Below are 72089 nucleotides of genomic sequence, written 5' to 3'. Positions count from 1 at the left end.
TGTGAAGGCACTTGCAGGCCTCATTTTAAGAATTACCACTTCCTCTAGATCAGAGAGCAAACAAGATAAAAATGTATCTTAGTGACACTGCACAAATAATCCCTCTGCAGCCTCCACTTTCAGACTGGGGTTTTCAGTGGAATTTGGGGGAAGCAGAGAGCAGGAAGGGGAAAAAATAGATTTGGTCTTGATTTGAAAGCTCAACCAGGATGTACTAATCTGTTGCCACAGCATTTATTACTTAGCTGAGCATAATATTTTCTTGTTAGTCTTCAAAATATATACTCAAATAAAGATGAGGAACAAGATTCTCAGCTGGAGTAAATCAGCAGACAGTTTCCAAAGCCAAGCAAGACACGCTGATTTATATCAGCTAAGCATCTTGCTTATACTCTTCAAGCAACAGCGTAACCACATGCACTCTGAGTGCTCCATCTACCATCTGATACGGATCTGTAGTGAGATTAACTCTCACAGTCCCATCACTAGAGCATGCAATTGTGTACAAGACCATAGGCAAGTCACGGCTGTGGCATCTACAGGAGTTCCTCTTGTTCTCGCCTAGTGTAAAGTAAGCAAACATGGCTTTTGTTGCAATCAAAACCTCCCATAAAAGGGAATTTTTAAAATATTTTAAATAACTTTGGTTTTTTGTCCCATTCCACGTGGCACCTTCTTAGGTGGGTCTGTTTCGAAAATCTGGAGTGAAGTCTCGAATCCAGGCCCTGCGTCAGATGAATGAGAGCTCCCCAGAAAATGTCAACTATGAAGACCAGTCAGCATATGATGTAGCAGATATGGTAAAGCAATTTTTCCGTGACTTGCCAGAACCCCTCCTCACGAGTAAGCTGGGAGAGACTTTTCTACACATCTACCAATGTAAGTAGCATGATATTTATTACTGTATACAGCTCAAAGTTATTGTAAGTTATGGAATCATAAATTCTAAGTAATTTTGATGTGTTAACGCTGAATGGAATTCTTTCTGTTCACCTCTGAGGTGCATAAAAGAACATCTCCACCCTCAAAATACTTAGCTGAGAGATTTTTAGAACTGTCTAAAATTGGCAAAATATTGGGAGCATGCAGATCTTAAGAAGCTTTAAATGTATTCACCTTGCAGTCGGGAAGACAGCAGAAAGAAAGACTGGCCATGAACATTAAAAATGTAAAAGACTTCCCTTTGTGCCACATTTCTTTAAACTGTGAGCCCATTTTGTGTGCATTTTAAATATAAGTGAGTCTTTTGAGCACGGAGAAGCATTATGCCCGTGAGAATGCATTCCTGCGCAGTCTGGTCCTTCCTGTGACTTGATTATTTGAAAAGCTTTTATGTGAAGATCTCACAAAGAAATAAAAAAGCCACGGATTTCTTGCTTTCATTTCAGCATCAGGATATGTCTGCCTATGTGCACATCAGTGAGCTTGTTCATAAAAGAAACAGGAATTATTGGTGCTCATAAAATGACAATCATAATTGCTTCCATCGGTGAACTGACTGAGGAGAATACTGGTGTCAAAAAGGATGTGTTCTACATGTCCTTGCAAACAGATTGCTTTTAAACTATTGCTCAATGAAAATTGGAGTGTCCTATCTTGGCATGGGAGAGACTGCAAACAAACAACACAGAAATATGGCAGATCTCAATGCCATCAGTGTTATTAAGTCTGTAGCCAGAAAGAATCCCATCTCCACGTCAGGAGCCTGGCATTAGGATTCACAGCAGCCAAAAGGCTGAACAGTGAAACAGTGCTACCAGCCAACAGAAGATGCTGTAGAAGGGGGCACAGGCTGAGTCTGCACTGATCTGCAGTGAGAAATCTGAATAACTGTATACATTTGTGAGAGTAAGAATAAGGCTTGGAAAGATATTTTTGTGTTACAGAAGTATTTTGAAGGAATTCAGGAAGTCTTTATCTGTTTAGAATGAGGTGAGAACAGGAAAAGATGGGCTTTTGTTGACACCAGAAAACAATGATTGGATTAAAAACAAGTATCAGTGTTTTTTTTTCTACTTGACCAACAACAGATATGCTTTTCTGTTTTAGATGGTACTGACAGAATCCCTTTCACAGAAAGAAAAATGTTCAAAATTGCTGGGATACCAATTGGATTTCATAACGTCTGCAATTAAATAAAGTTGTAGCTGGGACGTTTTCTTCCCATTCATTCTGTTTAACAAATTATTTCTGTGAGGTTAAAAAGGATTTTTCCTCTCTTAGTTTACTGGCAGGGGATTTCTGGTTCTCTGGGAGTTACTGAACATCTTTTTCAGATATCCAGGATGTTTTTCATGTACCCAAAATGGTTTGATTTGCTATAGCACAGCAGAGTGGAGATGAAATTAGCGTCACAGTCTATGTGGCTTAGCACTGATGGAACTTTCTCCATTTCCCTAAAGCCCTTCATTGCCTAATGTTTACAAACCTCTGAGATGAGAGGCAGAGGCTCCTCTGACTTCCCAGAAAGATCTGGCCTTGGTGCTTCTTGAAAATCAGAGACATTGCACTGTGTTCAATTTATCATTCGTGTCTGAAAGCTTTTAAAATAAAGTGCTTGTGCAAGATTAACAGGCAGAGCTTAAAAGGTGGCTGTACCCTGTACAATAAATCTACTTTCGTTGTTTTTCTTCAATTGTATAGAGCATATGTAACATGGAGAGGAAGGCTCCAAATCCAAACTGAGAAAACTTTTAGAAATGAATCTGAGATGCTGTTTAAGCATATCCATTACTTCTTCTATTAAACTGTGCTACAGTTTAGAACATTTTAGTATCTTTCAGAAGCTCCCCTAGGTGCTTTGAACTGTCTTCCCAAGGGACAAAAGTAACCTGAAAAGTACCAACTGAGTGCTCCTTCCATAAACTTTAAACGAAATTCAGACTCTTTCTTGGTAAATGGCCTTCCCAGCTATTTCTTTGATCTTACAGTTAACCCCACTGAACATCACTTGCTTTGCTGCAGATGTCCCCAAGGAGCAGCGGCTGCAGGCCGTGCAGGCAGCCATCATGCTGATGTCAGATGAGAACCGAGAGGTTTTGCAGACACTGCTGTGCTTCCTGAATGACGTCACCTCTGTGGAGGAGAATCAGATGACTCCAATGAATATAGCTGTTTGTCTGGCCCCTTCGCTCTTCCATCTCAATATAGTGAAGAAAGAAAGTTCTCCAAGGTAAGTTTATTCTTAACACTATAAGTAAGCCTGTCCTTGACAAAAAAAAAGCAATACAGGATAAAATTTTCCAAGGTGTCTGCTCTCTGTGACATGCTACACAGGGCATGGCTGCAGCAAGAGGGAAAAGCAGACACTGCATAGCCAGAAGCACATGCACTGAAGGTATTTTTGCAAGCCCAGCAAGGTGTTTCTGTCCGCATAGTGTGAATATGCAAGTGCCAACCTTTCATGCAAATTTTCACTGATGTATTAGTGAGTTTTACATTAGTAATGTTGTCTTCTTTGAAGGGAAAGAGCTTGATTTTGCTCTGGGTGAAGTCAAGGATCGCTCATGTTTTGAAGGATTTGAACACATAGTCTTTCGGTCAGTGGATGTTTGCAGAATGGAATGTTTGCAGATGCAGTGCTTGTTAAAAGAACAGGCTGGACAAATGCGGGATGGCAGATCAGGAAATCTTGATCTCCTTTGTATCGCTGAGTTTATTTCAGACCATGTTAAGATGTATAATGCGGTGAGTGTAGACTAAGCAGGACATAGACCTGCTAAACGTAAATGGTCCCAACTTGATGTCCCTTCTGACATTTTTTCCTGTCTGATTTAGAATACACTGAGATTTATGGTTGTGTATATGTATAACATTTTCTGAGCAAGAACTTCAAGCAGTAGCATTGTGCCTGCTGGAAATCCTTTCCAAAACATATAATGCTTAATGCAGGACATGCATAGTCTTTTCTGCTTTATCTTTGCTGCAATAATGCTTTAGATACATTTTTCCTTTAAAGAAGGCCCAGTGGTCTGAACAGTCTTTGTGATAAACAGAAGTTTAAAGATAGACTTTTTGCTCTGGTGTTAAGAACATCCTGCCACTATGTTTGCTTTTGTATTGAAAAGATGCAGCTCTTTTTACCTGAGATGATATTGAATTCAATTACAGAGTAATACAGAAAAAATATGCAACAGGGAAGCCAGATCAGAAGGATCTCAGTGAAAACCTGGCAGCTACTCAGGGACTTGCTCACATGATAATGGAATGCAACAAACTTTTTGAGGTGAGTGAGAGACTCAAACGGCATTATTCATGGACACATAATGCAGCATCCTTTGAAGTATTTATGTTTATGCTTGCGTTCTCTATCTAGCATTAGCACAGAGATTGATGGTGCCTCACTTATTTGTAAACTTGCTCCATCTGAAATTTATCTATCTCATTTCTTTATGATTGTTCCCTTCTAGCATTTGAAGATGCTGCTATTAAAAATGCAGAGTAATTATTCTATGGCGGTTTTCAACTCAAAGATTAGTAAATCTTAGTTTAATTAAAAACAAAATATGCTGTTTTAACATTTCATTTTATTATAAAGCTTTTAGTGCATGAATTAAAACTAATCCATCTCAAAAAGAAGAGCTGATACATTTTCTTTCTTTGTGTCATGCAATAACATTAAAATCACAGGGGGAGATGTAGTCATTCCTGGAGCTGCTTTGGCTGAAGGACTAGGAGAGGTAGCAATTGTAAATCCCCTCCCTGGAAGCACAAAGCAACATTTCTGGGGACCGGCGGGTAATTCAATTGTATTGTCATAGAGTCAATCTGTCTAACATGGTTTTGCATGAGTAATGCTATTCTGACCCATTGACTGTTCCATTATATTACCTTGATTTCTCAGTAAGGCAAAAATAGCTATCTACTTTACTGACTGTAGGCTCATTGCAATTGGACACTAAGTGATCTGTCAGCCTAGAAAGCACTGCCTTAAGGAAAAGATCTCAGCAAGAGATTTTCCCTGTGTGATTTCTCCCACTTTTGTGATGCAGGTCCCACATGAGATGGTCACTCAGTCCCGAAACTCCTACATCGATGCAGAAGTGCATTCTCCCACCCTGGATGAACTTGGGAAACAAGTGGATGAGGAAGGAGGGAACTACCAGATGTACCTTGAAAATCTCATGCAGAATCTCCACAAAGAAGCAAAAGACAAATTCAAAGGATGGGTCACATGTTCCAGTATGGAGAATACAGAACTCGCCTACAAAAAGGTAATTAGGAGAGAAGTGGAAGAAAAGGTAAACAACCAAAAGTGAAATAAAGCTATGTAGCTATGGGACCCAGTGACTTGCATAACTAAATATATATCCTTCCATTTTCTGAGGCAGTGATAGTCCAGGGCTGCTGGAATTATAAAAACAGAATGGAGGCCCACACACCAGAATGCCTAATGTGGGAAGGTGGAGGGTAGGGTTGACTCTGGCATTGTAGGGAAAGTAGTTACACCAGTACAGGAGAGACCTGGACATACAGGAGAGTCTGGTGAAGGGCCAGGATGACAAAGGGACTGGAGTACCTCTGCTCCTAGGAGAGGTTGAGAGCTGGGACTGCTCAGCTTGGAGAAGAGGAGGCTCAGGGAGATCAGTATTCTTAAATCTCTGAAGGGAGTGTGCCAAGAGGCGGGAGCCAGGCTCTGCTCAGTGGTGCCCAGTGCCAGGACAAGAGGCCTTGGGCACTAGCTGGAATAGAAAATGTTCCCTCTTAACACCAGGCAGGTGGCACAGGCTGCCCAGAGGCTGTGAGATCTCCTCCTTGGAGATCTTCCAAAGTGGTCTGGACATTGCTGGTCGTGACATTTGGGCACCCTGCTTTGGGTGTCGCTGCTGGAGCAGGGATTGGACCATGTGACCTCCAGAGGTCCCTTCATGGCTCAACCATTCTGTGATACTGTGAAGGGCACTGGAAGGAGTGTGCAGTCTGGATGGTGAGGGGACAGGAGGCAGCATTTGCCTGTTAAGTGCAATTCCTTTGTTAGCACTGAGAAATCACAATTACTCTGGTTTATAGTCAGCTTCTCTTTGTGACCCTCTGGGGGAAAAAACTTCTGTGGGAAGTTTTGGAGTGGGGAGCAGGGCAAAGGTGAAAGTAGGATATGGGAGTGGGGGATGCTGGGGAATGGGACATGGATATGTCTAGTGTCAGGGGCATGGGGACTGAAGAGAGGACTAGGAGAAGTCCAAAGTGGGAGGACTGGAGAACTGAGATCTATGGGGAAGAGGAGTTAGAACAACATGAAGTAATTTAGGATGGAAAAGGTGGGAGCTGGGATTCTGGGAACACGATTCTGGGTCTGTGGGAGATGCTGTGGGTTTCTGGAGCACTGGAATTTATATGTGAGGATGCCAGCATTGGAAGGTGTAGGAAGACAAGCCTTGCAAGATCCAGTTGACTCGTTTGCTGCCTGAAATACAGCAGCCCTAAAACCACACAGAAATGCTGCATATGAAGAATGCAGGTTATTCATATTGCACATGTCCCAGCACTTTCTGCTCCCTTATTCCTTGCTATGAAGGTGTAACAGTATCCATGAGTTACAAAGACTTGGCAAGTAGCTTATGTTTTCCTTCTTTGGGAGGTGCTTTCCCAATACTCTCTTGCAGCTATTTTGAGAAAGAAACACCTGTGTATCTAACACAGAAGTGAATCAACTTACTTTCTGTTCCTTCATGTTCTGTTCTTCCGCTCGGCGAGCTGACCCTCAGTTCTGGCTACTGCATCAGGTTGCCCAGGGTGGTAGCTTTGTTTCAGAGCAGCATTTCAGTCTGGTTTCATCTGTTGTCACTTTTACACATCCACATTCTTCACTGTACATGGGTTGCTTGAGGTTAAAATAGTGTCCGTGACACCAGAAATAATCAAGCTGTCCCCCTGGTATGAGAACTGGTCCAGATATACATTGGTGTGAAAGCAGAAGTACTAAATCACTTTGGTTTTCCACCCAGGACTAGTATGCACAAGTTTTTACATGCAGAGAGCAGCAGTAGCAATAGTAGTGATGATTAGCAGGGAAATTTGCATGCTCTCAAGCTTCATTTTAAGCTCAGGCCAGATAACCATACCAAGATTTTGTCCTCAGTTATTCTCTGCTGAGTGTTTGCGTATATTTGCATGGAGTTTTATGCTCTTTGCTGCTTTCTTCCAGGTTGGGGATGGGAACCCTCTAAGGCTTTGGAAAGCCTCAGTGGAAGTTGAAGCCCCACCATCAGTTGTTCTGAACCGAGTGCTGAGAGAACGTCACCTTTGGGATGAAGACTTCTTGCAATGGAAGGTTGTTGAGAGCCTGGACAAGCAGACAGAAGTTTACCAGTATGTTCTGAACAGCATGGCTCCTCATCCTGTCCGAGACTTTGTTGTTCTAAGGTAAGCTAAAGGCAATTCTCTGATATCCTTGCTGTCCACAGTGCAGACAAGCAAAATCTGTTCTTATCTCATCTCAGCCTTAGTATCTGTAAACTGTGCTTTGAGAACTCTACTTCTGGGCAGCAGCATTTATTTCTTAAACTGAATTAAAATTACACACCTAAAGCACGCTGACCTTTTCTCTGATGTAATTTGAGCAGCACATACTCCTGAGACCATAAATATTATTTATTCCTTAGAACAGATGTCTGATAATAGCTGCTGTTCTTTTAGCTTTGTTTGTTGTCAAAACAGTGCAAACAGAACCCAATTGTTTTTTACATTGCTTTTGCTGTCCTCTAGGGAGTGTTTCATGTTTAAGAGCTAAATGTTTAGTGAAGAAGATAGCAATGCTTTTAAGCTGAGGGTCTTATATAGCCTCTATATAAGTTGTTATTTTAGATTTGAGGTTGAAGTCTGTAGACCAAGAAACGCAGAAATACTAACCCATAAAAATTATAGTGTGGGAATGAACAGAGACAGCAGATTTGTGCTCTGACTGTTTTCGGGGGATGAGATCTGTCAAAGAAACGTATAGCTGTATATCAGTATTCCAAATTCAGCCTCAGTTCTACCACTGTCTACGTGCCCATACGGAACAAACAAAAATATATTCCTCTAAAGTACATCCTGCCTTTGAAATCCTTACCCTTTTCCTGCGAGGAGCTATTGTGGAGCTGCTGACGTATTTCACTTGCAGGGTCAGTCCTGCAGTTACTTATTTCAGGATGATTTTGTGTGTTCCCATTCTCGGTCATTGCTTTCTTTGACTAAAATGATGTGCCAGACAAATACTAAGCAGTTTTGAGAATGGAAATAGTCCAGTGAGTCAGAACTGTATTAGAAGGAGCAAAGATTGACGGAAAAGGATGAGCCCAATAAAATATAATTTTAATAGTACATCTCTTTTATGAACTTCATTATTCTCTTGGAGAACTATAACAAGCAGATATTGTTGGAATGGAGGAAGAATTATTGGAACTCTTGGAGGAAGATTTTTGAAATATTTTCTGTAAGACTTCATAATGTGAAAACTAGTTCTCCCATTACTCTATTTCCTTTGACTTCCCACAGAATATTGGGCCAAATTAATTTAGTTTATAATTGATTTTCTTATATATTATCAGTTTATACAAGTGATAAATTTGACCCTCTTTTTAGCACCCAGAAGAGCTTCTGGGAGCGGCCAGGAGGTTTTGATGACCATAATTCTGTCCTCTTATTTGCCACTTAATTCACTATTAGGTTTCATGGTGTTTTATGTTCTTTAAAGACCTGCTGTGCAGTCACATCAGTTAAAGCAAAATCTTGCCATCAAATCCTCCTTCATTTCACTATCCCAGGAAGAATGACCCCTAAGGACTGAAATATATATCATAAAACTGAATCCTAGTGGGCTTTTGAGGTCTGGAAACAGCCGTCAGGCAGATCTGTCACTTTCTGTTGTTTATCTCTTTTGATTTATATCAAGTCTAGAGCAAGGTTAGCCAGAGATATCGCAGTCAATTTGATACATTATGATCGGTGGGAAGTGAACAGTGAAATTGTAATTCACCTCTGGGGACATGAACAAATATATTTTAACAGACTGCTGTTTTCCCCTTTCCAGTCAAACTGGTGGCTCTAAAAGGATAAACCTCGTTGTACTTTGCTTCTTAATTTGGCAGGGGATTAGGCTACCTTGAGGGTAAGAGCATAGGGCCAGTGTTTCATATACCTGGGATCTGAGGCAATTTTCAGCTGCCCTGAACTTACATCACTTTTTGTTCAAGATTGCTCAAGTGTTTAGCATTAGTTAAGTCTTACTGCATGTCTGTGAGCTAGATGTCATACCTATTTTTATTCTTGCAGATATTTAGAGAAGTATGGTAACCAGCCTAAGTCCGTATAACCAAGAATAGCAATTGTATGTCTTCTGCAAAGTCAGATATACATCGTTTTCTACTTCAGAAATGACACAACCAAGTGTCACACAGTTGCCAAAATGATGTGGTCACAGCTGAGCACTGTGCAGGTGGTGGCATGGCTCAGCATCTCGCAGGAGAGACCTCGTCATGTGTTGCATCTCCTAAGAATAATTCATCATTTTTAATGATGTACATACACATGAAATCAGTATTTTTCTGAATTTTCCTGAAGAGCAGCTCAATTTCATGTCAAAAATGCAGAATGTTAAAGTATCTGTTGTCCAGATTTCATCAGTCCCTGAAAACTGCTCACCTGCTCATGCATGCAGCTTCCCACGGTAGCTTAATCCCTATCTCAGACAGTCTGTGGCAAGGTGATGCACGTAATGCAATGCAGTGGAAATTTCTTATTTCCACAGCATAGGAAAATAATACAGACTATCCTGTGAGATTCCAGGCAGACAAGAAAGACGTGAGACACCAGGAAATGTAGAGAATTCCAACAGAACAAGAAAAAAATGTTAAGTATTAAAGTCTGGATCTCCTGAACCTGTGAAAAGCGTCTGCAGCCTGTCAGAGAGGCTAGAAACTTGGGAGATGGAAAAGATGAAACAAGTGATGGTGCTCAAAACAAAAATATGTCATAACAAGCCAGCCTGAAATTTGGTAATAAAGAAAATAAGAATCTGTAATTGGCTGACAAATGTGGTGATGTGTTCATGAAACTTGACAGTTATTATTTCTTTCTGAGTAAAATTTGCTCAGTAGTTTTGTAACTCTGGTGAAAGAAAATGCCCCTTTCTTCCTGTAAGGAAAGAGAACATAGAGCCTAGATCCTATTGAGAGAAGAGGTAGAAAAACACTGCTTCCAGGGACTGCAGAAGCATGTTGGTTCCTCCTGTATAGCACTGGAAAAAAAGAAATTTTTCATGGAAGTGTCTCTTTCTGGAGTGACAGAAGGACTGAAGCAAATGGACACCTTTGTGCCGGGTGATACATCCCTCTGGGATACTTAGATGTTGGTTCAGATGTTTGTTTGACAGCAAACTGAAGTCTGCCAAAGGAAAGGAAGACTCAAATTCATTATCATTCCTAAGAGAGTTAACGTAAAGTTTCAACCTTTGGCTATTGCAAGAAATTAACCATTAAAGACTGTATTTTGACATTGTCACTTGGAGTGTGCAATGGCAAATTATAATAATGCAAGTACCATCAGCCACATGAGGAGTCTTTGCCTCAGCTGCTGTGCATCAGTGGATATTAGCAGTAGAACACCCTGATAAAACATGCTGCATTTATACATAACATCTCCAAGATTGTTGTACGTTCGTATCATTGATTGAATAATTGCATAACTGAAAGGACACTGTTTTTTTTCAATCCAGATGCCCTCAAATTGTGTTCTGGGAGTTGCAGGAGCCAGCGAGAATTTCTGATGTGCTACACTGTGTTTGCTACTCTGTAATAGTCTGCATGGGTGCAATACAACATTTCAGCCTTTGCTGAATGGCTGATGCTCACTTTAAAGCCTTTCCAAAGCTTATGAAAATGAGCTGATTCCTACTTCAGTGGTGATAATGTCACTGGGAAGTGCTGTATCCCATCCGTTACTGTGCTGCACACAATCTGACTTCTCACTCCTGCAATAATTCAACTTGCTTAGAGTCAGATGTATGGGCAGAGTGATAGCCTGTCTGCCTGCAAATGGCTGTGTCATGTCTCTAATATATGATGGTTACAAAATCCCTGTGGAGGGAAGCAAACTTTTTTCTACCTCATGCCAGCAGCAGCGTCAGCTGTCCCAACTCATAGTCAGATTCCCAGCTTGTTGGGGCAGCAGAACCAGGTGGACACTGACTTTAAAGAAAACAATGCAGATAGCATTGATTGCAAGATCTGTCCCTGAGTCTTTTCAGAAGGTGAGCTTTCAGGGGGTTGATTAGCCTCATTCTATGCCAAAATATCCTAATCTCCTAGCAGTTCATAGCAAAATTATGGCAGCCACCATTAAAATTAACACATTTCTGGGAGGATCTAATGAATGAGCTTGATAAAATTTCTGTATCCTGTTTTGAGCAACAATCCCAATGGACTTGTAACATAAAACCCCTTCAGGAATTCACAGGACATAACAGGCAACAATTCCATAGACAAAGTCAGTTAATGTGTCTGTGAGAAGTGGTTGGTTTCCTACTCCCTTGGTTTCTCATGGACATCTTGTACATTGCTCTGCCAGTTGCCTGCCTCAGTCTTGTCCACTCTGTTCTTGTTCTTGTGTCAGCACTACGTTTCAGCTTAAATACGTCTCTTCTCCCACTCTTGTATTTTTCCCTGCATGTATTTATAGCCAATATTCTGTCATCAGCCTTACAAGGATGTGGCTTCCTGGCCTTACAAGGATTAGCAAGAAAACAACCAGTAACTTCTCTTCTGTGTCTCCGAAAGACAAGTTACTAAAGTGATTCAATCTTGAATATGTTGCTGCAGGACGTGGAGGACAGATCTGCCAAGGGGAACATGCATGCTGGTTGCCATCTCTGTGGAGCACGAAGAGGCTCCTCTTATGGGAGCAGTGCGAGCCATCGTGATGGACTCTCAGTATCTGATAGAGCCGTGTGGCTCAGGAAAAGCCAGGCTGACCCATATCTGCAGAATCGACCTAAAGTAAGTATCCTGTCGGCAAAGTGCAGATGTTCATTCAGTGAGGCAAAATCCTCCATCTCAGAGAGGGGAGGTGTTGGGAACAGATGGCATAGATAACATAGCTTTGCTGTTTTGTAGTCCTCTTGTGGACTTTTCTATCCACCAGGCTCATTTCTATGTTCAGCATATACCATTGTTATGATGTGATCATAGAACTAAATCTGGTTGTTTGATAACAGCAAAGAAGCACTGCTTACAGTCACAAGTACTCAGAGTCCCCAACAACACCATGGGTAGCGGAGAGTAGAGGCCATGGCAAGACCCTTCCTGTGGAGTACAGTTCTTGTGCACTTGGGCTTCTCAGTAACTACATCTTTTTTTGTTTCTGCAGAGGACATTCCCCAGAGTGGTATAACAAGGGCTTTGGACATCTGTGTGCTGCAGAAGTTGCCAGGATCAGAAACTCATTTCAGCCTCTGATTGCTGAAGGACCAGAAACAAAAATCTGAGGAAGTGTTTGTGGAAATGTGTACGTGTAAATCAGGGTGTGGCAGAGAACAGGAAGACAGAAAGCAGAGGTTTCTTTTTTAGGTTACAGAAGTCTGACCAGACCCAGGTCTGTACAAAGGTGAATTTTATAGGATAGTTCTTTTATTCTGGAGACTTTGCCTCCCACGTCCCTTCTGCATTAATTTTAATTGCTGAAGTAAAATTTTCTTCAAAGACCTTTTATCTTTATTGTTTTAAAATCATACTATTGCCATGACTTGTGTGTTACATAACTCTGGTATTTAAGGGCTTCTAAGAAGCATATTTTAATTGTAAATAAATTATGTACAGTATGTATATATTTATATTATATCTATCTATATATATGTATATGTATAAATTAATTATTTTGTATATAACTCAGTGCTTTCTAGAAGTCACTTGCATCAGTTGGACCTTAAATGAATCCGTCACTTGTTTCTTAGTGTGTCACTGCTACATAAGCTGTGTTTGCTGTTATCACAGGGCTACCAAGCATAACCCATGTGATAACAGAAACGCCTGTTCCCGGGTTTGTTTTGTGTTTGTGTGCTACGAGAAGGTACCTAGAAATAGATGTAGAAGAATTAAGAGAATTAAGGAAGAGGGAAGTGGCTGTAGGTTAAAAAATAATGAGCGGATCCATTTTGACAGATACAGTGCATGGAGTGTAACAGAGACATTTTGAAGGCCATTTATATTCAGCTACAGAAAGTTTTGACTGTCAGTACAAGGAGATGTTGGAAACTTAGCTATTGCCTTAATTAATGGCCTGTCTGTCACTAGAGAACCTCACTATGTCAGTGTTCAGTGTAACTGCTCATTCTTAGCAAGTACAAGATAACACTGTGTACTGAGGTATCTGAAATCAGACTGGTGAGTTAATAAGCTGTAAATCTTTTGTTTAGCATTTCATCTAGGCTGCGAGGAAGTATTTCTGTGTTGTTCTTTCCTTCATTCATAGAGGTAGCTCATTATTAAGAAGCTCCATAGCAGATTTTCTACATCCAATGGACACAGAGATGTACAGATGAACACCATGCCTTTTAGTACTCTTCCTATAAAAATAACTAAACTTTTTGAAGCTTTTAAACACATCTCAGAGATGTAAAAGATTAAATGCAGACTATGCTTGGGAAGACTGCTTTTATAGTAACAGCAAGCAATTTTGTATTATATTGCACTGATCTGCATGGTCCTGCCTCTGTAGGCATTGGTGGGAGCAGGATCAGCCCCTGACTATGAGGAGTAGGAGCCATGTACGCCTGTTATATCGTTTCATTTTCAGGGACCTATTATTTGCTAATGGATGAATGCTTTAAAAGTCGTAATAATTATTTGTTGATGTTACCATGAGGCAGGGTTCTCTTCTGTTTTTAACTAACCTAAGACCAAAAATGATATTACATCTATGATTCAGTCAGAATGTACAAGCCTGTTAACATTGTTCATTAATCGCATTTGTTCACCTTGTATTTATTTATTGCTGCATAAACCAGTTGAGACATTCATAGCCAGTGTTTTTACTATCCCTTGTCAGCTGCTGCTCTCTTTGTCTCACCCATGTTCTGTTGAGCTTCTTGGACCTCGGTTGCCTATGAGCTCAAATGTTGAGTTTGTTGCCAACGTTCACAGAATCGTAGGATGGTTTGGGTTGGTTTAAGATCATGTAGTTCCAACCCCCCTGCTGTATGCAGGGACACCTTTCTGTAGACCAGGTTGCCCAAAGCCCCATCCTGCCTGGCCTTGAATGCTTGCGGGGAGGGGGGCATCCACAACCTTGCTGGGCAACCTGTTCCAGTGTCTCACCACTCTCACCATAAATAATTTCTTCCTAATATCAAGTTGCAACAATTGTTGCAGCATGCAAATATTGGGAGTTTTCAAGTATTAAGAGATAAGTGAGAGCATGTGTACCCTATGTGCTCGCCATGAGGTCCTTGTTCTCCCATGCAGGCATAGAAACCACCCACTACCCACATCCAGCCTTTCCCTGCTGCCAGTGGTTGGGACTGCAATCCCAAGGAGCAGCACCTCCTCCCACCAATGCCTGTAGCCATGGCAGCAGATTTCATACCAGCTGTTTTCCAAAACAGGAGCAATTAAAGTGCTTCTGCTACATTAGTTTGCATAAATGGATACAATTGTGCTGCAGATTCTCTGACACTGGGAACGGCAATTGTCTGACACTGAATTCTGAAAGAATTGAAGGGAAAACCTGGACAGTGGTTTTATCCTGTCTGAGAACTCATCACTCTGCTGGAAGGGGCCCTGTGCCACTGCCACCATTAATAAGGTGAGTTTGTCTTCCTACCATTGCAGAAGCTGTCCTATGCTCCCAGCATCTCTAAGCCATGTATCAATGAAATACATTTTTGTTAAAAGGCACATTATGCCATCTCTACCATTCAGCTACCACAGTACTATTGTTATGTTGCCATTGAGAATACATTATGACAATTATGTTTTGAAATGTTATATTCATATCAATACCTCATATTTTTACCTCATCTGTTGGTATCAGTCATTTAGTTGTAAATAAATCATTGCAGAATTGAATAAATTTGCATACATTAAAGAATGACTTTGTTTGATGTGTTCATTTCATCAGATGGCTCAGGACAAAATATGTAGCCATTGCTTTCTTTACTACAACCTGCTGTGCACTGAGCTTTTCTGATACAGGACCTCAATAACTACTTTGAGCTCAAAATGATATTGTTGTCTACCATGTTTTTTCTGTATCATAAGCATACCAGAACTTCATGACAAAGATGAAAGATATGAGGATAAGATATGGGAAAAGCATTTTCCAAAGAAGCCAGAAAGTTGGAAGGCTGACTTGAGAAAGGTGAACTCAGGTCTCCAACATACTTACACCCCTGATTCCAATGAATCATGAATGTTTCTGCACCTACATACTTTTCAATAAGTTGTGTGATCTGTGAGAGTGTCATTGCAGATAGGATGCTGAATGTTGGGTTCACATTCTCAGATGCTGGCTGTCTCAAATCCACCGTTGCCAAAGAGAAAAATGGTGCAACAGCAGGATAGTAATTCCTGAGGTTTGTCCTACACATATCTACAGGTGGAATTTACTTCCCTCTGGATGGGCCTCTATCTCTCCAACTGTAGTTAATTATCAAAAGAGAAGGAATCTCAGCAAACTGGATGCTGAATAGGAGTCAGCTATGAGAGATCATCTAGGAGGGAATAAATCTTTATGTCCCACCATTTACAGAAAGCTAAGTATTACAATTTGTACTAAAAGAAAGCACTTTTCTCCAATTCTCTGCCATAGTAAAGGTGAGCAGCTGTGTATGTTTATTTTTTCTTGCAAAAAATTTATATGTGATGTGTTCTCAATTCCTTTCTTACCTCCACTCACCAGTAGTGATGTCAGGACATTATAACTCGTATGACACAGATTCTTCAGCTCCTGGTATGTGCAGCCTTTATGATGTTGAATTCTTGGGCAGCATCCTCCTTGTAACTTCTTGCAGAAGTCACAACCAACGTATCCTTCTGTCTAATGAACTTGCTTTGCAGAATTAGTGTCAGCCTTGGATGATCTTGGCATGCCTAAGAGATGTTGCTCTTTGGATACTTGTTAGATGAGAGCACAGGCTGGACATACCAAAATGGCTGTAGGATGAAAATGTTGAAAGACCTGCACAAAAGACTGCTGCAGCCTGCAAATCAAGTAGGAGAGGATGAAAAATGATAGTCCATAGTGACACAGCAGAGGCAGGGAGTGATCTTGCAAGCAGCACTTGTAGAGCATGGTCCATTCACTCTTTGGGGATTTAGCTTGGCCATGTTATGCTGTCCTTACGAGATGTGCAATAGCCACAGCTGTACACTGGCTTTATTGAGATGAGTGCTTGGCCAGGCTGATCATGTTGCAGCCTCACCATGGTGTGCCTGGACCAGGGCATGGGGTGTCAAATCCCATGTTCAGAACAGGCTGTGTGCTTGGACTAAAATGTGCAAATTTAAATTATAAGGCATCTAGTTCCTATGCCCTCAGCATCATGATTGCCCAAAAATGTAACGGATGCTAAAAAAATCCACACATATCATGCAACACACAGCAACTGTAGGCTGTAGATCTGAGCAATGTCTGGGTCAACAAATAAATGACAGGGAAAATGCCAGTAGGCTGACATTGTGGAAGTTCTCACACACTTCTCTGATACCCTCCCTAATCCATAAAACTACCCAGACACGAGAAATGTTACTATGCCTCTAATCTAATCATGGCCAAGCAGTCAGTGATCACAGCCCCACACCGGGGAGGGCACTGCCATCCTGCCAGGGCTTGTATCTGCAAGGGTCCATGCACCACAGCAGATGAAATGAGAAAGCTTTGAGCAAAGACTTGAGCCACGGCATGCAGTTCATTGGCACCAATTTGCAAGGAGACAGAATAGGGTCAACAACGTGACTGTACTTTACCAAAAAATGTGTTATTCTGGGGCAGTATCTTCTTCTCCAGAAGAAAACCACCCTGCTTGGAAAGAACAGCTTCATGGAACTTCACTGACATGCCAGCAAAAGGATTGCAGCTTATTTCTTAATCAAAATACTCAATTCTGCAAAAGGGCATTAGGGAAGCTCAACCTAAAACTACAGACTCTGCTCTTTCCTCCTCACCAGCTTGAAACAGCTCAGAGACAGACACGTGGCTGAAACACAGAGCCAGCACTTGCTACAGCAAAGATTTGCAACAGCTTGCAATGTATGGGCGCAATTGAGCCTCATGGTCATCTGTCCATTCCCAGACTATGCCTAAGATGTTCTGAAGGAACAACTCTTTCTCCTTGAGAGACCACCTATTGAGTTATACTATTTGTTTCTTTTTTGTTGTTGTTTAATTAAATGAATGTGGGGACTGTAGACTCCCAACCAGACAGCAGTAATTCTATCAACAGCATCTGCTGGTTGGCAGCACCCTGTATGTGGGACAGAGGTGAGCTGGGCACCTGTGGGCAGCCTGCACCCAAACACTTCAACCCTGAGCCAAGCGGCAGCCCAGGCCCAGCCAGCTCCAACACTCCTCCACACCCCACCAGCTCCAACTGGACCTAGTGTTCATAGCAGTAGAAGGTCCACAGAGCAGGAGTCCCATAGAGTAGCTGCTCTGACTTGACTTTTTTTTCCCCACACTCCTTCAGTTTTGAGATCTGCCATGAGGGAGCTGCTTTACCCACGCCCCAGCACCCCTCTGCATCCAGCAATATTGACTGTCACCAACCAACATGAATGAGAAGCCCACCACCCCTGTGAGTGCAGGTCATATTGGCTTCATGGCTGCCCCACTGTCCTACTCAGTGCTGACCTAAAGAGAAATTGACATTTTTTAGCTCTTTAGTTCTGCTTCCCCAAAGAGCCACCTCCCTGCTGAAATGACAAGACGAAATGGCTTTAAGTTGCACCAGCGGAAGTTCAGCTTGGATATTAGGAAAAACTCCTCCAAAAGAGTGGTGAGGCAGTGGATCAGGCTGCCCAGGAAGGTGGTGGAGTCATTGTCCCTGGAGGTGTTCAAGAAGTTTGTAGACTTGGCATTGAGGGACACAGTTTAGTGAGTAATATTGGTTGTAGGTGAACAATTGGACAACATAAGCTTAGAGGTCTATTCCAGCCTTGACGATTCGATGATTCTACGATTCTTTCCTCCAAGGAGATGTGTTCATTACATTCTCACAACACTGTTGGTAATGCCCATGCATAAATCACACCATCAACTCCCTCTCGGGGTGAAGGGATGGAGAAAGAGCCATTTCAGAGTCAGCATTTGGTCATCCAACGTCTCTGCTTCTCCCAGGGCTCCTGAACTAGCTCCAGGCTGGACACTGACCCTTTAGCCACCAACTCACCCCATCATGAGCAAGCCACCACATCTATGTTATTTGCAGACTCTCTCCAAACACCAGATCATACCCCATCTTCAAGTATCACCATGAGTGGGGTTTACTCCCTGGCCACACTGTGTCACTAACTTTTCATCGTGTTGAGCTGCTGGTCTCATCCTGAGGGATTGTTTCTTGCTGCATCGTTCTCTTGACATTTATGATCCAAGAATATTAGAATGGTTTGCGTTAGAAGGGACCTTTAAGATCATCTAGTTCCAACCCCCCTGCTAGAGGCAGAACACCTCCCACTAGACAAGACTACTCAAAGCCCCATCTGTCCTGGCCTTGAATGTCTCCAAGGTGGGAGCATCCAAAACCTCTCTAGGTATTTGGAGAGCTGCTGGAACACTTGGAGCAACAGCATCTTTCCTAGACTTCAGGAGTGCAGACTTCAACCTCGTCAGTGAATTGCCTGGCAGGTTGACATGGGATAAAGTCCTGGAGGGAAGAGGGATCCAAGAAAGTAGGTCAATATTCAAGGACCATCTTTTTCAAGCGAAAGTAGTGCATCCTGAGAAAGAGGAAAGCAGGCAAGAATGCCAGGAGGCCTCCATAGATCAATAAGGAGTTTCTGTACATAGTTTGATGTGAAAAGGAAGTCCATAGGGAATGAAAGCAGAAATGGTTGACCTGGAAGAACTACAAATAAGTTGTCCAAGCCAAGAATCAGGTTTGGAGGGCTATATCTAATTATATCTAGCCAGATACATAAAGGGAACAAGAAAAAATTCTATAATCTATCAGTGATAAAGGGAAGGCTAGGGAAGACGTGGGCCCTTTCCAGAAGGAAACTGAAGACCTAGTCATAAGAGATACAGAAACAGATGATGTACTCAATGAGTTCTTTGCCTCAGTCTTCATTGGCAAGGGCTCTAGCCACACCACCCAAAGTTGCAGAAAGCAAAGGTAAGAACTGGGAGATGGAATTTCTGCCTGCTGTAAGTGAAGATCAGGTTTGTGACCATCTAAAGAACCTGGAGGCAGATAAGTCCATGGAACCCAATGAGATCTATCCACAGGTTCTGCGGGAACTGGTAGATGAAGTTGCCAATCCTCTGTAAATCATATTTCAAATATTATGGTAGTCTGGTGAAGTTCCTACTGTCTGGAAAAGGGGAAACATAAGGCCCATTATCAAGAAGGGAAAGGAATAAGATCCAGGGAACCACAGGCCAGTCAGCCTCACCTCCGTGCCTGGCAAAATAGTGGAGCAGATCCTCCTGAAGATCCTACTAATGCACATGGAAAATAAAGATGAGGTGATTGGTGGTAACCAACATGGCTTCACCACGAGCAAGTCATGCCTGACAAATCTGGTGGCCTTTTATAATGGAGTTACAGCATCAGTGGATAAAGTAAGAGCAACTGATGTCATCTACCTGGACTTGTGCGAACCATTTGACGCTATCTCTCATGATGTCCTGGTTGCCAAATTGGAAAAAAACAGAATTGATGGATGGACCACATGCTGGATAAGGAATTGGCTGGATGGGCATACTCAGAGAGTGTACTCTTCATCCTGGAGAAAAGAAGGCTCTGGGGAAACCTTACAGTGGCCTTCCAGTACCTGAAGGGGGCCTACAGGAAAGCTGGGGAAGGACTTTTTAGAAGGGCTTGCAGTGCCAGGACATGGGAAAATGGCTTTAAACTGGAAGAGGGTAGTTTTAGACTAGATATTAGGAAGAAGTTCTTTACTGTTAGGATGATGAGACACTGGAACAGATTGCCTGGCGAGGCTGTGGATGACCCCTCTCTGGATGCTTTGAAGGCCAGCCTGGATAGGGCTTTGAGCAACTTGGTCTAGAGGGAGGTGTCCCTGCCTGTAGCAGGGGGGTTGGAACTAGATGATTTTAAGTCTCTTCCAGCACAAACCATTCTATGATTGATTCTATGATCTATCTCACCACTGACACCCCCAGGACAGCAATGGAACAATCTGTGGCTATTATCACTACAACTGAAAATAACTGCAACAAATAATGAAAAATTAAATGGGTGTCACGAGGCTAAGCCAAAATGTTACATTATGACTTGGCTTCACCAGGTTTCTTGCCTTGGGCAACTTTTTTCAGCAATCACTTGTATTTATCAGAGAAGATACACATTTACTGCATTTGGATTTTTTTGAATAATTGAGTAATTTAATCTTTTAAGTGCCTCTGAGATCATTTGCTGTAATTAAAGAAGAAGATGAATGACTGCAGTGTAAGAGCACTGGAAGACTTTAAATATGATTGTGCCCTCCACTGCATCTCCTGTGCATTTATATAATGATTATTCTGAATTAATACGACCACAAAGACAAAAGAATAAAACAAAAAGAGCTTTGTCATGCTATTTTTCCTTCCTGCCCAACAATAACATGTCACCAGCTAGAGCAATGTACACATGAGCACCAGGCACGTGCTGTGCAGCACCAGGCCCCACAGCCACCAGGTCTGAGGCACAAGGAGAGCCAGTATCAGCTCACACATCCTGCAGCATTGTGGCTGATAAACAAGTTACAAATGTACATAAAATCCACAGACTTCCATTAGGGGTGGACTTAGAGGTCCTTAGAGGCCCTGCGATACTCTCCAGCATGTGCTATTGCTTCTGCCAGCCTACAAAACTTTCTCACCTCATAAAACTTTACAGTGCAGGCAGTTTATAATGCTGCACCTCTTGAACTAAAAACACTTGGCCAATTCACAGGTCCCTCCAGCATGAGGGAAAAAACAGATTTCCATAGACAGGTGTGCAGCCCTGCACAAGGTTCAGTGCAGGGTCTGTTAGGCAGAAGAATCAAAGCACAGCCAGCTCTTTGCTCAGACCCTGTTAAGCTAACACCACACCACTGCGTGCTGTGGGCACTGGAGGTGCTCAGCCCGAGTTAAGTTAAGCCCTGTGGCACTCAAGGCTCCACAGACATTGTCCTCCTAGAAATCAGGGCAAGGAATTCACACATTTTCTTGTGCCTTTGGCTTTTCTGCCCTGCTTCATTAATATTTTCCCTGGCTTCTCTCTGCTCCCCTGGTCCTTTTGCCACGCCTGCCCAAACACACACAGCACCACGATGTACTAGCCAGCAAAATGTCAGCACCCACAAGCATCTTGGCTGCAGGCTCCTGGTATTGCAACTTTCTGGTTTCTTAACGAATTTGTTTTTCTTAGAACTGTTGGACAAAGTGGTGTTTTTGCTCAACTCACAATACAGAACAAAAGCCTCTGATACACCAGATTCTGCCACTCTGTCACCTTATTATTCCTTCTTTTTTCAGACTCTATAAAGAGTGGGCTGAGCCAGCCAGCACCACCCTCAGCCGTGTAGTTGTTGGCAAAGGGCGTTTCAGCAACCCGAGAGCAACGTATGAGAGAGGGGACAAACTTTCTCCTTTCCTTTCCAGAGGTGAGCCTCTGCTTTGCAGCCTTCCATAAGGAAGGGAGGAACAAGACTGATCTTTTTCAGCTACAGCACCTAGAAATGGCTATTTTACCCTTAGGAAGGGTGGAAGTTTTTTTCCTGTGAGTTTTTTCAAGAAGAATGAATTTCTAAATGACTCAGAAATAAATAGATATAACACAGTTAGAAAAGCAATGTGTTTGTTTAAACATTTTCTCACTTGCAAGGCTGTTATCCCATTCATTAGCTTTTTTTCCTTTCTGCTCCCATTGCCTTTCACTGTGACATTTGCTTTGCTAAAGCTGCCTGCTTTGTGCCGCAGCCCTGCTGACAAATTCCTTCAAGGCTCAGAGCAGGGCTGCTAAAACATAAGAGCCATAAAGTTTACAGCAGTGTTACTAGAGAATAAGCTATCACAACAAACAGCTTAGAATCATGGAATCACCAAGGTTGGAAAAGACCTCCAAGATCATCCAGTCCAACCGTCCACCTACCACCAATATTTCCCCACAAAACCATGTCTCTAAATACAACCTGTAAATGGTTCTTGAACACCTCCAGGGTTTTGGTGGTGTTCCACCACCTCCCTGGGCAGCCCATTCCAGCACCCGAGTACTCCTTTGGAGAAGAAATTTTTCCTAACATCTAACCTCAAAACTTCCCATAGGATTATAGAATCATAGAATATCCTAAGTTATAAGGGACCCACAAGGGTCATTGAGTCTAACTTCTACTAGCAAGGTTACTTCCACAGCTTTTTCACTAGTTAAAGTCACTATAAAAATAAATAAAGAACCCAAACCCTTCTGATGCCTCAGTCAGAGCTCTGCTGGAAAAGCCTCTGCTTAGGTGCAGGCCCCAGCATTCTCCCTCAAAAGTCAGGTCTATTCATGCAGCACTGGAAAAACAAACAGCAGCACAAACGGCTTGTGGAGTTACCACTAGAGCTCCTTGAAAGGAGCTCTGCACCTCAGACTGCAGACTGGAAAAATGGACAGATTAAAAATTAAGAGCAGATTGCCATTTGTTATCTACAGTATCTTTATTTCATTTCTAAGATTGTTATAAAAACAATATAAAATTCATTCTTGCAATTAGTGAAGAACCCTCTGGCGCTCACACTGCACAGTTTTGAGAAAGAAAACAGAAGCGTTGCACTCAAGTCACAAAAAAATATTTTGAATAAAAGTGTATATATATTATTTTATAACATGTTTAATTTGGAGCATTGAGCAACAACATTTCAGTCCAGAAAATCCCATGGCTGCAGCTGGATCACAGGAGGTGCTGGCTGGAGCTATCTGCATGAGCACACCGCTGCTCTCCTTCCTTGGCCAGGGGCTGATCTTTGCCTCCAGGGCTTTTGTGCAGTGAGTGTTTTTAAGATTGACAAGAAGCATGCACTGGCCCCTGATAACCAAAAGTCATAACATCATAGAATCATTTGAGTTGGAAGGGATTCTTTAAGGTCACCTGGTCCAACTCCCCTGCAATGAACAGGGACACCTACAGCTCCACCAGGGCGCTCAGAGCCACGTGCCATGCCGCAGGCAGGCTGCCAAGGTCAGAGCTTCAGCAGTCACCAGGGCCCACTTAGCAGTGACATCTAAACCCTCTCCTGAAGGGCAAAGCACCAAAGACTGTGTTATTTCTATGTGCCATGGCACCATTACAGGATGTGATCACATGGCTTTGCAGTAGCAAAAGCCACTTTATCTACAAATTAACTATCCAGCTGGTGCCATCTGCCTGTCGGTGGTTACATATCAGCCAGTCTGCAGTGTCTCCTTGCTAGGACTGCTGGCTTCACCCCTCACACTGTGACCAGCCTGTCCATTAGCACACCAACATGACGTGCAGGATGGAAAGCTGCCAGTTTAGTGCCAGCACAGTCCAGGCACTCAGTGCCCACCAGCTCCACACTGCCCTGGGTTTGCCTTTCCAGGTCTGCTGAACCTCTGGAGCGTAGGGAGGACATGGAAGCTCAGCTGACCAAAAAGATCAGGCCTGGTTTCGTTTTATTTTACCAACAACGAAATCATTAAAACATACACAAATACAGTGTCACATGTGACCTGGCTACATTTTAAATAAAAGTCACTTTTTAGCATGGATTGAGACAGTATCTGACACACTGGAGTAAATGCATTTGCTGTGATTCATTGCCATGACATGGAGAAAGCCATTTTGCATTTCATACATTTAGGCTAAGGCATTTCTTTGTAATTTCCTCACTGCACCAGGCAGCAACACATAAATACAGCAGCTTAAAATTTGCTCTTCTTCAGCAAGTGCTATCATGCTATAAATAATTTTTATGTACATTTTTAATAGTTCTTGACTTACTTGGAATTTTTCACCTTAATATCAAATATATTTTCACCTTGATATCAAAATCTAGATTAGTGTAAAGAGAGACCATTTTAATACTGGAAGATATATTAATAATTGTGATAAAATACTCTTTTCTATTTCTGCAGATTACTTAAGAAAAACAAATACTTTTCAGTCACAAATGAAAATAGTATTTCATACATAAGTTTTAATTTACAGCACAGAATCACAGATTCATAAAATATTTGGATTGTAAGGAACCAAAGGAGGTCATTTAGTCATCTGTTAGCTGTCGAGGAGATAAACATCACCTTTAATACAGCGTAATCAGCTTAGTAGATAAATAATTCTTAATTAACACAGAGCACATTTCCTTTAAAATATTCTTTCCAGTGACTGACATTATTCACATAGCAATAAAAACACAATTACAGCTGAAGGCTGTGCTGGCCCAGAGTTAGAAGTGGAGAAAAATGGCCATACTGCTTTCTACCACAAACATTCCTAATGCAGTAATTCACAAAGCAGGCAAAATAAGACCGAGTTTTCCTCCATCTCTATTTCTACTAATAAATGATGCCGCTAATATTTTGCTAATTTCAGCCCAGTCATAATTTGGGAAGGAAATGCTATCAGGGCCAGATCCCATTGCTCAAAAGAAAGCGTCCCACAGAACCAGAAGAGCCTCATGGAAAATGGATGACTCATTTCAGCAGCAGCGTCTCCAAGATCTCAGACCGTGGCAAAAGCGGCAATAAAGTGCTGGATTATTACAGCAAAAGGTTGGGATCTAAATTCTCCATGCTTAACACAACTTATGTGCAGAGAAAGGTCCTTTCACTCTTCTCAACTCTTCCCGTCAGATTGCACAATGCCTGCCACCCCAGGATAAATCCCTGCTGCCTCTCCCTCTGAGAAAGACACAGGTCCTTGAGAGAAGATTCCTGAACAGATCCTCAAATCCTGTGCAGTCGTCAGTGTTGATTTGTGCTCAGAAGCACAGCAGCAGTGAGTTTGTGTGAACCACGAATCCCAGCAACCAGAGTTGCTGTTTGTGCAGTTCTCAGTCTCCGCTCACCCACGTGCCCTGCTCCAGGGAGGTGTTTGCTTTGATCACCTAACATCAGCATTAGAGCCTACTTTGGAAGTATAAATCATCTTGTTTCTCCATCTTTTCTTGGATAATTTTGGCATTCAGGCTCTTCCACCACTCAGTGGTGGTGCTCAAAACACACCTATCAAACTCAGTAAGGGAAAAATCACAGAGGGCAAAGCATCTGCTCAGCCAAAGGTCCCAAGGAAGGTTGTGGGATAGCTCCTACCACAGGAATTAAAGACTGGTCCCAAACCATATGTATTAAACCACAGAGAGTGGCTTCTGGAAGCCATATGCTAGCAATATTTGCTCGCTGTCAGTGTCCTGCAGCAGTAAGCAGTGTGCATGCCTTCCTAGTGCTGAAGTGACCACCCCACTGTGAACTCATTTCAGATCTCCCAAGGGGATGTGAGAAAAAGGGCCTTGGGTGATGGATGCAGGGGCAGCTCTATTTATACCGCCTTTCTGCTCTTCTGGAGTAGTACATAATGCAGAATACAGTAACAATAAAAGCAACAAATATGAAAGAGACGAAGGCAAATAATGATTTTCTGGTTCGGAAAAAGTGGCATTCAGGACACACAGCAGTCTCCTCCGGGCACAGCACCTCAGCAGTGTCGGGACCAGGAAAACCATTATTGTCAATTATTTCTCTGTAGTGCTTCATAGAAGGCTTTGCTTCATATTGATTTGCAACATAACTGTACAGACCATATTTAGGAGCAGTCTTGTCATTAAAAGAATAGATGAAATATCCTTGGAGATTAACATTATCCAGTGCGTAAGCTGCAAAATAAACAAATAAATGTCACCTTGGCATTCAAGTGCAATATCATATACCAGTACATAGTGCAGGAACAGCAGGCTGTGAAACCCAGATCTGTCCCCTCTCTTCTTACAAATAAGGTAAGGCACACGTATATCCATGCAGTATTTGTCATAAAAAATGTTTCTCAGTCATTGCCAGACAATGTGATCTGACTATCCTGTAAATTATTTCCTTACACTTGGTAAACACAGCTGTGAGCACAGGACTCTGTTTAATGATCAGCCTGAAGCCTACTGTGAAAAGATGGGTCTTGTTTTCAGCGGAAAAGAAAGCAAGAAAGCAGGTTTTGGTGTCCCTGCACTGGGGCTTCTGCAGCCTGTTCCCCTGGTTCCCAAGAGGAAGGCCAAAGAAGGAGGATACCAGGCTGCCTTTCTCACTGCCAGCGGGATGGTGCCATCAGGGAAAGGTACACTGATGCTGTCCAGACCCCCATTCAGCCTGACCTCAAACACTTCCACAGATGGGGCATCCACAGCTTCTCCAAAAGTAGTTTTCTCTGCAGCCACATGCAAGACACCAAGCACTTCTACTCCAATTCTCACATGCAAAATGAGATATTTACCTACCCTTTAAGAGAGCTGTTATGCAGGATAATTAGTTTGTGTTTGTAAAACTGCATGTGGATTTAGTGCTGTCACATAAATGGTTATTGCTGTTCTTTATTTTCACTTGGCAAAGATGAACATAAACACTCCACAAAAAAAAAAAAAAAAAAAAAAAAAGCAGTCTCAGCTCAAATGGTTCTGTACTGTACCCTGGAAGTGTTAATCTGCAGAAACTTATTGGCTCCTTTGGAATGGTGCAGGAGAGCAATGTGCCAGCGCTGCCACATAATCACAGAATCACAGAATCACAAGGTTGGAAACGACCTGCAAGATCATCCAGTCCAACCACCCTCCCATTCCTATCAGTGCCACAAGCTACTAAACCATCTCTCGTAGCTCCATGCCAGCCCCAGAGACCAGTTGGAAGAAGGCAGAAAAGAAAACTCAGGGTGAGACCACACATGTACTTAGTGCAGTGTGACCCCGAGGTAAAGACAAAAGATTTTTTGTTCCAGTCAGAGCAGAACATCCTGCAGAAGAAAAACGTAAGTCCTGGAGAAACCTGAGTGAGTCAGGGGGGCAAAGTTAAAAGTTGGTTAGGTGAGTAAGGAGAAGATGGACAAAAGCACAGTAACAGTGTGGCGGAAGAACAGAGAGTGAAAAAGCTCTTTGGAAGACAGAGCTCTGGGTAATTGTGACTGGTTAGCAGGGATATGTTTGCCCATGACAAAGAAGGCATAAAGCCTGGAAAATATGTCTTACACATAAGTATTATGCTATTAGTGGGAAAATATATGGCTATTTCCAGGCTGTTTAGAAGAGGTGGGGAGTAGTTGAGTGATGCTGTATGAATGACAAAGTTCTGTGAACAATGGGAGTATGTGCAGACTAATGGGAACTGAGAGAAAAGCCTATATTCACATACTTAGAGACATCCCAAAAGCTGGTATAGCCTGAAGTGTTAGGAAGGAGACAAAGCAAACAAACCTAACAGATTGAAACCATGAGTCCAAATACATCTAAGACATGTTTTTAACTACAGATGCAGAAAACATGCATCCAGTACTTCAAAATGTTGCCAAAGGAACTCTTGGGCACTTAGTATGGATGTTGACTAATTCCTAAAGGAAGTGGAAAAAAACACTTAATTCAGTGGACAGGATGATGGAACTGCCAGCCATCCTTGAATGCCTACTAAAATAATGGGATAGATTATGTAAGGCTTGATATATATGAATTACAGGAGATATATATGATTAATGCCAATCAGCTCAGCTCTATGAAAAATAAATCTTGTCAAACTAATTTGACATCTTAACTTGACATCATTTTTATGAGATCAGTAGATCAATACAAGTAATGTTTGATGCAGTGTACTTACAACTTCATAAGATAACTGACTTGGTATTATATGGCATTTGGATTGAGAAAATGAAATGTTATGAGGTCAAGGTGGGCCCATAATAAGCAGATTTCAGCTGGACTCAAATAGAGCAGGTAAGTCTAGAAATGTAATTGCAGAGAGTTAATTGCCCCAGTAGGTACATGTACCAGCAGGTGATCATGAAAAAATGGCTTTTACAACTAAGATATTTAATCATCTTTCAGTGGCCTGAAATAAAACTATTTCTCACAAAGTTTACAAAAAACACAAACATTAGAAACATCACTAGTGTAGCAAGTTTTCCACCAGTAGGTTAGAGGTACTTGAGCATGAATAAACACAAGGATGGCATAGAGGTAGACCACATTTCAGTACAAACAGTTCCATCCTGAGGGGAGGGAACCTTTAATGAGTAGATAACAGCAGATAGCAAGAGACTGCATGTGACCAACTTGCTGCCAAAAGGGCTAATGGGCCGCTGGGACTTTGAAAAGAGGAGTAAAACTGTAAAAGGTAACATTATACACACTTCATCTACAGGTGTGTCTGCAGTAGGAACAGTGTGTCCAGACCGGGAATTTACATATCTCAAGAAGAATGCTGGCAAACAGAAATAAGTTTAATAATTGAAAGATTCTAAATCATGTTTTATCTAAGGGACACAAAGAGCTTTGTTGGAAGTATTTGTCAGAGAGTTAAATGAGAGGTAGCTTGCAGAACCATAGAATTGTTAGAGCTGAAAGGGACCTTCAGAGTCCAACTCCCAGTTGGACAGTGAACAGGGACATCTACAGTTTGATCTGGCTTATTTTCTGCTTGTGACAGCCAATACATGGAAATGCATTACAAAACTGTTGAAAGCTGAAGACAAAGAAATTAAGACTAGAAATAAGTTTTTTAATAGTTATATATATGAAAACAGTGGGTGACTTGACACTGAAACAGCTTATATTGAAGTGTAGGAAATTCTCCATTAAAAATTAACTCATCCAAGTCTTGAGTTTTTCTAAAAAATCTCTTAGTTGTATGACAGGATGACTCAAAATGCCTCCATTTTACCTTATAATTTATGAATCTCTGAGACAGAGAGAACAACTGGCTTGAATTCTGAATAGCAGGATACAGTTCAGGAAGCAGCATATGAGGTAGAGAGCTGAAATATTATGAAGAGCCAAGATAACTGCTGGATTAGATACAGAGACAGCTGAGGAACAGAACTCACATCCAGCTCTGAAGCACATCAGTGAAGAGAGAAGCAACGAAGAAATAGAATGGTTGAATTGCAACAGGAAGAAAATAGGACTACACACACATGGAGCTACTCACATAACGTCTAGTTAAAGCTCTTGTACCCACCAAAAAGTTCTTCTGCATGGTTATGCAGAATACAGGCAAGGCCAGAAGTCTTTATGCTTAGTAACACCAGTCAGTTGTAAATAAGAGGAAAAACTAAGCTGTAATAATTTACGCAGTATTCTAAGCAAAGCTTAATTATTATTATTTTTTTTAATTAAAACATCCTCTTTCACAAAGTATACTCGCTGAAAGTGGTATTTGTGACATATGAACAACCTATGATTCCTTACCTTTTAAAGCTTCATTGATGTAATTCTGAATGTAATACACTCTGAGCCTATCATGCACCATATTCTGGTCATCATCAATTCCATTAGCCATAACATAAACTGGGACATTGCCATACTTTGATTTAACCCATCTGAGCACTTTACGCAGTCCCCAAGGCACTACTGCAGCTCTGCTGGGGGAGTGCAGCCATGTGATGTCATTGATCATCTGAACTTCAAGGTAGTGGTCATATTTCAGTGCATCTTCTTTCTCCCAGCCCACAAGGGTAGTTGTGTAGTGGCTTAAGGCAAAGAAATCAAATGAGCCCTGAATTAATTTCTTTTCATCTTCTGAGAAAGAAGGCAAGTGGAAATTATACAGGTCAACGCTGTTTCTCTGGTGAAGCCAGGCCCTCATCACGTGTGGGTAGTCACCACTGCCAAAGATGGGCTCTGCAAGCCAGCCAATGTCAAACTCTAAAATTCTGTCAGCAACTTCTTGGTCATTCCTGGAAAAGGGACAAGCTGGTTCTACCCAGTCAGCTTGCAGAGCTATAGATATTTTACCCTTCTGAGATCTTCTGAATTCTTTGTCATAAAGACGCCATGCTTTCGCATGGGCTTTCAACAGATTGTGTCCTGCAGTGTATGTCAGGTTTTTCACAGATGGTTCATTCATTGTGATCCAAAATTTTACATGGTCCCCAAGACTTGCAAAACAGAATTTTGCATACTCAACAAAAGCCTGAACAGTTTCTGAGTTTTCCCAAGCTCCATTTTTGGCAAGAGAAGTTGGAAGCTCTTGATTCTCAGCCATAGGTTGCCATAAAGCAACAACAGGAGTTATATTAACTCTGAGAAGTTCACTAGAAAAACACTGATAATACTGTACAAGTGTGTGGTTGATTAGAGAAAGATTGCCTAAAGGAAGGACTGAAGACCACTTCAGTGAAAAATGGAAGTGAGTGACATGCATTTCCTGCAGAAGAGAGATCTGGAATCTGATGGCAGCGAAATCAACACAGTGATGCTTGCGTTTGGAAGTGAAAACTCCATCCACTTTAATTAATTTCTTCGTCTGGTGAACATCCCACACATAAACATTAGGATCAAGAAACTGGGCAGGAGTTGTGTCTACCTAGGTAGAATCAGAAACACAGCAGATTCAAGGTGTTTGTTCTAGATATGTGGGAACATCATTTCCATCAAGCACAACTCACTGACAGAACTATGCAAGACAAACAGTACATTTAGCACTTCACAGATCTCTGATATATTAGCATCTCTGGCTCATATGAAAGAATTAATCTTCTGCTAACATGTGATGTCAGAACAGTACCAAATTTGCATATCTTTTTCAACTATTTGCCATACAAGCTTATAGTTACTGTGCTTATACCATCTCCAGATTGCTGCGTTACTCACAGAAATGAGGGAATGCTCAGGGCTAAAGCATTAAAACAGCAGCAGATCTCCAGAGAAGCAGATTTGTAGCAAAGACTGTAGGCCTTTTAAATATGTTTAAGCTACACTGCAGGTTCTGGCTGTTGTAAATTACCCACTGGCATCTCTTTCAAGACCACTCCTTGAACACAGTAAAAGAAATAATGAATGCAACATCATTTCTGTGTCCATTTTTTTCATGACTATAATGCAAGATGCATAATTTTCTGCACTTGATTTTTAGCACAAATTCAGTTGACAAGCAAATTTTTCTCTCTTGCTAAAGAAGTCCCTTTTAATTTAATTACGCAGAACTCAATTCCAAGTTATTTCAGCGAGGTGTCAATTTATGATGGATTTTTTTTTTTAGACTTCTGAGTATCACGGAATCACAGAATCATCGAATGGCCTGGGTTGAAAAGGACCACGATGACCATCTAGTTTCAACCCCCTGCTATGTGCAGGGTCACCAACCACCAGACCAGGCTGCCCAGAGCCACATCCAGCCTGGCCTTGAATGCCTCCAGGGATGGGGCATCCACAACCTCCTTGGGCAACCTGTTCCAGTGCATCACCACCCTCTGTGTGAAAATCTTCCTCCTGATACCTAACCTAAGCCTCCCATCTCAGTTTAAAACCATTCCCCCCTTGTCCTATCATTATCCACTATATGTCACCCCACAATAAACAGTTTTCCCGTAAGTCTTAAGGCTTCAGATGTCAGATGTGCCTGTTATGACGTGCCAAACACAGTAAGACATGAGCTCCTCCAAGTCCTGCAGAATTATAATTTCTCATTTAAGTGAGCATCACAAACATAATAAGGACTGGAGAAGGGGAAAATGAATTCCGTAAATTACTGCACGAAGTAAAACCCTTTTTTATATTCTAGCATAAAAGAAAGATCCAAACTTAAAGGTGCTGTTCCTGTATATCCGTTTATTTGTCCCTCTTTCTCCTTCGGGCACAAGATTCCCCTGAGTTAAGATTTCCTTGTCCTGCCCTCTGTTTGAAAAGCAGGTGTCAGCCTACAACCAGTGTTCAACTCATAGCTGAGGCTCTGCAGACCGCATAAAGAGCTGCTGAAAATCAGCTGCTATTTTCTCCGGAGAGGTCAGTGCAGTGCTTATAGAAGAAAGTAATAAAAAACAGCGTGTCTGCGGGAAATTGCTTTTCTGGAGAATTGTCCCTTGTAGATTACTAAAGCATGCATTTCCACTAATACTCTGGGAATGCTGTCAAAAGAGTTTTTTCCAATGTGATGCATCTACAAATCACGCTACCTAAGCCTTACAGCACAAACTGTTTGGACAGCATTTTGAAATGAAAATATTCAGCTTTGAAGGTTTAGGGGATAGGGGGGATTTTTACCTGTCTTAAGCTGAGTGACTCCGTAACTTCACAGCAGTTATCGATCCCAAAGGCAGCAATTTCATTTCCAGGTCCCTAATCTATCTATGAGCTGGGAGGATAATGACAGTTGAATTTTCTTGGAAATCAATGTATCAGATAAAGAGGGTGCCGTATTTTTCAAGAGAACAAAGTTTGATCTTAGTTTGGAGTAATAAAAAACAAACAAGCCCCCTATACACCAGCCTGAAGAAATATTCTGTCTTTGTGGAAAATCTAAATCAAAAATTCTGTTCTTGGATCCAGTTTCGGAGCTGAGTTTAACTGCACATCCTCACTGTGGTGGGAGGAGCCCTGTAAGCCAGAGCAGCATCTGAGAATTACAGAGCCAAACAGTTAGAGACTGTAACTAAGCTACAGTTTTTACACATTATGAAGTCTTAACATTTGAAAGGTTCTCTTGAAATATCATATTTAGCAGAAATAAAAACAGTGAGAGCTATGAACTGGATCCTCGTTCACTCTATGTGTTATCCAGGGGCACTGAAGCTTCAGTCAGACACAGTCCTATTCTAATGGGCAAGGAAGGAATACAGAAATTTTATCTAAATCCAAATAATTCACCTTTTTTTTTTACACATAAGTCTTCTAACAGAAGTGCGAAGATGTATACACATGAGATGCAGAAACACACCATTTTAAACACTGGGAGTTTTCAGGAAATTTTCTTAAACATGCATAACCACAGCAGGCAAATACATTGTCAATGACTTGAAAAAGCAGTAACACCCTCAGTCTCATAAATTAGGACCTTAAGAAATATGCTTTAGCACATCTAAGCAACTTCCATTGAACAGAATTAGAACTGATTTCAGTAACACATAACACATCCAGGTAAGAGAAGCCTCAGACCCTTTCTTTTCTGCATGTTTTTCTAGGCAATTCTTTTCTAGACTGCAAGCCAGACTAGATCTCCCTGGTCACACAAAGATTAGTGAAGGGTAAAAGGCACAGCATTTGCCATAAAAGTCTTATAACCATTTCCTCACAGTGCTGTGGTAATATATGCCAGCAAAGACCTCATTCAGTAAGTTCACCAACATGATCTTGTCCAGTGGTTTGGCTGGAGAACCAACTGGCTGCACCATCAGACTTACCTGAATGTAGTTGTCAACAATCCCCCAGGCAAAGCCACAGGGAAAGACCCCTGCTATGGGCTGGTTTTCAGGCAAAGGAGGGAAGCCATTTTTTTCTATCAGCTTTTGATAGAACAAGACAGAAGATTTTGGTATCAGCTTTTTGTCGTGGCTTTGGAAGTCAACATAAAACAATCCGCGCCGAATGCTGTATCCCCTGTGCCATTCAAAGCCATCCAGGAGGGACCAGACTGTGTATCCAAACACATTAACTCCATCGTACCGGATGGCTGAGGAAAGAACAAAACCCAAACTCATTGCAGTGCTCTTTTTTTTCTGAGTAGATTATGCTGTATCAGCAAAGTATGCCGTTTTTATGTGTAAGAAAAATGCAATAGGTCAGGTAAGTATCTCAGGGCCTGCTTCAAAGCCCTTTTAAGAACGATACTTCTGCTGCACTCAGGATGCTCTGGGACATTCTCACAGGGCATGGGCACACTGTGTAAGGCAGCAGAACTACCTGGCTCGACTTTAAAGAAGCCAGATTTTAAAAAATGAAGTAGTGCAGCAGCGGTTCAAGCAGTTCTGCTGACTAAGTGTGCCAATGCTTGGCCTTGGAGCAGGGCATGCTGTGCCTGAACAGCGTGCAGCCTCTGAGCCAGCTCTGCTAAGCATGTGCTGCAGTTCACTTGGAGCCAAAGTGTCACCAGTGTTGCACTGCCTGGTCCCCAAACCCAGACAGACTCATTTTTCTCATTCCTCTCTACTACTAATATAGATGAAGAAAACCTGGACAACACTTCTGGGCGAAGACAGACTTTGTTAATTTTATCCCTTTATATCTTTTATGGCATAGAGTTTTCCAGCTTAAATATTCAAAGATTTCTAAAAATATAAATTCTAGGTCATCTGTTTGGCTTTTGTGAATCTCCACACACTTTCTAGGTTAAAATAAGAGTCTACTGTCAACTTTTAGAATTGCCACTGTTATAGCTTTGAGATTTCAAGCGATACTCACATTTAGTTGAATTAAACACTAAGATTCAGCAAAATGTTCCTGGGCAAGGCTCAGCTTCAGGAAAGCACACGGGAGAGTGCTTATTTTAATTACTTAATTAGACCCACCTAATTCAGCAATGCATTTAAGTGCATTGTTAAATGTTCTTTTGAACTTGAGTTTGGCGCAGAAGTCAGAGGAGTTTGTCTTTATTACTCAACATCTTCTGTAAACCCAAACTGAGCACTGACTGCACATAATATTTTCCAACTTAACAACACTCAGAGCATACTTCAGGGAACCAGAGTATCAAGATCCTCATTTCCTGGTTTTGTTAATGTACCTCATTAAAGTAAGTTATGAAGGACCATGTGGATTCTTGATTGTAACCCTGTTCGAATCAATTGAATTAGCTATGGTTATATAAACTATAAATTTGGCTCAGTCTCTATCGCAGGCCATGAGAAAATGTCTAAGGAAGTGGAACACGTCTCCTCCTAAAGGCATCATTCTTTTATGTTTGGCATATGCTGGTATTTTTCTAACCTGTGCTCATACACACGATGACATCTGCTGTACCAGCAGCGTAAAAGCCGGCACAGGTCCACTTTGTTAGACAGAATTTCTCTTTGAACAGCACATCACCCCTTCTGTAAGTCATCACACAGCACTCCTGCGCTTCCTGAACACCTAAAAGTTCTCCTCAAATCCTTCTTTCAAAATGTAATAGCTTTAAAGTGCAGCCTGTGAAAGAAGTGACTTGAAAAGACTTTGCAAGTTTAGAAGTCTCAAACACAGTTTCCCCTGAGAATTGCATATTACTGAAAAATAATACAACAAAAATGAATGTCTTTTTCCCTTTTTATTTTTGCTTTGTCTCCTTGCCCTCTTTTTAGTGCCTGTCAGTGTGAAAACTAGACCCACTGAAAGCTAAGCTCTCTGGGTGTCTGAAACTGAGTGCCCTTGTCCATACGTCCTGCGGGAAATAATGCCTGAGCCGAGCAGTCCCACGGCACGCCCAGACGTGTGCTGCTGCACAGAGCTGGGCCAGCACTGGATTAATGATTAAACAACACTGGCTGCGTCCTACCAGCACTTCAACTCCTGTGCAGTTCAGCTCAGTAATCTAGAAACAGCCTAAGAAGCCACGTCAGTCAATACCACGTAAAGATCCTTAAAGCCCTGTGCTCAGCGGCTGTCCTACCCCGGAGGGGTGGCTGAAACCCACAGTCCATTTCCACGTGGAATTTGCCCAGGGATTTATGTTTTGCCTTCCGATATACCTGAGAATAGCACAGTCCTGACCTGACAGAGGCCTGGCCATTCTTATTCTTCTTGCTACTCCCTGAATTTAGATCTCCTAACTCCCCAGGTGACCTATTGTCTCGGCTAGTCAACAGAGCACAGAAGAACCATCACACCCTTCTGTTCTGCATGCTCAGCTTCACAAGAAACAATCAATTTATTTGTTGTATCAGAAAGACAGCAGAGTGTGATCCTGGAGTAAGATAGCCACCCATGAAGATACCATGAAGACACCTACTGATTAGCAACTTTAATTAGTATTTATATACTTTATATTATAGATCTATTCACTCTATTCTATCCTCACTGTTATTTGGAAAAAAAAATATTCAAATAAAATTAAAAAAATAAAAAAGAGTAAACAGCAAAATTTGAGGATGTGAATCCCAGATAAAAAAGCTCTTTCTAAAAGCAAAAAAAGCAAAACACAAACCCATGAGGCTTCTCTGCTGCACACAGTGTCTGAATGGATGCCCACTTCAGCTGAAATCAGAAGCTTGCTTTTTAAGCAGACCTCCTAGCTGCCTCAACTTACCCCACCTTGATTCACATCACAGAAAGGTCTGAGGACTCTTGTCCTGAGTTCCTCTGGGGTGAAATTAAAGCAGAGATAGGTTCCAGGAATGCACACAGTGTGGCTACTTGGCCCTCAGCACCACTGGGTTTGTTCCTATGAGGCTGTACTTGGCAATATAGACAAAGAAGTGCAAAGTTGTGATGGTACTGGTACATGCACACAATGTATCAGGCAGAGATACTGGAAGGAGCAAAATCAGATCTATGTGGCCTTGGATCTAAATTAAATATCCTTCCTTTTCAGTGCTGTAAACACTTTACTGCCATGTCACTGCTGGAGTGAAATCTGGTGGGGACTAGTTCATGAGTCTGTTTGTGATAGTGCTTTATTACACAGGACAGACATGTCCTAAGTCTCTGACAGAGACAGTATATGCCTTTGTCTTTGGTCTTTCGTGTTGTATAACTTAAGACTGCTCACTCCCACCATGACGTCTTCTGTAAATCTTTCTTAATTCTGTAGGTGCTGCACAGGGAACTTTGATATTCACATTGAATAATTCAGATTCTAATGCACAAAAGAGTTAAGTGCAATAATTTTCATTGTAATGATATCAAAGTCCCTTCTGCAAATCCAGTCCTCTGTCTTTGCTTTTTTTTTTCCTTTTTTTTTTTCCTCCTGTTTAAAGTTCAGACATATGTTGGAATTCACAAGTTAATATAAAGACAACACTATCACTGTCGTTGTTGCTGCTATTACTATTTACAATAACAGGAAAGAAACTGTAAATTGAGATTGTTTCCAGCCAGCTATTATTAAAAGGCAGAATAATGTATGTATATCCAGGACTTTATAAGTGGAGCAGAAATATGGGTATCAGCCATATTATCCTAAGAATCATAGAATCATGGAACGGCCTGGGTAGAAAAGGATCTAGACCAGGCTGCCCAGAGCCACATCCAGCCTGGCCTTGAATGCCTCCAGGGATGGGGCATCCACAGCCTCCTTGGGCAACCTGTTTCAGTGCGTCACCACCCTCGAGCCTTTTCAGTTCAGTACTTCATGTGACTTCATACAAACGAGTAATACTGTTCACACAACAGTTACTGTTGCACTTTTATTACTGCCATTTCAGATGCACTGACTCATGTATTTATTCATCTTTTAATTTATTTCTATGAAATAGGTTTCTGAAATAGCACATTACATCTCTGACGCTGAGAGTACAACTAAAGTTGTTCCTGCCTGTCACATGTATGAAAATGGCAACATAACACAACAGCTCTCTTGTCTAAAGAAATACCTACAAGAATACTGTTTTTAAAACCAGAAAAGTAAACTGTAGTCCTGAAAGTCAATTACTCATTTGTAAATTAACAAATTAAAGACTATGAAAGTGGAAATTGGAACTGCAGCAACTCATTGATGAGGACTGAAAGAATTTGTTTTGGCACAAGGAAATGGGAAAACAGATAGTAACAAGGTAGTGTATTTTTCCTACTGTGAAAAAAAAGATAGGCTAACAAATAATGTAGGTTACATAACACTCAGTTCTCCTTAAACTGATGTAAATTCAAATTATTGTGATTGATATTGAGAACTGCATTAATATAACATTTGCACAAGAGCAAAACTGAGATGCAGAATGAAAAGTATTTTTTTTACCTATACCTTTTTTTGCACAGGAACTCTTATTGGAAAGCATTTTCCTTTCCACGTATGTATTCTCAAATTTTGAATAGGCACTGAAGATATGGAAGGTGATTATTAATAAATAACATAAAAAATTTCCCTAAGTCCACTGAGAGTACAGTTCACACAGTTGGCACTTCCTCCCACCAAAGACAGCTGAAATTTTCCTACTGACTTCAAAGACAGCAGCATCAAGCACACTAAATGCTATACGCAGATATGATGAGTCTTCCAGAGATGAAAAGAACAAACCCAGAAAAGAGATCTGGAGTCTCATTTCACAAATGCCAACATGAATGTTAAAGACTAAATTAGATTTCAGCCTTTTTTTTTTTTTTAAACCTCTTTAGGCTGTTATTTTGCATAATTATTTTGACAAGCACGTATAAATACAACCTCAGTCCTACCTTTCAAGGTTTCCATAATGAACTTCTTGAGATAGTAAATGTATTTGGCATCATCTCTCTTGGTGCTACCAGAAACAAACCAGCTGTTTTCCACAATGAATACTGGGGGGTTGTTGTATTCAGTGCTTATCCAGTAAAGGAGCTGCCTCAGGCTTATTGATTCCAACTGCTGGAATTTCATGTGAGAGTCCAAGAGCTGGAAACTCAAGGTAGCTCCAAAAGAAAGAGCAAAAAAGTCAGCTGTTCCCTTGATGTACTTCTTGTCTTCTTCACTGAATTCAGGCAGCAGAGATGAGAGGTTACTCCTCATGCTCTCTGGATAGTCGCCATTAATAAATATGGGCTTTGCAAACCAGCCAAGCACAAAATCAAGGGATTTTTGACATTCTTTTATATTTTTTTCAGTCATATGTTGAGGTTTTATCCAGTGAGAGCTAAGGGCAATGGACACTTTTCCTTTTTGAGTTGGACGAAAATGATCATTGTACAGATGCCAGACTTTAGCGTGTGCCTGTGGAAAAGAAAGGCTGTCATTAACGCGCCTGAAGTTCCATTTTAAGTATTGTGATTTGTCCCAAATACAATGTAGCGACCACATAAACGTTGCATTTGAGGGCTTGATCTTATTGATTCATCAGCAGTTTACAACTCCTAATTTAACTTCTCATTAATTATAATAACAAAAGACAAATTTCTAGTTGTTCTGGGAAAACTACGTTGCAGCATCCTATGAGATAGATACAACTCCAGACACTGAACACATCATTCAGTATTCAGCTAGACGTCTTTGTTAGCTTTTATTATTGAGTTTGGACATATTTCCAAAAACAAGAGTGAATTTAACTAAACATGTTTCAAAAGATGTTTTCTTTACATAAATATCACTTCAGTTGCAGATTCACAGATGTATGAAGAAGTTGGGTGTATTTGTACAATCTACTGAGATCTCTCAAACAATTCAAGACAAAGAAAACCCATACACTTGTTTCTACTTGAACACACAGTATAGGAAAAACTACCAACCTGGTTTAGAAATGTCTGTGGAAAAAAAAATAAAAAAATAAAAATCTCTGCAGCTGAAGAATTATTCCAATAATTCAATTTAACTTATTCATTAAAATTTGCTATTTATCTCAAGCATCAAATTTCAACCATTTGACTCTTGGTATAACTTTATCTGCTACTATGGACTGTTTCCTACCAAATTTCTTCCTCGTGATCTTACAGAGTTAGTTGAAACAGATTCTCAGTGTTCCCTTTGAAAGCTAAATAGATTAAGTTCCTGGAGCCTTTCATTATCTTCAGGCATAGTTTCAAGCCACTCTCACTGTTCTCTGAATCTCTTCCAGTTTTTCATCATCCATCTCAAACTGCAGAAGCAGGATTAGACATAGTACGGTGGTGATAGTCTCACCAGCAGTGAAACCAGAGGTAATTTAATATACTGTTTCTGCTTATGTGGCCACAGCCTTATACTATGAGCAAATACTCATCTAAAATACCGTGATATCTCAAGAGCACTTCACCATCTGAAATATATTTTTCTCTGCACCTAGCTTATCAAATTTTGATGGATCTATGAATCAACATCGTATCTTTTTGTCATCTTCACATTAGTAGAAATTGTAATGCTTCTTTCTAGGTAATTGCTTAAAGGCAAAAGACACAAGAGCTTTTCATTACAACAAAGTCTGCCTGATAACTATCCCCAGTTTACGCTTGCGTTCTGAGACTTATCAGTCAGTATTTGTTCATATAATGTTGTGATGACATGAATTTTCATCCTTGCTATACAGGTGTGCTGAATATATGACAGAATATTAATCAAAATGTCACAGACATTTTTTCAGCCCTCCCTGGAATAAAAGCCATATAGAAAATCAGTCTTCCAATTCATGCAGGTGGTATGTTAGCAAATTTTATCATTAATATCGTAACTTTTGTTTTCAGATTCCTTTTCATACACTCTTACAATTCAAACTTTCAACTGCAATGGTTTCCAGTTGTAAACCTTATTAAAAGCATTAAACGATTAAGATTATTAATAATTTTTACATAGATACTGTTAATTACCAACGAAAAACAATGACTTCTATCATTATACTGTTCTTGCAGAATTTTGATTGGAAGTGAAGGACAACTAAAAGTAAGATCAATAATTAGGGCTCAGTTCAGTTGCCCCCATACAGAAACTTACTGGTTTTGAGTCATTATGGGGTACGTAGAACATCTGTGTGGCTGACACTGCCAGCAGAGGAAACTAGTGCCATGCCCTTTCAGAATGTTCGCCAAAACCCAAAGAACTTTGAAAACTCAAAATGGCTGTAGGATGCACCTATGTGTGTGCATCTGAATGAAGCTGTCAAGTGCAAACTTTGACATACATATTCTCAGGTACAGTATACCAACAATTAACACAATGCAGTCCTGCCACTTGTCTATGTTACAATTGATTCTGATGCTAATGAGAAACTGAATATAGCAACCACTTCAAAGTCTCATGACAAGAACGAAGCTGACTGGCACTTACTTTACTTTACACTGAAGCACCACTGTGCTGACAACAGAAGACATTAGGCACCATGACCAACCAACATCGTAAACATGATTTTTAACATATTATTGGGAACAAATATGTCACCACTTGCACGGTCACAGGATGTCTGGAGATACATTATTGATAGTACAACAAAGCAAGGAAAGAAGGTATCCCACAGGTCAGCCTTTTCCATAAAGAGGTACTGTTCACTATCTTATAAAAATAAAAAAAAAATATGAAGTGCAAAAATGTGGGATGATCTCATTCAATTTTACCTTCTAAGATGGTCATCTAGTCTGTCTCTGCAGAAAATGAGGAGGCTGGTGTTAAAAATAAGCAGGATGAGTCATTCTTTGCGAGTGCATCTCTTTCCATTGCTGACAGACAAAACCTATCATTTAGCATAGACAAGACTTATGATCTACAGACAGCTGAAAGCAGGTGAGAGGAAGTCCATTTAAATGTCTGCCTCCTGAAGTGTGCATGAAGTGGAATTATACTACACATAACTGTATACTACCCATAATAAACCAGCTAAACATAGAAAATAGGGCATTACAGTTCCCAGGCTTGGTAGACATAGTTTCATGGAGTAGTTCAAACATGCACAGAAATAAAGCTGGAAGGAGCCATGACAGAACAGAGTATCTGAATATCTGGGATAGGATTACTTTTCCTAAAATCAGATGTCTAGCACAGCTTTAGATGCTTCAGAGTATTCCAGCCTCTAGTTGGAATTTCAGAAAGCTCTGAATCCTATACAAATTCTAAGCTAAAACTGCCAGCCCTACAGACATGCCTAGCATATTATAGAGTGTGTTGAATGATAATTTGCACATGCATAACTATCTTCATGCAAATACAGTCCCACTGCTAGGTGTGACGTGGTTTGAACTGAAGGCACTTCAGATTCTGACATCCACATGTAAGCTAGATGCCCAGGCTACCTCTGTAGACTCCGGCTCCACTCAGCTACCTGAATATTGACATCTATTTTCCACTCCAGAATGATGGCTGTTCCATGTAAAAGCCCTAAACAGCCTGGGAAAACTCATATGGCACTGCCTATACTGAGTTAACAAGATCCCACTCAAGTCAATCTACTTAATGAAGTCTAGAGAGTGGTTCAGTGGTACAGTACAAAGGCCATATCATGGCACACAGCAGGACTACTGCCTAAGTCCCAGAACTTTAGGGATTAGGAATAAAATTCAGAGTAGGTGCACAGGACCTTCTGAGACCAAAACAAGGCTGGCAGATACGATTCAGAACCCAAATGGTCATCATGTTCCTCTGAAGCAGTAACTGGAGGCTAGACAAAATATTCTAGGGTGGCTCAAATCATAGAATCATAGAATTGTTCAGGTTGGAAAGGACCTTTAAGATCATTTAGTTCCAACTCCCCTGCTATAGACTTGTCCAGATCCCTCTGGATGTCCTCTCTTCCCTCTAGCATGTCAACTGCACCACTCAGCTTGATGTCATCTGCAAACTTGCTGAGGATGCACTTGATCACACTGTCCATGTTGCCTACAAAGATGTTAAATAGCACTGGTCCCAGCACTGACCCCTGAGGAAGGCCACTTGTCACTGTTCTCCACCAAGACATTGAGCCATTGATAGCAACTCCATGAATGTAACCATCCAGCCTTATCCAGCAAGTGGTCCATCCATCAAATCCATTTGTTCCCAATTTGGCAACCAGGATGTCAAGAGGGACAGCACAGAAAAGCATTAGTCAGTCTACTATTGATTGTATTTATCTAAAATTTTACTTGTTCATCTCACTGACTTCCCTAGAACATGTTTTAGTCCACAGTTGACCAGGATTAAGATCATGGCAAACTACACTTCAGTACTTTTCATGACACATAGCATGTTGACTCCTTGCAAGCTGCTGCTGACTCTTTGTTCCTTGTTAGCTCAAACAGGTGTATGGTGCTGACAGATCACTTGGCTTGACTGGAAAATCTTACCAAAAAAGGCTAGTTACAAGAGCTCTGCAGTCACCCGTGTTTTGAGCAGAACTAACTGCTACAGCTTGTGTCCTAGTTTTGAGGTTGCTGAATTTGGGTAGTCTTATCATTATTACTTGCTTTCAGACAGTAGCACATATTGCTAGATACCAAACACTTGACTGACACCTTTTTTTTGAGGATACTCCCCTACATTCTTAGACTTGAGTTAAGCTGGTACTGGGAAAGCTGCCAGTTACTATGGGGATTCTGTGCTCACTATGGTACGTTATTTAGGAACATAATCTCAGCTAAGCTTTTAAACACTTATTTTACCCTTAAAATTCTTACAGCACTAAAATAAAAGTTTTCCATCACCACGAAAATGGAAAAAACTCTCAAGACACAGCTTGTTCCTTGTCTAAGCCCATCCACATCATTGTACTTAATTCATATTTCAAGCTCTGGCATAGCCCTGTTTTCAGGTCAAATATATTTTTTTCCCATAATTTTCCCACACAATATACCTATTCAATAATGGTCAACCTATAATCAACCTGTGAAATTCTGGTATTTATCAGCCCAATAATGATCAAGTTCAGCCTAGATGAAGTACCAAACACATTTCCAAGGCTGAAAAGCCCTTTGCAATGCCATAGCATGGGCCAGTCTACGAAGTCCAAATTCTTGCATTAGTAGCAGAAATAATTCAAGATGGACAAACAGTCTTCATATTAATATGTTGTTGTCATATCCTACTCTACTGCAGTGCTGAGCTACACAGTCCAAGAATCATTAGGCAAAGTCAGTTTAGTAACATACAGACATTTGTTTGCCTGACTACTCTAAATTCCTGCTCAAGATCATTAAGAACTTCCTGGGTCTGGCACTGGCATGTAACATTCTACAAGTTCTCAGTGCTTATGTCCATCATGATGCATAACCTTCACAACAGCAAAGCAAGAATTGTAATTGGGAACATCATGATTCAGTAATTTGTGCTCATTCCTCTAGAACAAGTTGCCTCAATTTCCAGTCGTGTCTTCTCAACCAATAATAATACCATTCATTTCACAAATAAACTGCACAAATTACCTGCTCTCCGTGCTCAGATGAACTGCCTGTTTTAACTCTCTATTTGCATGTTAATGAAGTCGAATAGGGAAGTGTTACTAAAACTCATTTTGTAATACAAAGAGAAGAGTTAATTGGAAAAGATGTGCAAAGGATTTCTGATTACTAGGAGGCAGACTGATGTAACTCCAACAAAATGTCATTACTTGGTCCTATATCAAAAGCCCTTCTGAAATGAGTATAATTATTGGAATGGTATGGGAAACTCTCGTGTATTATTAGCCCAAATATACTTTGTACCAAGAAGAGAAAAGATGCAATTACTTTTTTTTCCCCATTTCATCAAAAACACGTATTTTAATCAAAAGATGCAAAAAAAGAAAAAGTGAAGTAGGTTTTATCCAGACAGTGTTTTGACAAACATTGTTTTTCACAAGAAAATGATATTCTTAACACTGAGTAACAGATACAGAAATTCAGAAACGACTTGAGAATTTTCCTATATTCTAACACCAATGTGTAGAAACTTCACATTGTAGATAACATGCTAGTCGTGTAATTACTTCTTTTTTTCTCTATATTTTTTTCAGAAATATCTATTTTTCTAGTTTCCTGATAAAGTCCATTAGTCACAAATAATTGATTCAACTAATCTGGTATTTTTGACCAATTTCAACAATGTAGGACCAGAGTTAGACCTGTAAATGATACATAGGATGCTAAGTGAATATTTTTAAGTGTTTAAACATTCGATGTGAAGTTTACTGCAATGTTAGCTTTCAGAGTTATAATACACCTGAACTACGTTATTTTGTCGCACTTCCTTTCTTAGTGCAATTGAATCGTGGGTTTTGTTTGGCTGTGCGGGTCACATTCGTGCCTCACAAACATGAGTGAATTTATGCCATACCGAAACGATTCCTATTTTAAGAGCAAACAGAGATATTATGGCATTTGTAGAAGAAGAAAATTAAAACAGGTACCTTAACTTCTGGAGCAGAGCATTAACTCCAGAACAACGCCGCTGGTTGGTATGACTCTCATCTCTAAGAAAAAGCACCAAAAATGGCATTAAATATTTGTCTAAAGGCACAAAGCTCTCTGAACCTCATCCTGCCTCGCACGGCCAAGAAACCCTGGGGAACATTAGCAGGATGATGCAAACCTGCCGTGCAAATCTCACTGTCACCATCAGAAGCTGAGCAAACACAACCATACACATCTGGGGGAAAATTCATCTCACCTCATTTTTGTCATCACCTGCATCTGAGCAATTCAGGCAAATGGCAAAGGCAGAAGATTCTAGGCCACAGGTTCACCCAAGCCATTCTTATTTGCCAGATGAGAGTGAGATAAGAAGTGTGCATTTCCACCCGCTCACCCCACAGGTGGGTTGGCACCACATGGGAGCCCACATTCTGTCTGAGTAAACCAAAGCATCAGAAGAGAAGCAGGCTGGGAAAGCAGCTATGGGTCTCATGAGACACTCTGAAAATATAAAGGTCATCTGGAAAAGAATTAGGCAGCATCTGACTTCAAGAAGCAATGGGAGACAAGATAAAAATAGCTTTATTTCTGACAACAAATGCTTCTGAGACACTTGATGCGTTTAATCATTTTCCGTTACCTCTGACAGAAAAGATTAATTACGGAACTGCACAAAAATAGTTCAAGGAATGCTATGACCCATGTGCATATTAAAGATACGAGAGACTCTTAAGCAGAGTACAAAAAGAAGATAAAAGTACAGAGTAGTCTGAGTGATTTAAAGCTGAAAGACAATCTTGCTGTATTGAAGGGAGCCTAAATTAGTCCCTGACAAAAGACTTGACTCTTGATTGGAATCTGGGACAATACTCAGGCAGTATTTAGTGGAAGACCGAGAAATAATCACTGCTATCAAAACTGGTTTGGAAGCACTGAAGCTACATACACATATAAAAACTCCAGAAGTGAGACTGGCCTTCAGTCCTGTTGACATGTTCAAGCACACCAAAAATGCCACCTGAAAAAGATGTGAGGGAAAAGACATGGAGAATTTATCTGTAATCCACAAAAGCAACTGCATAAAACTGTGCATCCAAGGGATGGGAAACCTCCCCTACAAGGACAGGCTGAGAGAGCTGGGCTGCTCAGCATGGAGAAGAGAAAGCTCCAGGAGACCTGAGAGCGGCCCTTCAGTATCTAACGGGGGGCTGTAAGAAAGAAGGGGACAGGCTCTTCAGCAGGGTGCTTTGTGACAAGATAAAGAGAAATGGTTTTGAACTAAAAGAAGAGAGATTAAGATTGGATATAAAGAAGGTTTTTTACAGTCAGTGTGGTAAGGCACTGGCACAGGCTGCCTAGAGAGGTGGATGCCCCATCCCTGGAGACATACAAGATCAGGCTGGATGGGGCTCTAAGCACCTGATGGAGATGTAGGTGTCCCTGTTCACTGCAGAGGAGTTGGACCTTTAAGGGTCCCTTCCAGCTCAAACAATTCTGTGATTCTCTGTTGCTGTCAACAGTGAAAACTGAGATAATAATACCATTTTGCAAGAGCTGATAATCACTGGAAATATATGCACTGGAAAAAGGATGAAAAAAAGTACCAGCAGTTTGGAAGAATCTTTACCAGGAAAAATGGTAAAGGTTGTGGCAACTGAATATATTATTACTCAAAAAGAAACAGGAACATTAAAGGATTTTAAGTCATACACTGCTTGAAGACAAAGCATGCTAGAAACACCAGTGAGCACAAAAGTTAGACATATAAAACTCAGATAAAAGTGACCTATGATATTTATGGAATACAAATATAAAATGTTTAATAATGACAAAATAATGCTGCGTCACAGCACTGAGATTAAACAGATGCTAAAAGACAACTGGAAAAGAGAAAACTTGTAATAGCACTGGTGAGGAGAAGGCATCAATTCCTGATCAAACCTCTGGTCTCATCCAGTTTTATACAAAGTGCATAGCAAAAGAAACAAAATAGTTGAGAAAGAAGTACAGCATCTTCTCCAGGAATCTCTTAGACCTCAGACTACAGAAAATAGCTCCAAAAACTCCAGAACTCACAATTCTCCCTGTGCTATGGCAGGAGCCAGAAGGTAAGATATATAAAGGGATGCAAGTCACACGGTGAGGGGGGCAACCACACTAACATATCCATCAGTTGAAAAAAAGGAAACTATTTTGTGGTTACATGTAGACTGAAAAGATCTGAATGAATATATAAGAGACAAACATTTTCCATAGATAATGGGGAGAAATGCACCCATCTGTGCATCTTCGCCTCTTCAACTTGGAAATGTTTGTTCTACACATTGCTGGTCTATGTTTGTTATCCCAGTAGTTAAACAGGGAGACCGCACTTCTGATGGTTCAGTGGGTATCCAGACAGCAATGTGATCTAGGGAAAAGCTGTAGAAGTAAATGAAAAGAATGCTTTGAAAAGTCTCAGAGAAGTTGGCAAAAGATAAACAAAGAAAAAAGGCTAATTCCCTATAATTCAAATTGTGTGTTAGGAAGAAAAAGTACATGAACGAGATGTAAACGAGTAAATACAGAGGACTAAAGCCCATTATCATTATGTGTCCTGGACAAACAAGAAAGTAATAAAGAGGTATTCCTGCTTGCTGGGATTAATCTAACTACCTATATCGCAACACAGATGAGAAAGATGTTAAAGACAATCTACAATTTTGGGTATAAATGATAGAATAAAGAGCCCCGGACTAAAAGCATCCTGGGTGGAAGAGCTGTGCTCTAGTGTGAATGGTTAACCTAAAATCTTAACCTGGGCACAGCAGTGGACTCAAAATAAAGTGGTCCTGCTGAAGTATGGAACTACCCCTGGAGATGTACTGGAAATTTTTGTGTGCAAATTAATGCTAAGAATTTTCCAGGAGAAAGACAGCAAGAAGCCCCAGTAATGTTAATTTTATGAATGAGTATCAGCTTATTCTGATTTGGCAAAGCAATTTTTGTAGAGCTGGGACAGGCTGACAGAAGGGCAGGCAGAAATCATTCCTGAGCTACAATCATTTGCTGCCCTAAAAGCCCCAGATGTTCTTTAGCCACTTGGAGATGAATGGGTAAAGAGGCTTTTACCTAACAATTGTCCCAAAAGAAATTATATTTCAGAAGGACCCATGCCAAAGTATTTATGGATCCTGACCATCAGCCACACAGGCCATAGAAACATCTCAAACTACAGAGAGAAGCTTACTGGAGCAAGGAAAAATCTCATGAACACTGAACATTTCTAAGGCTTTGATGTGGCCTATCATAAAAGCAACAGAAATTACACTTAGGCAGAGCTGAAAGAGTTAACAAGCACAAGCCGTAACCCTGGGAGAACAGTTTTAAGAAAACTGATGAATATAGAATAAGTGGCACAAGGCAAGAGTGAAATATTAAGGAGTACACCAATTACCTTACCAACAATGAGCAAATATGAAACCCCTTTCTCTACAAGTCTGCATGAGCTCAGTTCTGTTCTTGTTTGTTTATTTTTCTCTATGATTTTATATCCACTATATCCACTAAGACTTTAACCAACTCATTAAGCCTTGCAGTGATGGGAGTGGAGATTGGAACAAAATTTGACCTCTTCAGCATACAAAGAAGGCCAGTACTAGTAGCCACAATGGAATGCTGTTTAAACAGGGCCACTTTATGTGCATGCCATCACCCCTCCATAAGGAAAGGCACTCAGTTCATCCTGCATGAAAAGAAGCATGCAATGCTCTTGGGAGACTTAGTGCTAACATAATGGGAAGATCAAGAAAATGTAGAGTGGGTGAAAGGTGTAATTAGCAAACTCAGCCTATTTAAGAATATCAGTACTGTGGATTCAGCAGATGAATGACCAATGAACTGCAACAATAGGTGGTCCCAGCAGCATACCATGGGGATCACATCCAATTAGTTCACTGGAAAAGTCACTTTGAGGGGGCTAGAACAACAGAATCACAGGATGGCCAGGGTTGGAAGGGACCTCAAGCATCATGAATCCCCAACCCCCCTGCCACATGCAGGGCCACCAACCTCCCCATTTAATACTAGACCAGGCTGCCCAGGGCCCCATCCAATCTGGCCTTGAACACCTCCAGGGACAGGGCATCCACAATCTCTCTGGGCAGCCTGTTCCAGCACCTCACCACTCTCTCTGTAAAGAATTTTCCCCTGACGTCCAACCTAAATCTCCCCTCCCTCAACTTCAAACCATTTCCCCTTGTCCTGCAGTTATCAACCCTTTCAAAGAGTTGATTCCCCTCCCCTCTGTAGGCTCCCTTTAGGTATTGAAGGGCTGCAATGAGGTCACCCCGCAGCCTACTTTTCTCCAGGCTGAAAACAACAGAAGACAGTTCTCTCTGGGAGAAGACATTAAATAATGGATACAGAAGTATTGAATGTGTATTATAATAAATGCTTCTACTAGATAGATCCCCTCTGTCTTCAGCACCCAAAGATAACAGCTCCATGGTTGCCAATATTAATTGGCAGGTACTTAATCTTGCAACAAAACACTAACTGCTGTATCTGGAGACATCGCCACTAAGTATAATGACAACCAGGGTTTCTAGCCACCAAATGGCATCAGAAGGTATTTCTGGATGAATGTACTTGTGGGTAGCTTTTCTCATTGCTCATTCCTCTATGAGAAACAACAGCCACTAGGCAGTAATAGCAAAGAAGGAATCAGAAGTCTTCAGTGGCTAACAGAGGGGCATTCGGTCCTAGACAGTGGTATAGGAATTATAAACTCAGGCAACGGATGTGCAACCAATATATTACAAACTGTAGCAGACCATACACCGCAGTTGTTCATGTCCAAATCTAGCTCAATCACTGATGAGATCATAACCTGATTTACTTTGCTATAACCATGGCAATTAAATGTAATCATTCTGAGATCAGAGTTTTGCATCACTAACAATGGGCTACAGAATAAGACAGAAAGTTCCAATCAGTCTTCTAGATGAATGCTCAAAGCAGGTCACCACGATAAGCTCTGTATATGGGATGGTACCAATTTTCAATCTTCAGACAACTGTTTGGATCATAACTTGACCAGATGTGAACACAGAATTCTTCCTTGTTTTTCTAATCAGTCTGCAACTGTTTATGTGAGATGCAGCCGTGCCTGTATGCATACCCAATGTACAGCAATCACTATAAATTATCTCATTGTTCTGTTTTGTTCTGTTTTGCGTGCATTTAACAGAGCTGGCTGAATGGTGTGATTTCAATTATCCAGTACCTTTGCTTAAGCTGCAAAAATCACTAAAACTGTATACCACATTAACTTCAATCCAGTAACTTTTGGAATAGATTTTGCACGGTTATTGCAGATAGTGAAGCACTCTGTAGCATCTGAAGTCCAGTTGGTTGTAAAAACCAGCCAAAAAAGCAATGATTATAGCACACTGCAAAACCAAACAAATTGAAATAACAACTGCAACAGAGAAGGCTGAGTGCCATTCTTGATGGGAATCCCTCTTGTGTGGTCCCCTTCAGCTGCACGAATTTTGAACTTAGCTCTACATCATGTACCTGTAATCCTTCCTGTGTCTTTTTTACTTCATGATTTGTGTGAAATAGAAGAAAAAATGAGCAAACTGGGGAATAGCTATGCCCTTGGAAGAAAGAATCAAGGACAAGGCTTGATGTCTAAGTTGTCTGCCTATCTTTACAACACTATGTAAGTCTGACTGAAAAGCTTGAATTAATACACTGGCTATTACTAGCTGTAATTCTTCCTCATGTTAGTGTGTCCATGTTGTTTGGCTACAGGAAGACCTGGGAAAGTGAAAGAATTAAATCTGCTTACTCGGCAAAGGTGCACCTCGTCAGCATCCCCAGTCACTGGGGGAGGCAAACCTTGGACAGACAATGTTATTTAATTGAATCATTGCACTCCTCAGCAGCCATTCAGCAGATTAAGTGCAGCTGTTCAAATCAGATCCCAGAAGAGAAGAGAAAAATTTCAGCACAAGGAAAGATAGGGAAAAGATTCAGGTGGGGCAAGAGAAACTCTTGGGTATGGAATTTTTAAAGACTCAAACAACAGAGCTACGACATCAGTAACAGACAGAACAAAATGGGACATCCAATTGCAGAGAGGGAAGGGCAGAAGGAATTTTATTTTTTCAATTTCTTCAGAGGCAAGGATAATTTATGTGTATTTACTCAGGTTTTTCCACAAGCTCCCAGCTGTACTGCAATCATAGATTAAACTGGATCCAATTTATCTTTCCCCTGATTTGGGAATTGCATTTAGAACCTCATCCAACGCTTGCTGAAATCATGAAAATACACTTTTCAGATATGAATAAGTCTCTTTATGTCTGTTTCTAAATGCATGTTTAATGGCATTTATAAAATTGCTCTGCTACAGTATTAACTCAAAAGTGTACAAATGTAAGTTTTCCTGCCGAATTCTTCCAGTCTGCAAACATAATAAAAAGCATCATTTAAGCTCTTAGGTGGAATCTTACAGAACAGAAAACTGTGACAAACAAGAAACATTTAAAATAGATTGTGTAACTCTTACTTTATAAACATAATGCTCATTTTGTTGATCATCTGTGGAAATTAAGCCAGGTTTCACCAGCTTGTATACAAGGAATCTAACTAGTTTGGCTGACACAATACTGAATAAATGTTTTAACAAAATGGATAGGAAGCTAAATGTTAGGAAAGGTGAGATAAAAACACAAGCTACAGTTTTTTCTTTTTTAAAAATATATCCTATATTTTTATATGATGCAATATAGAGTAGGGAAAGGGTCAAAACATCAATGTACTGCAATCCCAGCCTTAGCAATTCAAGGCAGAAATCACAGGAAAAGAGTTGTCATTCAGTCCTTACAGAAAGAAAGAAAGGAAAAAGAAGGCAGAAAACAGCAGAAGAGAAGAAGGATGTTGTCAGCGCAATCTAAGTCATAAAGAAAAGGTCGTGTGTTGGTTTAATACATACAGTCTTAAAAACTGATCAGCTACTCCTCTTCCAGCAATCCCTGTTTGGTCTCTGTACTCTCACCGCCATATACTGGGCAGTACCATGTAAGTATCACCTGTCTTAAAGAGGGGCAGTTCAAAGCAGAGCCAGAGAGACACCTCACTTCTAAGTCACTGACTTAAGAGCTACATGGGTATAGCAAAACCTCTCAGTAGATGTCCACGAAGACATCCATCAAAGCATTCTCAGAGCTACGTAGGTTTCTGCAAACTAGCAGTAGGTTTCTGCAAACTAGCAAAGTGTTACAGCCCCTCTTCTAGAGAGCAGACATCAGGCTTGAATAGTGGAGGGTAGGAACAGCAAGAAACCCAATGACTGAACTGTTTTTAAACCCTGTCTGCTTTTTTTTCAGCAGTACAAGCTCATGCAAGCAGCCAGATGTCTTACATAGACTCTGGGCTTGTTAGATAGAAAAGGAGATTAAGTGTATCCCTGTGCCTAATAAAATTATAATATGTAGCTGGTTAATTTCCAGTGATAGTGCCCACATCTCCTATAGCAACAGAACATAGAGCCAATTAATTGGAGGCCTCACTATCTACAAAACTCCATGGGCCAGAAGCTGATTAGCAGCTGGAGTACATGAGGTGTGCTCCTACAGAGCAGTTTGCAGATTACCTCCATCCAAAACCTATCCTGTAGCACTTCAGGCTATTGCAGCAAATGGAGACAATTAGGAGATTGATGGTGCACACACGATCCTGTGCAGAAGCATACTTAAACAGCTTAACTCTATAAAAGCAAAAAGTCTTTCATATTTCTCATCAAAATCCAACAGGAAAACAGTCTGTCATTGTGAGTGACCTTGTGTGGTGTACAAGGTAGTGATAGAGTTGTACAGCATTTTTTTTTCCTAAAGAGAAAGATTTTCCTTAGCTGCACTCATGCCAACACAACCTCTAATGAGAATATCATACAAGGGGTATTGGGGAAAAAAAAAACACATTTAGGAGAAGATAAACTGCATTAGTATGATGCTTCAGATACTCAAAAACTCACCAACTGCACAGCTTACATAAACTTTGGTTCAATCATGTTAACCAGCTGCCCAAACGTCAATGGAAAGCAAGCTGCTGGTCTGAATCTGGGGCTTGAAACGCCAGGCATTTTGCAGAGATGAAGGGAGGAAGGCAGGAAGGGAGGTAGAAAGGAAAGAAGGAAATAGAAGAAATTCTTGTTCCCTGCATAAACTGAATTTTGATTTTCACTGTAAGTTTTTTACACATGAATGTATGTTGTTACAGAAGAGTGAAAAAAGACTGAACTGTTTGCTCTGAGCTTCTTTTACTCTCCATGGAGAGAATCAAGAAATTTCAAGTTCCAATTTACCTTACCTTAATGTACATGGCTAAAATTGGTCAGAAGTATCGTGCCCTAAAAGTCTTCCCAGAGCCTAAAGTGAGCATAAGGTAACTAACTCAGATGTAAATGCATGCAGCGTAACATCTAAAGTAAAGTGAGACAGTTATACAGTTTTTTTAATTGGTTCTTTCCAATTTATAGGATATTGTTTAGCACACTTTAATTAAATACATTTAATATATATGTAAAGTAAGAGAAGTTTATTGCTACCCAGAGTGCTGTCTCCATAATCCCTCCTATGGGGATGACTCCACTGCAGGAAAGAAAAATGAAAGAGAAAGCAAAGTCCTGATTCTGAAAAGTCTTATTTACTGCAGAGCAGGGGTTAGTTCTGCTAAATCTGAGTCTCTCTAGGATTCTGCAGGATGGTGGTTAATCAGTTGCTGCATTTTCACTGTGGACCCAACAAAAGATTTCACATAAAAGTATAAAAAATTCTGAGCAAGGCACTGGAAAGGCTTTGTTAAATCATGTAATATTGCAGAAGAATGTGATGAGTGGTATTATTGTGAAGGGATTCTGACTTCAGAGAATTTTCACTACAAAAAATACTTCAGTGGAAAGTCGTTACCACCTTTTGATCCCATGTCTACTACCTGACAGGGATTAGAAAAACAGGATTATAAATTTAAGAAGAACCTCAAGGGCACCACTCTGCTGCCATGGGCATATATATGATACAAACCCACTCATAACTTGATGCATATTCACTCTGACATTGGCGAGGCATTTTGTTCTTTGTATTCCCCCTGGAAGACTACTGCAGAGTCATACTTCACAAATGGTTACCAATTATTTTGCAATTTTTGAGTTAAGTTTATTCATGTTCAGTCTAAACACTTCTGTTCTTATACCAGAACTATCCTTTGCCTTAGACAGTTATTTTCTTTCTTGTTTCTGCTGTTGATCTATTAATAGAAAGCAAGTATATCCTCTCCCAGTGTTCTTGTTCAGGTAAATAAGCCATGTTCCGGTAAGATAATTCCTCATCTCCGCTGGAAACATCATCTGATACAGACATTTCAACTGCTTTACTGAGATAGAGATTAAGTTTATCTTCTTTTCTTTCTCTAGATAACCAATTATCACAGAGAGCTATCAGCTTGATTCTGATACCATAAGTTTGCAGTGTTTTGGGTCCATTGCACCTGTAGTTATCTATACCTAACTCCCATTCTCATTATCTTTCCTGTCTAAGCATCTCAGGGCTCAACATGATCATACTCCTTGACAGATCAGTCAAAAAACATTAATTGGTTTTGGAAGTATATTTATTTCCTCACTACTTGATGGCCATATATCTTACCCTGTCCTACTTTTCCTTATGCAAAGTAAAGAACCACATGATAAGGCTATTCAGTATCCATGAGATGTTGCAAGGAATACCATGGCCATTTGCTTGCTCCACTCTACAAGACTAAGGAGGCACTGCCTGGGGCAAACTGTATTGATGTCCATCAAATGCTTCCCTGTGTCAGAAGACTCAACTGGGGTCTCAGGAAAAACAGGGAGGAGCAGGAGATACAAGATTTCCTCACAGATCTGCAGAAGGTAGGATATGCCTTAAACCTGTAAGGCCCAGACAAAACCAGCATATGATCACATAGCAGAGCACAAAGTACTTCAAGCCAGTTTTTGAACTCTCCTCGTTTGCCATCTATCCCTGCAAGCCCTTTAAGCACTGGAATGGGCTGCCCAGGGAGGTGGTTGAGTCACCATTCCTGGATGTGCTTAAAAACCATTTGGATGTGGTGCTCAGGGACATGATTTAGCAGAGGGTTGTTAGAGTTAGGGTAGGATGGTTAGGTTGTGGTTGGACTTGATGATCTTTAAGGTCTTTTCCAACCTGAGTGATTCGATGATTCTATGATTCTATTTCATCCCAACTCTCCTCACCTCTATTAACCCAAGTGTGATAGTCTGTCTACGAAAAACTGGATTTGAATTCCTCACTATGGATTGTTTATACCCCATAGACAGAGTTGGGATTTTTTTATTTTTTTATTTTTTGTCTTAGGATGAGATTCACCGTGCTCAATTCTCTCCACTACCTGTAAAAAGACCCATAGATCTGGGTCTTACAGTCTGCTGAATATGTCTGAAGTTAGCTCTAAAATTATCTCAAGTTATTAGCTCCCCTGCGTCAGTTCCACAGCCTGCAAGAGACAGCTGCTTATCTGGCTATCGCCAGCTCTGACACAGCACCATTGTATTACTCTCAGGTTCTTGATTCACCACTTGAAAGGATCCACCTCTATGTCAAAGTTTTGCAAGCAACCAAAGACAGGTTAGTCAGTGTCTTCATTTTCTAACTGCGGTGCAGAGCCAAAGGACATGAAGCTACACTCCCAGTCAGCCCAGTGGACAGCTGACTCAGAGCTGGAGAACAAGTCCTAGTCACTCTTCCCTCTGGGATCACTGGGAATGCTGTCAAGCCACATAAAGGGAAATATCTTTACACTAGACCACTTTTTATAATGGCTATTGAAAGGCCAAGTCTTGAAAAGCCAAGCAGATGCCAAACTATGTCTCAGAGCTGATGGAAACACTGCCTGGAAGACGGCATGGTGATGCTGGTAATTGTGGGGCAGGATCTGTTTTCCATGCTATGGCCTCTCTCAATCCAACAAAACACCCTGCTGCTGACAGCTGTAATTCAGGGTGGATGTGAACCTCAGGTAGTTTAACATTATGTTTTCAGACACTGGATAAGTATAATTTGCAACTGATAAACTTTGCAGGTTGAAGATTATCTCAGCTGTACCCAGTGCCAACAAATTACCTTTATGATATACACAAAAGCAAATGCGAGGACACTGCCAGCTCTAATCTCCATCCATCTCTCCTATTAGCATCATGATGCTCATCAAGAGCTGGCAACCAACTGACAGGTGAAACATCATTTCTGCACTGTCTGTGTCCACCCTTGACTAGGCACACTGTTCTTCCCATACTGCCCTCCTGCATCCTCTGTCTGGAGGAGATAAACTGATAAAAAAAAACTGCTAGAACATCTCACAGACTGTTCTTCACTTAGCCCATCTACTTCACAGTCAGCAAAAAGAAGCGAGCCTTTTTTCAGCAAGAAAAGGCATTTAACCATGTCCAAATAACCACATCTCACTACAGTTCCAATAATCCACGTTGCTGTTGTTTTTTTTTTCATTTATACTGGCAGCGTCAATTCCAGCAGTGCAGAACTGCAGAGGTTTCATTGGGCACATTCCAGAATGACATGCATTGCCTATTGTCCTCAACTCTAGATAATTTGGTCTTTAAACATTGTGAGACAAAAAACTGAGGGTTTGGGCTGGTTTAGGGTTTAGGGTTTCCCAAATCTATACACGATCACTGCAAAAAACAATAGTGAATGATTCAGTAGCAAGGTCAGTAATTAATCTTACCAGAGAGATAACATAGGGGCCAAGAAAGTAGTGTTTTTTTCATACCTGTGGAAGAGAATCACTGCAGTGGGTCAGGCTGTCCAACCCATCTCATATCTGCTAAAGAAGATCCAGAATAAGATAATCCACAGAAAAATGTGAAAGCGCCCCAGATAAATGTGGGATATTCCACCTTCAAGCATCATACTGATTTCTAAATGGGATCAGTTTAACCTTTAAAAGATGAGATATAATTTTTCTTTCTTCTTTTTTCTTTTTTCAAATGAATAATCATTTTAAGTTTTTATCTGTATTCGTTACTAATCCTGGTTTTTAACTTTGCCTGATTTTTGGTCCGAGTCACCTCTTTCATCAGTGAGCTCCACCAGATTGGCTATAACAAATCATTTTCTTATTTTAGTTTTCAATTATTATCTTCTCCATTTATTGATTGTTCCTGAGAACATACGTAAGATATGAGTCCCTCAACTGTCTCTAAGCAAACACAAATTTCGAGTTGTGTTCAGTTTCTTCCCAGCCCACAACTGAAACCTCTCATGGTCTTTAGCTATAAAGTCTTATTCTTGTTATCTACAGTCAAAAAATTGTATAACTTTATAAGTTAGTCTACTTTAAACATATATCTTATTTAAACTGCAAAGTGCCATATTAATCTGTCCTATCCTTCTCCTCCCAGTACGTCACATAAAGGCCATCATTCAGTGATTTATGGCAACAGGAAACACAGAAGTCATGTACAGAACTTTGGCTGCAGAAAAGCCGAAGGCAGATTGGGGAGAAAACAGGGAGACCAGATGGGGAGACCAGACACCTGAACAGGATATGGCACTTAAAAAACTGACACAACTCCTTTGCTTGAAATCAGAGTTGTTCTTCACAGGTGTACTTTTAAATGGCCACTGCCACAAAAATAGTGGAACATCAGAAAAGCCTCTCAGAACACGAGATCTAGATCTCCTTAGTTCAACGTTTCTTTTTTGTTTTTTTTCCTCAGGCCTTCATGATGATATCCTATCTCCTAACATATGGTAATTAATCTTTAAAAATACTGCCTGTTTTCCTTTCTAGCTGTTCTTAGCAGATTCAGAAATCCACGCTCTCAACTAAACTGTGTGTCTTCAATACAAGATCATCCTTCTTTCTTTAACTATAGATGAGTAGGTGTTCAGTCCAAGAACAGTAAGCATCTAAGGAAGAGCAGATTATACTGAGCAATACCCAAAAGATCTGCAGTCTTGCAAAATAAGGATGGGACTCCAGCTACTTCCTGAGAGGAAAAACAGTAAGGAAATACTGAAGGGAAGATAATCCTCTGTGCTGGGAACAAGGAGACACAAAAATAACCAATGATGAGGAGAATTAAGCTGTCATGGGGAATAGGTTTGAGAAGAGGAATTGTATATGTCAGATAGGACAAAGTAATAAAGATAAGCAGACAATTTTACTATGAATGGGAGAAGCCAACATGTGGACAAATACCAGAAAAAAAATGAAAACTGATATTTAGTAACTATGCTTTGCCCAACTTACGGAATTTGGCAAAATGACAGAGCTGAGTTTTGATGTCTCTCAAGAACCAATTTCTTTTGATTATTACTAGAGGTAGTCAGGTAGTGTCAGTACCATATCAGGACAGATTCCAACATCTAGTATAAAACCCTCCTGCAAAATGAGCCAAATAAAAATGCTTTGCTATTCATGATAAAACAAGATATGTTGTGTTTTATTGTACTGAGTACAGGAAAACCACTAAAACCTTTCTAACTATAAAATAGAAATACTGCAGAAAAGTCTCATTCCAAATGAGGAAGGCTGTCTCCTGCAATATATCGTGGCCTATGAGCTTTTTCTCCGATTCTCCCATAAGATTGCAGCAGCCAGTTAGATGTCTGAAATTGTTTTATTACACAATCTGTGATGTAACAAGTAAAAATGAGCCTGCCTGGCAGCTTCTCGGGCAGCTGTCATTGCTACTGTTTCTGTCTTATGTCCAACATCAACATTAGTGTCACAGGAAGTCATGTTCTCTAATAGTTAATTTTGGTGAATTTCTCTATAGATTTGACATACGAATTGACTTGCTTTTCCCTGCATACCTCCCAGTATGACCTTTTCTGCCACATGCTGAAAAATCTTAGGCATTTCTGCATGGTCTAAGGGTCTCAATCCCCTATGAATATGAAATGCAAGCACTTCACAAGTCTTTTTCCAGACTCCCCAGGTCCTTTCCCACACTGGGAACATGATGAACAGGCTGGAATGGAGCAACCTGGTCTAGAGGAAGGTGTCCAACCCTGCAGAAGGGTTGGAACTAGAAGATTCTAAAAGTCCCTTCCAACCCAAACCACTCTGCTATTCTATGGTTCTACAATACAATGTGTATTTGACCCTTTCCAGTTCCTCTCTAACTTTGTAGTTCACACTTGCATACTGATTTCATCCCTAAAATTATCCCCCCTCAAGAAGTACTCCCTCAAAATGAACAGTCTATCAGCAAAAAATTGGATCACCAAGTTTAGTATTACAGCAAGCTTCCAAACCCAGATACTACTCAGTAGCATTCACTGTTCAACTTCTTTCCCATGTTCATCGGATTGTGAGCCACAAAATGAACCCAGAAGCTTTTCAACGCAAGAAAAACCACCCAGGTTCTCCAAATGTCACAAGGGGCTGTAGGAATAAAACTGGAGAGAACAAAGATATCATCAACTCCTAAGGCCTTGCAACAGAAGGGAAATTATTTAGAGAAAATTCCCAATTGAACCTGTGAACCTTCCGTGTTGCTGAGAGAGGGGAAGAATGAGGTGACACAAGAACCATCACTGTTCCTTGACAATATAACTTGGGGGAAATTCTTTCCTGACTGCCAGGCCAGAATACCCAAAATCAGACCCCACAAGACAGTACCTTTACAGTGCTGCTCCTATTACCATTTCACCAACAACCAATTTTGAGATGGTGTCCATATCATTACTCTAATCTGTGCTATGGAAAAATACCATTTCTGAGCTGCTCTGTGCTACAGTTTGCCAGTTCTAATATCCAGACTCTGAGAATGACCGTGCCAATTTCCTGCTACTTTTATTGGAATTCTCCCCTCTTTTAAGCAGCCATTTTCAATATTGCTTTCCTATTTGCCAGAAACAGGGTGAGGGAGTGGGAAAAATAACTGAGTAATTACTGTTTCACACAAAAGTGGCACAAGCAGCTCATCTATGAATATAAGACATGAGGAAACAGCTACGGTGCAAGAATTTTGCCCTGACAGTTCTGAGACTGTTTTACTTATTTCATCAAAGAATAAAAGCCATCAGATTGCAGCTTCAAGAAGTCAGTTATACTGCAGTAGCTTATATAGCAATTTCACAAGGGTAAACTGACCCAATTTGAAGCCGTGGGCACTCATCCAGTGAGGGAATACAGAAATCAGTGGATGAAATGACTGACTGACTCACTGTATTAAAAGAAAAACTTTTGATAACACATCAAAATTGGAAAACAAGAATTTCCATGGCAAAGTAAAAATAAAATGATGACCTTTTATTCCCATAGTTCTCAGCTTCTTTGGGAAATGACATATCTCTCTCAGATACTTTAACTGGAATGAATCAGCAAATTCCACTTGCACAAGTTTTAGATCCTTCTGACTTGCTCTAACTGAATTACGTTACTTTCTGAAAACAGGAGGTATCAGCAATCTGAAGGAAGGCAAGCTGGCCTGATGGAAGGCACTAATGACAGGTAACAATAAGGAAGAAAAAGGACTTTTTGACTGTACCAAGCATATCATAAGGAAGCAAAGCTACCATTGGACCATATTCCAGCAGCATTATTCCTTGCCCTGCTTGTCCCAACCGTCCCTTCACATTCAAAACAAAAGGTATTTTCATGGCTGGAAGGGGAAATGGATTTAAAAAAACTGAGTTCTAGAGCTCTTTCAGTGCATTCCCAAAGTCCTACATTTGGCATGGCTGAGGTGATACATGAGTACAAGAATACACATATTCTTCAAGGAATACATCTGTTCAAGTAGTTAGTTTACTTATCTGCTTGGAAGTGACAGGATTCTCAAAAGACATTAAAGGAAAATTCATTTCTCAATGATTTTCCTTAAGCTACTTTGAAAAGCTCTGCCTTAACACAGCAGCTCTCCTTCCTTTTTCTGGCTGCTCAGTGCTCCCCACCTCCCAGTGCTGGTGGCAAGGGGAGGACAGCAAGTGGAACACCAGAAGCCAAGACAGGATCTTGGATTGAAGTTCCATCGCTGTGAAGCATGATGTGTGATTTCATGAAACTACCAGCCAGCTTCCCCAGAAAAGCTCCTATGAGATTTACAAATAAAAATGAACCAGCAAATGCCTTATCTCTGGGGGACTCATTTCACATCAAGTTTAATTTTTAGTGCCAAATATGCACACAAAAACGCAATAATTTCTTTTAAGTCCATCCCCCTGCATTCCAACTCAGCACTCGTCAGATTTCCCCGGCTCTTCATTCATTGTCCATTTCCTAGGGGATTCCTTTTCCTATCACTGTCTGCTTTTGTTAAGACTCTTTCTGGCTGGGTTGTGCCCCCTCGTGGGATGTATAAGTGGTTATGGTGTTCTGCTCTGGTGGCCTTTCACTCAGATTACCAACCTGAGCTGTTCAAACACAGCTTGTTCCCAAATTGACATTATTCTACAACAGGAACAGAAAGTAAGAATGAAGTAAGTGTTACAATTAAGCCATCATAAGCCAGCTAAAGTTTCATTCCAAACCTGAGGTCAGAATTATTGGATAGACTTTTAAGTAAGGTTGTATTACTTACACAATATAAAACGGAAGAATAACCACCCAGTCTGACAATGCAACATATTCCTGATCTACTTTCTTAAAAGAAAATAGATGATGCATAATTCTATCATTTCCATATATATTTTGTAAAGGAAACAAAGTTAGAATAATTAATCAATAACTACAGTCGTCACATGCCTGCAGCAAAAATTATTTCTTAAAATGCTGAAAGTCAAATGAACAAATTCAGTAAACTTTGCCCTCAGCTCTGGAAAACAACTGACCCAGTAGAGCTGTTGCATATTCAAAAGGACAAGGAAAAAGCTGACTGAGGAAAAGGCACTGGAAAATCTCAGTGAGCTCTTATCAGAGCGTGTGAACAACAGCCCCAAGCCTGTCCCCTCTCCCACCCAACTATTTGCTGTCTTTCCTAGAAATATAATCAAAGCAAACAGATGCTGCTGTCTTCCCAACTGTAAAGCAAATAGCTTGTAAACTTGCACGGCAAGACATAATCCCAGCGGGACATACATATTCTAGCCTTTAGTAAGGGCACTAAACTGATTAACCTACAAGAGGGTTACTGGGTTGACTTTTGGACTCACAAAATAACAAGGCTTTTCCACAGCATAATCTCTCCTGACCAATTTTAAATGACTCAGCTGTCTTCAGAGGTGCACTAAGCTGAGTAAAACAGAACTCAAAGCTCAGCTGTTACCATGACCTAAAGAGCAAGTATCAAAATGTGCAGACTGAAGTGACAGCCCACTGGAAATGTGCATGGCTAGCCCTTTTGCTCAAAATCCTGTTGCAGGGTGCCCTGCAGCAATCCCAGCCTTTCAGCATCCCAGGCTGGCTGGATCCTGAGATGTGCACAAGCCCCCGTGCTTCCCATCACACAGAAGCAGCAGAGCCCATCTGCCCATCCACAGTCCAGTTCCCTCAGTTCCTATACCAGCTGTTTTAAACAGCATCTGCAAAGATTTTGGTAACTGGGGGAATTTGGAATATCTTTTTGTTCAGAATCCAAACAAAACTAAATTTTAAACTTTTGTAGTTTTCCATGACAGTGAACACTATTTTCTTCCCAGACTAAACACATATACAAAGGAAGCAACACAAATATGCTTAAATCTGGCCAAACTCAGAGACTCTTCAGTGCTTTGTTTTACTTACCCCAGGATGTGACTAGAAGGACCTCCTCTGCCAAATCTCCAGGGCAATATACCACAAATGCACTACAGAAGGCCAAGGTTTTTGTGTTTTGTGCTCTCAGAATAGTACTGAAGCTGTTACAGCAAGCCAGAAGTTGTTATCACCAATATCTTAAACAAACTATATTCACTGTTGATATACATAGTATTACAATTTTTCTTCCACTGAGTTTCATTTGCAGAGTTTAAATTGTGTCATGTATCACTCTGCTATGAATTTGCAAGCAGAGAAATATATGAATATACAATACAGGTTTACAAGTCACCTCCACTGCCAAGAAGTGCATCAGAAGTGTCATTTCTCAAACTGTTCTACCATTAACACTGAAGAGCCATTGCAGACACAAAAACCTTCAACACCTGCTCAGTGTTCTCCACGGGCTACCAATGTCTTTCATTAGATAATCTCATTTTATTGGTGTGGAATATTTATCCCTTTAACTCTACATTTTCTTCCTCTCCTTGATATTATACCTAGAAGTATTTAGAGAGAACACTGGTGTGAATATAGTTCTTGTACATCCTTGATATCATTTGTTTCCTACTCACCCCACTTTTCTGAAAGCTCCAGTCCCTGGCTATGGAAAATGCATATCTTTCCTCTTGTGCTTAGCCATTTACTCCTCTTTCTTGACAACCCACCTTCTGCTTACGCTGGCACATTTTCTTTCAAGTGCAAATTCAGTGCTGTTTCTCTTCCATAAGCTATACTTTTCTTTCATGTTTATATTCATGTCCATATTCCATGGGTCACCTTCTCACTCAGATATCTGTCCAGTATTTATTTCAGTAATTTTCAAAACACTCTGATATATTTTCTACAACCTTATTGTCCTGGTTTTGGCTGAGATAGAGCTAATCTTCTTCATAGTGGCTGGTATGATGCCCTGTTTTAGATTTAGGATGAGAGCAATGTTGCTAACACACTGATATGTTAGTTGTAGAGCAGTGCATACACACAGTCAAAGACTTTTCAACTCTTCACACTGCTCTGCCAGCAAGGAGCTGGGGAGGCACAAGGAGCTGAGAGGGGATGAAACCAAGATCTGATGTTGCTTATGGACTGACTGGGCATCTGCAAGTGGTGACGACTACCTTAGTCACCAACGCAGCATCTCCAAATCACTGCATGCTGCACTGCTCTCAATTTTTTGTCCTTATGGCTGCTGCTTGAAAATGGTACTACCAGATATATAGATGTATTCACTGCCTGTATACATGTCTACTTGAAGAAATAGTAAAAGATGAGGGATACAAATACTTTGTTTCTCAGAGTAGACTACAAGGGAGATGCTGTTACTCAAAAAAAGAGTTAATAAATGTGAGGAATCACGCTAAGGTAATTGCCCAACTGTACTTACCAAAGCAAGAGAGATCAGAATTTGACCCTCCAGAAGATGGGCATGTGATGAGTGAAGCAGGTTTCTAATGCCAGAAAACATTTTATCCTCACAGGAGAAGTCATTTGAACCAGAAAGGACAGTTTCACCAGCTAACAGTTGCTGAATAGAGGCTTCTTTTACTTGACCCATCATGGAGACAGCAATAGGAGCTTCTTGCCTTCGGTCAGAATAAAAAGGTGGGGGACTAAAAAACAGCCAGCTCTCTCAAATCAAAACACATATCTAATTCTGCAAAAAAATGAGGGTGAGCTTTATTTTCCAGGTCCCAATAATATCCCAAAGTATGTGTGGGAAGCGTGTTCATCAACTAACTATCTTCAGTACTGGAAACCTTTCATAGAAGATGAAGTGGAAAATGGAGAAGTTTGCCATACAAAGGAACAGATGGTGACAGGAGTCCTGCCATACACTTCAGATCCCTCAAAACTATAAGAAATCTCTTCTAACTGAGGAAAGAAGTTAAAAAGAAAATACCAAGAATGTATTGATTTTCTGTGGCCTTATTAATGGGAAATAAAAAGAGTATCAAGGGGCGGACAGCTTTACACTCATGTACCCAATAAAACTGTGCGAGATGTGGTATTTCTTTTTGCCTATCTAAGTGCCCTTTTCTATATTAAGCTGTTGTTAATCAGTACTCATTATCTTTCTGGCACAGAGCAGAGCCCTGCCCAATATGTTAAGCAAAAACTTTGATCTTAAATGAAAAGCATGGTATTTAAAAAGGAAGCATACTAAATTACCTTGGATAGGAACCAGAAATATCACCTTGGTATCTCCAGCAACTGCTGTTGTAACAATTAATGCTCAGGCACATGGCACTTAAAATGAGATGTAAAGACACAGATTTGGGGTTGTCTGTAGAATTAAATACAAAGATTCACAGCTTTTCTAGGTCCTGTGTGTTGAGTTTTAAGAACATTTTCTTTAGTTTCTAAAAAAGCTTTTTATGTTACAGGATGTATACACCTGAGGGAGTCCACTTTTACTTTTCCTTCTCCAAGTAGTCCTGATATTTCTATAATTAAGCATCAAGGCACTCTTCAAAGATAACAAACCAGTTTTTATTACAGTAGAATATTTTAAAACAACATTCCTTTAGCAAATGCATATGTTTTCAGGTAGAAATGACAAGAGGAAAGTTATGTACTCTATCTTTGGAGGTAATTCTAATAACGCAAGCATCAGTGAAAGACCAAAGTCCTGTTTACCACATTTGAAAACGAAACTCAATTTATTTTTTTTCTTTTGATGACTAAAGCTTCAGGAAGGTACGTCAACTTTCAGCTGTTGATATAATTTGCAAACACAGCATAAACATTCCTAGCCACTTGCACAGAAAACTGCATTTGAATTTGCTGCATGGTTTGACTGTAGTTGTTTGTCATCTCTGGCATTTGAAAACTACTTAATTCAAATGCTTGGTGATTAGCATAATCATTACTGCAGTAAATTATTTACAACTATATATACACTACCCAGTTGGAAAAAAGACTGAAATTCAGAACTGGAAATAGAACCAATCTGGTTTTTCTTCTTTGAATTAAGTCTTAACGACAGTAAGGACAGGAAAAAAAATACTATTGCTTCAAATCATTTTTTCTTTTTTTCTAAGAAAAAAACACAACTGGATGTTCTTTCACAACTACAATGAGCTGCGTTGCTTTCAGGAAAATCCAAAGTAATTCCACTTGCACTGAGTGAAAGTTTGATGGCTGTTTGAATGCTGAAACAAACAACATGCAGCAAGAAAAGACCATTCTCCTGTGCTGCAATTATTGACACCTTATTAGGTTTAGAACTGAAGGTCAACTAAAGTGTACTTACCTTTTGTTTTGGAAGGGAAGGAAAATCAGTACTCTGTTGCTATGTGACTGGTTTCCAAGCAGCAGTTCCACTCACTTCTTTGGGGAAACAAAGTGTTCTTCTGTTTCTGCAAATGCTGTTTGTATTGAGTAAATCCAAGTGCGTCCAACTCAGACAATATGGTGTGAACTAGTAATGAAAAAAATGCATTTGCAAAAAACAGAACGCAATACAATGACCTCTATCAACAAGAGGTGCATCAGATACGTGACAGATTGCTGGCATGACATTTTCGGGCTGTTGACTCAAAGAGAATGCCAACCTTTATAACCTGTACTTGATCCACCCAATTTATTCTGTGAATAAATGTGCATTGCTTCCTCTGTTTTTTAGCAGGTTTGAAGTGCATGTCAAAAGCTACGCAAGTGTCAATGGAAATACTATCAAAGGGAGACATTTTCAACAAATAATGATTGACATCCCTGAACAAACAACTGTGGATGCATCCTTAAACTGGTTTTTTTAGATAGATGTTTTTGAATGATTATTATTTAGTCTTCATGAAAAGTGCCTCCTATTCTGTCCATTCAGAGTCTGATATGTTGCTGTAGTGGAAAAATGAAAGATAATTAACAAGTGCAGGACAACAGGACAAAATCCATTCAAGCCAAACTTAAACATCATTAATCAGATTGAACTTCATCGCACTGTTTTCAGCAACCCTGAACTGAACAACCTGAATTGAATCACAGCCTTATTTGATTATTTATTCAGATAATAAATAACTCATTCAAAAAGAGAGAGCCCAAAATCCACATTCATATACGTTGAATTTTCAAGAATGTAAAGGAAATTATTTAGTCTTTTAATTAGTGTTCTGTAAAATAAATTAGTAGACTTCAGCTTTCACTGGCTATTAAGCTTTCTACTCCTGAGGGTCTTCAGTTTGAATAAATGCAGAAAGAAGACATTTAAAGCTGTTTAAATATTATAAATAAGGAAAAAAATGCCATGTTAAGAGTCCGTCTGCTCATTTGCTGAGAACCAAAAGTTTATGAGGATATGTTTTACCTTTTAAAAGACAAACATTCTGCAGGCTTAATTTCACTGGAAGAAAAGAGACAAGAACACCACAGAGAAGGAAAACGAATTAGGAAGAAGACTGGGACTGGATGATTCAGGTAATGTAAGACAAAAGCTGCAGAAGTTTGGATTCCTGAAAGGGTATTTTTGTGTGGGATGACACAACCTCATCTTTACTGATGAGGCTGTAAGAACTGGATCTTGCAGTAGCACGGTGCACACCCTACAAGCTATGTGATGAAGAAATAAGCCAGTAACTACTGCTCTCATACAAACCAAGGCTGCATCAGCTCCTGAGAATAACTGACCAAAGTCACCTACAAAACTATACACTGTCCTGCATCCATTAAAAACCATATTCAAATTGTAAAGTCAGTCATGCAAAATTATGTAAGAGGAAAATTTAATTTGCACATGGAAATGTAATTCAAGACTTCTACCACGTGTGGTATCATTTCGTCAATTATTACAAGACAGATAGCAGGCTGCGTAGTCAAAGAAGCAACGTTCTCAGCTTCCTATCTCACTGCTTGCATGGTTGAAAGGTCTATTATGAATAAGCTTGGGTAACGTAGAAAGCAGAAAGAGGACTGCAGTGCCAGAACTGGTAACTTTTCTGTCCTTAAGAATCTCTCTCTGCCTCTGCTGAAGCCTCCAACCTGGAGGAGTCACGGATGGGAGCTCCTCTCCATGAGCATCACATCCCCTTCTTTCTCTAGGAATGATCTGAGATTTTGGGTTCATATATGTAGAAGAGCTGAAAACATAACTTACCAATAATAAAAAAAAACAATCACATAGCAGGAAAAGGACACTAACAATCAGTGGACACTTTTGACCTTAATTGTATCTATGTTTCAGTTCCTCATTTGTGAAACATGGGAAATACAATGATACCTTACTGCCTTATGCTGTTGCATAAAAAGAAATGTTCACCAATAGTGAACAAGCTGAATGATGGAGACTAGGAGAAAACCAATGCTGAGATTCTATTACTAAACCAAGTACTGGTAAACTTTCTTGGTTCAATTGTACTTTCTACAGTGCTTCTACAAGCTTGTGCCTCTGTTTCTCCTCTGGTAAATAGCAAAGGCACTTTCCTTCTTCATAGCACTTTTATGAAAACAACCACATGCTTCAGGTTATGAAAGACTCCAATACTGCAGTGATGTGGGATATCAATACTTAGAACAGACAGCACTATGGAAAAGCCAAGGACAGACATGGCATTTATTTGTCTGTTCTCCAAGGCCTGTATTAATTTGAGTCTGAAGCTACAAACTGAACAATGGGTAGAGGGAAGAACTACACAGAATACGAACAGCCTCATTACCTGCTCATTTTGCACAGCACTTCAGAAAATAACAATAAAGTGACAGACAACATTAAAACTCTATCTCAGCAAGCCTACCACCCTTAAGTAATGATTCCAAGGTAATCTTCCTTTTGACAACCTGAGCGCTCACATTTGCAGCTAATGATTTCTGTTGCATGTCATCTGTAGGGAGAGAGACACAGAGCTTCAGCCCCTGAGGTTCTGCACCGCAGGCACCAAGCGACAGCCCTTGCCCTTGTGTGGAGCCCCACTGCCTTCAGAGTAACTATGCAAAGCGTACCAAACAGCGCACCAACAGCTATGCAGTGACTGAACAGCATAAAAATGTGAGGCGATGCAGCCTTGCTGCAAAACTTGTGGCTAATCCTGCTAGTACTGACGTTTAGGAATAGTTCTATTCATTTACTCAGTTCAGTGAACTAAACTATCACAGCACAAATTTGTCTAGGTGCACCCTAAAGGCTGTTGAGAGCGCAAAGGTTTCTGGACCAGCAATTTCAGTGCCACCTGATATCTTGCCCACATCCTCCCCACCTATACTTTGTTTTAAAATATGTATACCTCTAAACAATGCAAAGGCAATGCAGGAAAGCAGCAAAAGGCTGAATAAGAAGTGTTGGATGTTTTCTTGAAGTTCTCATCTCATGCATGATACTCTACAACACAACTGCTGCGAGTAAGCCATGGTAATCAGAAGAATGTTAGCAGAGAATGTAAACGTGCACTGAAGTATGACAGACCGTGCTTTGGGGGCCACATCACTCCTGCTAGACAGACAGGAGTCTAGCAGTCCTTTACCCTGCTGGTGAAAAGATGTGCACACAATTTTGCTTAATTCTCCCCAAGAATCCACAAACGCTTCCAGTACAAATTACAGTTATACTATATACTCTGTATAAAAATTATTTATAGCAAAGTATTTATGCCACTGACTAAACCAGCTGATGAGTAGAAATTCTTTTTTTCCCCAAAGTTCTTTACATTGTCAAAAAAGCCTGTATTTTGTCAAGAGCATCCTTCAGTATGACATTTCCGCTACCTCTACTGTCTCCACTAACTCAGTAAGACTTTTTTAAATTAAACGTTTAAATTCTTTCCGTAGATGTGTTGAGTATCTCCACAGTAACTGCAAGCCAGTGCTGAACTGGCACAGCCGAATGTATCTCACCCATCCCCAATAGCACTTGCAAATGTTGGATGGCAGAAGTGAATATTTCTGTGGCATACCGAAAACATTTCAACTCCATGTCATAGAATGGCTTGGGATGGAAGGGACCTCAAAGATCATCTAGTACCACCCCCCTGCCGTGGGCAAGGCTGCCAACCCCTTGATCAAGCACTAGATCAGGTTGCCCAGGACCCCATTCAACCCAGCCTTGAACACCTTCAGGGATGGGGCATCCGCAACCTATCTGCCACTTTATTTTGTCACTACCTTAAGATAACTGCAAATACAAAGCTCATATCTCTAGTTTATGAAGCGTATGTTTTTTACCTGCCTACCGTCAAGGAGCAGTGGGCTTGTTCAGCCCCAGCCGTCATTCCACACTGATTTAGTTTCAAATCCAGCTGCTGCCCAGCAAATTGATCCATACAATGGGGAAGGCTGTGGGCACCCTTCCTGCTGACATAATCCATGGGCTGAGGAGCCACCACAGCTCCTCTGATGGGAGGAGAAAGCCCCTTCCCACCACCCACTTTAGGGCCACCCATCATTTACCTGCAGCAAGTGGTGCGCCGCGCGGTAGCCCAGGCGTGGGCCACCCTGCACGCCGGGTGGCAGCCGCCCAGTGCCATATCCGTGCCAGGCCACCACATAAGGGTTGTCCATGGTCAACCAGTAGCGGACCTGTGCGCCAAAATGCCGGAAGCAGAGCTCGGCGTAGTCACGGAAGAGGTCGGGCAGGACAGGGCTGACCCAGCCACCGTAGGCATCCTGCAAGCCCTGTGGCAGGTCCCAGTGGTAGAGAGTGACGATGGGCTCTATGCCCAGCTCCCGCAGGCGGCTCAGGACTCGGCCATAGTGGGCCAGCCCAACGGGATTGATGGGTGCTGTGCCGTTGGGCATCAGTCGAGTCCAGGCCAGCGAGAAGCGATAGTGGGAGACCCCCAGGTGCCTCAGCCCCTCGATGTCACGGAAGATGTTGTTGTAGCTGTCGCTGGCCACATCTCCTCCCGTTGGACCCGGCAGGATGGACCCTGCTGGAGTAGTGGGTCGGTGGGTGAAGGTGTCCCAGATGGAAGCCCCTTTGCCGCCCTGTCGCCAGCCACCCTCGGTCTGATACGCAGCGCTGCCCGCGCCCCAGAGGAAGCCGTCGGGGAACGTGTCGTGGAGGAAGAGCTGGTCCTGCGGGTAGGGCAGGCGGGCGAAGCGGGCCCAGGTGCCCGCGCCCTGCCCCGGTGCCCCAAGTAGAGGCCGCCCGAGCACCAACAGCACCAACAGCACCCGCGGCAGCGGAGCCATGCTCCCGGCGGGGCTCCGCGACGGCAGTTTCCTCCTCCCGCCCCCCCGCCGCCCCCTTTTATCCTCACTCCTCTACTTCCTCCCCGCCCCGGGGGCCTCGGTGGGCACGGCCATTAATAATTACCTCGGAGCTGCAGCCCGCATCCTTCCCGGCCGGCGAGGGAAGCGGAGCGGCTCCCGCTGGGAGTAGGGCTGCCTCGGGGGCGGGACCCGGGCTGAGACGGGGCGGGCGGCTGCGGGGCGCTGGAACCGAGCCGGCTGCCCTCTGCCCTTCGGAGTCGCCTCCTTCACCCCGGCCCCCCGGAGCGAAGATCGCAGCGTGCGCGGCCCTGCAGCCCCCCGGGTCCCTGCGGGAAGCCAGGAGCCCGTACCTGGACGCGGTTTCGGAGCCGCCCTCCTCCCCTCCCTCCTTTTGCTGCTGCTCCGTTAGCCTCCCGTCTCTCAGGGGACCCAAACCGCTTTCCCTAGGAGCCCCCGAGGGCCCCGACGCCGCATTCTCCCACCCCTCGCCGTCAGGGGAGCCGCGAAATCCCCGAGCCCCGAGGGGAGGGAGGGAGCATCTCTCAAGGGGAAAATGCGAGGAAATAAAGGTGGTGTGCTGATGGCTGCTGCTTTTTTTTTTTTTTTTTTTTTTTTTTTTTTTTTTTCCATCACCTGTTGGTTTCTTCATGACACTGTGTCAAGAGATATTGCCACTGTGATCACTTATAATAATAATTAAAGAGAGACTCGGTGACCATAGGTCTGACACCCCCAGTAATTCATGGACCGGCACCTCGCAGCCATATCACCTTCTTTCTGGAGCTGGAGGCTGGTACGTCTGGCTGCTTACTGAACACAGAACAGTTTCCAATGAGAAATGCAGGTCTTTATCCAGAGGAAACAAAACAACATGTACCTTTCATTCTGATTATTTTGTTACACTTTTCAACTGTCTGTGTGGGTGCTAAGGAAAGATCTCATACTAAAGACAGGTCTCAGGTTGCTGCTCATGTCTGCTTCAGACAACAAAACATGGGCAAGAACTGCCTCAACACATTGCAAAAACTCGGTATTTGGTTGTGTGAACTCTAACACAAGTTGGGACGCCTCAGAATAAAACACCAATTAGACAGGCCGTTAGAGAGATGTTCCCAAGAGATAAAGTTATTGCTTAACTAAAGAATGAAGGCATTAAGAGCATTTCATGTTATTTTTAGAAAACAGACGCCCTCGAGGTAAAATTACAGGTAATCACTAGAAATGAGCTGATGGATTGAAATGCCTCTTGCAAGTTGCTGAAG

At 41.1% G+C, this 72089-nt stretch overlaps 2 protein-coding genes across 7 annotated transcripts in view; one reads left to right on the top strand and one right to left on the bottom strand.

Annotated features, from left to right (window-relative positions):
• Positions 1-13990, top strand: part of STARD13 (StAR related lipid transfer domain containing 13) — a 300978-nt gene extending 286988 nt beyond the window's left edge. For all 6 annotated transcript variants that reach the window (XM_042866988.1, XM_042866989.1, XM_042866990.1 and 3 more), the window contains 7 exons: positions 681-879; positions 2965-3172; positions 4111-4225; positions 4992-5213; positions 7145-7362; positions 11796-11972; positions 12343-13990. In XM_042866988.1, coding sequence (XP_042722922.1) covers positions 681-879; positions 2965-3172; positions 4111-4225; positions 4992-5213; positions 7145-7362; positions 11796-11972; positions 12343-12460 — 1257 coding nt within the window. In that variant the 3' untranslated portion in view covers positions 12461-13990. The remainder of the gene's footprint in view (positions 1-680; positions 880-2964; positions 3173-4110; positions 4226-4991; positions 5214-7144; positions 7363-11795; positions 11973-12342) is intronic.
• Positions 13991-22799: 8809 nt separating this feature from the next.
• KL (klotho) lies at positions 22800-70806 on the bottom strand. The gene is made up of 5 exons (XM_042868522.1): positions 70063-70806; positions 38377-38887; positions 33480-33748; positions 29551-30667; positions 22800-25992 (listed from the first exon to the last, which is right to left on the bottom strand). Exons 1-5 carry the CDS (start codon positions 70804-70806, stop codon positions 25655-25657), a joined length of 2979 nt encoding a protein of 992 aa, XP_042724456.1. The 3' UTR covers positions 22800-25654.
• Positions 70807-72089: the final 1283 nt, after the last annotated feature.

The sequence above is a fragment of the Lagopus leucura genome, unplaced genomic scaffold, assembly GCF_019238085.1.
Source record: "Lagopus leucura isolate 7727_CA_CO unplaced genomic scaffold, USGS_WTPT01 Super-Scaffold_100001, whole genome shotgun sequence".
Taxonomy (NCBI): Eukaryota; Metazoa; Chordata; class Aves; order Galliformes; family Phasianidae; genus Lagopus; species Lagopus leucura.
Note: the sequence above shows the minus strand (reverse complement) of the source record. Positions and strands in the feature narration are given on the sequence as shown.

Excerpts from the sequence above, each read along its gene's own strand:
- KL (XM_042868522.1), bottom strand. The coding sequence starts at position 70,806 with ATGGCTCCGCTGCCGCGGGTGCTGTTGGTGCTGTTGGTGCTCGGGCGG. Across the intron at positions 33,749-38,376 it reads CATTATGGAAACCTTGAAAG|CCATCCGGTACGATGGAGTT; the intron begins GTAGGACTGAGG and ends TTCTTTCCTCAG. Across the intron at positions 25,993-29,550 it reads CATCAATGAAGCTTTAAAAG|CTTACGCACTGGATAATGTT; the intron begins GTAAGGAATCAT and ends TTTATTTTGCAG.